This window comes from Aphelocoma coerulescens, chromosome 12 (assembly GCF_041296385.1).
Source record: "Aphelocoma coerulescens isolate FSJ_1873_10779 chromosome 12, UR_Acoe_1.0, whole genome shotgun sequence".
Lineage (NCBI taxonomy): Eukaryota > Metazoa > Chordata > Aves > Passeriformes > Corvidae > Aphelocoma > Aphelocoma coerulescens.
The window spans coordinates 961,628-1,033,006 of NC_091026.1; the positions used below are offsets into that span (position 1 = coordinate 961,628).

General features: G+C 48.1%; 1 protein-coding gene across 1 annotated transcript; it reads left to right on the forward strand.

Moving 5' to 3' along the window:
• The first annotated feature begins 9,943 nt into the window (after window positions 1-9,943).
• On the forward strand, window positions 9,944-43,043 carry WNT7A (Wnt family member 7A). Its single transcript, XM_069027673.1, has 4 exons — window positions 9,944-10,014; window positions 10,905-11,131; window positions 21,704-21,975; window positions 40,959-43,043. Exons 1-4 carry the CDS (start codon window positions 9,944-9,946, stop codon window positions 41,436-41,438), a joined length of 1,050 nt encoding a protein of 349 aa, XP_068883774.1. The 3' UTR covers window positions 41,439-43,043.
• The last annotated feature ends 28,336 nt before the right edge of the window (window positions 43,044-71,379 follow it).

Here is a 71,379-nt window from a genome sequence, read left to right on the forward strand (position 1 = left end):
CCAGTCTATCCTGCTCTCCCAGAGTCTGGCCTACTGACTGAATTTCACTTTTTTTTTTCCCCTGGAGCTTTCAACACAGCAGAAAATTCATTCTCCCTACCTCTGTACCATTACCTTTCCAACTACACAGCTGTAAGATCCAGCTGAATCTGAGGAAATGTACTTGCAACTCCGTCTGATGTGATTTCTCACTCGTGGCTCCCTCCTGGCTCCCCTGCTCTCCCAGGAAATAGGAGCTGACTGGTTTTCCTCATTTCTCTAGTAGGGCACTGGTCTGTTCTCTCTTCCAACAGCATCTCTGTGACATCTCACTGGCTTTCAACCTTCTTTCATCCCTTTTAATTCTAATTCTGCTTAGCTCTTCTCATTTAACCTTGAATTCTGCAATTTCCCCTTCACTAACATACTTTAGCATCTCCTGTCTTTAAGATGTATCAAATGTATAAAAAGGCCTTTGATTTCCCTCTTGTCCTTCCACACCCTGCTCCATCCCATAGCTCACTGTTTTTGTAGAATCCTGGTGTTCCTCCAAGAGTTTCCACCCCTCACATCTTATGGAAAATTCTCTGGTGGAGATCTCTCATTTCTTCTTCTGACCATGATTTCAGTCAGTCACTTCCTTCTATCTCTGGTTCACAAGGAATTAATTTCACAAGAGAACAGACTTCAGCAGTGTCCAAAGGGTTCATGTGTTCACCTACCCCCCCCTTGCCACAGTTCCCAAATGCTCCCAGGAACGCTCCAGCAAAGGCTGAATTTCTGGGTGTCCCTCTGGGCTTTCCCCTCCGAGGAGCAGCACAGAAAACTGCAGCAGTCCCTCAAACCAGGCCGGCCAGAACGTGGCTGGAGAGCTGCTTTCAGCCGGGGCAGAGCCCGCTGAGGGCACGGCCGAGCGTCCCTCCAGGCTCAGAGAGCAGACACCGAACACTTGGCCTATCCTCGGTCACTGTGAGAGTGCGGGACCAGCACCTGGAGCTTGTCAGAAAAGGGACCAGTTTTGGCAGATGGACACTCGGAGCAGTGATTAAACTTCTGAGTGTCCTCACCTGGCCATCAGAGAGGTGGCCCCAGCTCTGGCTCCAGCCTAGGTGGCACCTGAATGGCCTCCTGCAGCAGGAGGGCAGGACAGCACTTCCAGGGCACCACGGGGGTTTGAGTTTTCTGTCACCAGCTCTGCTCAGGGGACCTGAGCCAGCGGGGTCTGCTCAGCCAGCCCTGGCCACCCAAACCAGCAGCCCCCCAGCAGCCCCTCATGGCCAGTTCTGATCTGCCTCCATTCCCATCTCCTCAGCTGCACGAGGAACAGGCTCGGACTCACCACCTTTTCCGTAGGCTGGAGCCCCAGCAGTTCCAGCTGTATGTTTAATACCTGTGGAGTATTTACTCCACAGTTACTGGGGGAAGCGTGTAACTGGAGGCCTGCATGGCTGGAGACACCGGGCCCGTGCTCACAGACGTGCTGGAAGTGTCTGCACGGGCAACCTTTCCAAAACCAGGAATCAGCTCGGCCAGGCGTTTTCCATGGAGGCATTTTTGACAGATCAGTTAATACTGGGTACATAATTTAAAACTAAATGTTGAGTGCAAGACTGTTTTGCCCTTCATCTTGACATAAAATATATCTCTGCACAGGTAGATAGGGAAATGTTCCTGGCTTTACAAGGAGATAGGAAATTATTGATAAGAGCCCTGACATCTGCAATACAAGGCACTTTCCGAGGGTTCACAGAATTGCCCCAAAGCTCTCCTATTAGCAAATGCTGTTTGAACAAACTTGGCTGGAAAACAAAATCCAGTTCAGTACTTTTCCTTTTTTTTTTTTTTTTTAACCTGCTGTGCTATTTTAAGATGAGTTTTATGGTTCCAGTTTAGGCAATGGCCAAAACGGAAGGGAAAAAAATGACAATATTTCATAAAGTTTACGTGCCTTGCTCGTGACTCTCTCTCACACCATGATATCACCATGGCCTCGTGCATTTCTAGTGACATCTTGACATCAGGCTTGTAAAAGTGCATCTCAAATCTTTGAATTGATGGAAAGGGAAGTTTTACTTTGGAAAAAGACATGGTTTGAGTTCTGTAATTTTAATTATAGTTATACAAAGATATTAATCTAGTCATAGTCTCAAAATGTCTTCTGCTGATTGTCAGATTTGTAAATATGCATTAGCTCAAGGTCAGACTTCGTCACAACAGAAAGTGGACCTGTGTCTTTCTGTGCCCTCCTCCCCATCATTCCACTTTCTCCACCCTTTCTCTCCTTCCTGCCATGAACATGAGTTTGCTTCCCCTCATCTCCACATGATTTCCTCGTGCTATTTGTTACCCCTTCCACACCGGACTGTGCGACTCCGCCCTGCCCATGGCCAGGGAATGGACACCACCCTTGTTGTCCAGGCTGGTCCCCACCCAGCCACACGTGCTGGGCACATCACCCGGCCAGCCTGGCCAGCCAGGAGCAGCTCAGGCCGCTGCAGTGACCAGTGTCCAGCACAGCTCTGCCTCCTCCTCCTCTCCCACTGCCCCCATGCTGGAGCAGCTGCCAGAGCTCAGCTTTCTCCAGGGCCAGTTTCCCAGCAGGTTTTGTCACCAAAAGGCTCCTGCAGGATTTCAGGGCCAACACCAGCTGGCCACAGGCAGCACAGATGCACATCCACATCCACTTTTGCAGCCCAGCTCCCTTCCCTCCACACGTGCCATTGCTGCTCCACCTCTCTGTAGCCTTGGGGAGACCCTGATGGCTTTGGAACCTTCTTCTGACAGCATCCACAGCTCCCTGGTTCTTACACTGCCTGGAAGACTGTGTCATGTTTTCTGGATCGGATCCACGGTGTTTAAGACCTTTCTTTGGCAGTGAATAATCTGCTTTGACAGTTCATCTTTTCACCTCTGTGTCCATCAACAAATGTGTAAAGGAAATGTCATGTCTTTTTTTTTTTAAAAAAAAAGCAAAAATAGTGTTTGTCAAAGTGCATGTTGTGATAACGAAGGAATATTATTTTTTTACAAATACAACATATTCCCCAGTATGTTTGCAACAAGTAACACGTTATGGGGTGGGATCAGGAAAGTCTCCCAGAGCAGCTGTGCAGGAAATGAATAATTAAAAAAAGTCTGGATGAGCAGCATCCCTGTGAACAAATAGCTGTGTTTGTGCCTGTCAGGGAATAAAAGGTAAACAGAAAGAAAGAAATGAGCCCCTGTAGGTCTGGAAGTCACTTCATGACGTGCCGTGGGCACCTGGTGACACTTGCATGTTGCTTGAGGGAACAGACAATGCAGTGGGGCTCACGTGCTTGGTTAAAAATGACTGGCAGAAATAGGTTTATTTCTCCAGTTCTGCTGCTGACGTTAAGTATTACTGCTGGAGGGAGAATTTTCTTCATGTATATTAATGATTAGCCCCTCCTCTGGTGTCTGAACAAGGCACTCCAGGTGGTACCCAGGGAGGGGGCACAGCCTGCAGGGTAGCAGGGCTGATCCAGTTTGGGATCCAGCCCCAGCACCAGTCCAGGCTGTGCCTGGATGTGCCACAGGAGCCAGGGCATCCACTCGGTGCAGCCACAGCTGCTCCCAGAGACAGCACAGGGAAAGAGTGAGGGACTTGCAGAACAGCACAGGAACAGCCTCCAGGTTCTCCTGTGCTTTTCAGAATTGATGCTCATGTCTTCATACAGAGAGGCCCCTTCAGCTCTCAGGCACAACCAAATGAACTTGTCTGAGAAATGAGGCTGGACGGAGCTCAGGAGCTCAGGCTCGCAGCAGCTTCACCACCGTTACTTTGGTTTGGATGTAAAGTATTCCTTTATTTGTACTTGGACTAAAAAGTCTGAGCAGACTCAAGCCCAGAGAAACCCTGGGCCCACAGACCATGTTTTCAGGAGCTTCTGAGGCCATGTCCATCTCCAAAAGCCGTGAGATATGTTGGAGGCTGTGGCAGAGGAGAGCCTGTGCTCACACACAGGCGCAGCTCTGCACCACAAACCAGCTGCATCTCCCACATCACTGAACAGCCAGTAAAATCCTAAATGCTCCAATCAGAGCACCTCTTTCCTCATCCCAAACCTTCTACTGCCTTCTGATCATCCATCCCCCTGGTCATCAGGCTCCCACAGCCCTCTGAGCCCATCAGATAGTCATTACATGCAGTGGCAGGTAATTGGGTCCCAGGCACCTGTGCTTGCCCAAACTGCTTCTGCTGCCTGGATGCATTAACTGTGCGGGTGTCCATGAGCCTGGAGCTCTCCTGGGTGGGACTGGGGATCAGAGTTCCCCTTTCAGGGGGTGCCACCCTCCCCTGGGTGTCTCTGACCCTGGCCTGAGCTTGCCAGACACCTCTTTGTGTCACCAAATCTATTGACTGGGAGGTGATTGATCACAACAGGGCACGAGTCACCTTTTTTACCACAAGGGTCCCAAGCCCGAGGCTGGCCCTGGGGAGGTGCTGTGGTCAGTCCTGCCAGGCAGGGCAGGCTCTCACCCTGCCTGGCTCTGCCCCTCACGGAATTCACCGAGGGAACAGCTCTGCAGCAGCGTTTTTATTGCTCCTTCTGCAGCGCCAGGAATACAGCTGTAAACTGAGAAGCCACTGTGGTTGCTGATGGTACGATTTATCGGGAATGGGCTGAGAAGAGCCCAGGAAACCGCCTGGGTTTGTGGATGTTATTTATTTATTTATATTATTGTATCTCCGTGCTTTTAGGAGCTAGGAGATTCTTAATACAGGCAGAGTTGGGATATTGACCTCATGTTTTTGCTACTGAAAGGACTCTCTGGTCTGACTTCCACAGGAGATGTTTTGACAACAAAACAGTGCAGCTATGATTAGCCTGATAAAAGGGAGCCAGAGTTGGAGTATTGATGGTATGTGCATCTAGGATCTAGTTACAAAATGGGCTTTTAACCACATTTTCCCTTGTGAGTTCCTGTTATCAGAGGCCATCTTGAAAGAAAAAAAAAAAAAAAGACAGGCAACCTTTCTTTTTCATTTAGATGGGTAAGTTTCTTGTATTTCTTTATGCTTATGAAAAGTGAGCCATTAATAACCCTGGCCAGAACCCCACACTGAGCCTCGTGTGCTGGGCAGATCTCCTCACTCAGCTCTGTGCTGGGAGCAGAGCAGCCCTGAACCTCGGGAGCTCCTGGATCCAGCTGTGGTTTGGTGAGGCAGCTCAGCACTCCCAAAGGATTGTACTGAGACCAACAGACTTTTCAAGCTTCTTCTCTTTTTTTTTTTTTTTTTTGATCTAATTTATTTTGAGACTACATTTTCAGAGCTGATTAGCTGCCCTACTAAATCACTGCGCTGCCTAACCCCGAAAAGCTGCTCTGACAAACAATTAACAATGGAAACACCATTGTGGCAACAAGTGATGGATGGCCCCAGGGTGTAGCTTGGGCCTAGGCTTTGTTCAGAAGAAAGTTGCTGCTGCTAAATAAAGACCTGGGCAATAAAAGGTGAGAGCAGAGAGATCATATCGGGAATAAAACTATTTGCTCTGCTTAGGGTGTGTTTCTCACAGCACTGAGCATCTCAGGAGAGGCAGGAGAGCCCCATGGTTCAGGTCACAAGTCAGAAACTGCCAGGGCATCATGGAATGGTTTGGGTGGGAAGGGACCTTAACTCCCATCCAATCCCACACCTCCCACGGGCAGGGACACCTCCCACTGTCCCAGGCTGCTCCCAGCCCCAATGTCCAGCCTGGCCTTGGGCACTGCCAGGGATCCAGGGGCAGCCCCAGCTGCTCTGGGCACCCTGTGCCAGGGCCTGCCCACCCTCACAGCCAAGAATTTCTTCCCAAAATCCCACCTAAAGCTCGCCTCCTTCAGCTTCAGGCCATTCCCCCTTGTCCTGTCACCCCACACCCTTGTGAAAAGTCCCCCTCCCTTCTTGTAGTCCCATTTAGGCACTGGGGGGACCAGCAGAGCCAAACCTCCTCCTGCCACGAGCTCTGGGATTGCTTTTAAGTCCTTTTAAAGCATGATTTTGAGTTAATTTCTCTTGCCACGGGCAATTTCCTGATTCCTACTGTTCTGTCATTAATCTCTAATTGTTGTTCTAAGTTTTGTGTTAATTTACCAGTTTGCCTGTAAGTTATTACCCTACTCCAAAGAGAAGTAAAATAATTTATCATAATGCTCATGTTATTTATCATAATGCCTCATGTTGATTTTATTATGCAGATATTAGAATCTATTTATTAGAAGTAATAAATATAAAGATATAGTGTAGAAAAGGAAGCTGGATATGCATACCCTGTAATGGTAGGTAAGGATTAGTTACTACAGACCACTCAAAAGACATCGTGGTTGAAAGGATGATTTAAGGCCTACAGCATTTTAAAAATTATTAAAAAGCCCAAGAAACTTTGCCAAACAAGCCAAACTACCTCCTGTAATCTGCACAGGAATGTTATTTTATGTATGCTTCAAATGCATCTAGGTCACAACTTCTTTAGGAATGAACAGAGCAAGAGAAAGTCATTGATTAGTTCAGTAAATTATTTTCTCAGGAAGGTTTGCTATTTTCCACTCTTCCTGAACCCCAAGACGACAATTTGGTCATCCTTGACCTATTGCATACCTGTGTGCTGTGTTAAACAGCTGAGGTTGAATTATACTGATCATCACTAGCTTCAGCATCAGAAATAAATTTTAAAAATCTCAAAAATAAAGCATAAAAGTCTCCTTTATGTGCCAGATCACCACAGTGGGGAATATGGACTGAAACTCTGAAGCAAATTTAAAATGACCTCCCAGTTATTTCACTGTTCAAAGGGTAGATTTGCTCTTTGGAAAGGAAGTTTAGTTTCAGGATGAGGCTCCTGAGACATTTTGTGCCCATTTCTGCTCAAGGACTATTGAACCAACCTGACCAGTTGTACTGAGGGCAACAAAAAAAGCCACAACCCCCACCTGCCTCCTGTGTCCTCTTCAGGCCTCTCACCTGCAGAATTCTGGAGGATGTTTGGGATTGCCCTGGCCCTCAGGAGCCCCAGTGATGGCCCAGGACATCACTGTCCTGTGGAAAATGCGGAGCAGAAAGGAGCCCTTCCCTCAGGGATCTGCACAGGCAGAGCAGGGGCTCTGGTGCCCGGCTCTGGGCTGCTTCTGCCGCTCTGCAACTGCTCCGTGTGCACAGAGAGAGAACCAGGCACGTCCCCATCCTTGCAGGGCTGATCAGACTGCTCTCACCCGCTGTCCGCAGCCCAGACGTTCGGGGCAGGGCCGTGTTTGGGGCTGCATGGAGCAGGACCATCCCACCTGGCCCAGACCGCCGCCAGGTCACCTCTGGGGCAAGGCAAAAGCCGTGGATGTGTTTGCCGGAGGAGCCTGTGGTGTGCGGGCAGGGCAGCGCTCCCAAATTCCCAAACCCTCTGGTCGTTGCACGCCTGTCCCTGTTGCCCCCTGCCTGTGGCACTGGAGGAAAGCACAGCCCCGTCAGCACCAGCAGCGTGTTCCTTGCTGGAACCGGGGGTGATGGACAGCTGCACACTGGAACACGGCCTTTCTGCTGCCTCTTAGCGGCCCTTTCCTCTGCTGAGAGGAGCTGCCTTAAGCCTTGAATTTATTCTCATCAATACCTGCTGCCCTCTACGCACACCTATCGGCTCTGGCCCATCCCCTTGTCCCTGGTGCTGGGCGTGCTCCAGGGCTGGGAGCCTTTATTGCGCTGGAGGCTGCAAAAGCCGTGGGGCAGCTGCTCCCACCACCCCAAATGCCCCGTGGGTGCTGAGGGCTGCCCGCTGCCCCGCTCCCGCTGCCCTGCTCCCGCTCCCTTTCCCCCGCTCCCGCTCCCGTTCCCGTTCCCGTTCCCCGGCTCCCGCTCCCGTTTCCCCGTTCCCGTTTCCCAGCTCCCGTTTCCCCACTCCCCCGTTCCCCCGTTCCCGTTTCCCCGCTCCCCCGTTCCCCCGTTCCCGTTTCCCCGCTCCCGTTCCCGCTCCCGCTCCCCCGCTCCCCTGTTCCCGTTTCCCCGTTCCCGCTCCCGCTCCCCCGCTCCGCTCCGCTGCCCGCGGCTGCAGTTCCGGCCGTGCCCGCCAGGTGCCGCTCTGACAAAAAGGTTGCGGCGGGCGCTGCCGGGGGCTCGGGGCTCCCCCGCACCCCGGCCCGGCCCCGCACCCCGAGCCCCGGACCCCGACCCCGAGCCCCCGCACCCCTGCGCCCCACGCCCCGCGCCCCACGCCCCGCGCCCCCCGAGCCCTGCACCGCGCACCCCCCGCACCCCGCAGTCCTGCGCTCCCACCCCCCGCACTCCCGCAGCCCCCGCAGCCCCGTATTTCGCTCCGGGCTCCCCCCCGGCCGGGGCCGGGCCGCCCGCTGGCTCCGGGGGCCGTGGGAAGCACGGCCCGGCCGCATGGAGGGGCTGCGGGGCGCCGCGGTGATGTGAATCATCCGCCGCACCGGGGAATGCGGAGCGATGGAGAGGCGGACTGGGACACCCCTTCCCTGCCCCGGGAACTCGGCAGGGACGGACCTGGCCGCCCACCCCCCAGGACCGGCTGCGCCCCGCTTGGACCCCCCCGGGGTGGTTCGGGAGAGCGGGGGGTCCGTGCGGACGCAGCCGCTGCCCCGCGAGAGGGGCTCCAGCCCGGCTCCTCGGGGGGCTCTGGCCCGGCTCCTCGGGGGGACCCTGAGGGATCCTGTCATCGTATTTTTGTTTTCAGAAAAACATTATCAGTAGAACAATTCCCGCACCACACCCCTGTTATCATTTAGGTAACCTCCCTGTTTGAAATATTTTAAGTGGATAATAAAATAGTCACCATATCCGTGTAAATTCCCGCAACGAGGAGCCGGGATCCTCCTCCCGGCCGGGCCGGCCCCCCCGCCCCGCGGCAGGCAGGCGGCTCCGCGGAGAGCCCCGGCGGCCGCAGCCCCCGGGCCGCCCCCGCCGTGGGCTCGGACCACAGACACGGACGTGAGCCCACTGCCACGGGGGCCGGCGGGACCGAGCCCTGCCCTGTCACTGGAAGGATCGGTCACAAGACCGGCGGGGAGGTCACAGCGGGCACACGGGGCTCCCTCTTGCCCCCCCCGCACCTGCCGGTGCCGCCTCGCCCCCCGGTGCGGACGGGGCGGCGCTCCGGGGATGCTGCGGCCGCCCGGAGCTCACCTCGGCGCGGGGACCGGGCGGCTGCGGGACAGCCCGCGACACGCGAGAGGCCGACCGGGGGGAGGAGCGTCGGGACAAACGCATAAAACCGGCCCCAGGTGCTCGGCGGCCCCGGCGAGCGGGCGGCGAGCGCGGAGTCAAAGCTGCGGCCCCGCTGCCGGAGCGGAGCAGCGCGGGGTGCGGGCCGAGCCGAGCCGGGCGCGGCGGCTCCAATGCCGCCCGGCGGGCCGGGGCCAGCCCCGGGGGCGTCCCCCGGTGACACCCCCCGGAGCCCCCGCCGCGTTCCCCCGGGCCGTGCCCGCAGGAGGAGGATCGCGCTGAGCCTGCCTGCAGGCAGGTGATCCGTCTGCCGTTCCTGGTTCCCCTCCTGCCCACCTCCCCGCCTTGCTCCTTGCTTCCCCCCCCGCTGGACAACTCCCTCCTTTGGAGAGCACGCCCAAGTAGCTGAAAAAAAAGAGAGAAAGAGAGAAAGAAAAGAAAGAGGGGGGGGGTGAAGAAGAGAGAGAGACAATTCACACTGAAGGTGGGGACGCGGCCGGCGCTCGCAGGACCCCTCAGCCCATCCAGCGCCCGCAGCCCCGCGCTCCCCGGACAGCGCCCGCGGCCGGAGCGGGGCCGGCAGCGCGGGCGGAGCGCAGCCCCGGCGGGGCCATGGTGAGAGGCGGCTGGGGCTCGGTGCGGAGCCGCGGGCGCTGCGGGGCGCGGCGGGGGCTGCCCCGCTCGGCCGGGCGGCCGTGACCGCGGCGGCGCCGCCAGGGACGGACCGGCCCCAGCCCCGAGCGCGCCGGGCATCGTTTCGCGTGTTGGTCTGAGCCACGGCAAGCAAGGAATATGAACAGGAAAACAAGGCGCTGGATCTTCCACATCTTCCTGAGCCTGGGGATTGTGTATATCAAGATCGGGTAAGTAACTTTTTTTCCCTTTCTTTTATAACAATCGCGCTCTCTCTCGCGCTCAGCCCAACCTGCCCAGACCTGTTACTATTTAACTCGGGAAGTCTCAAAAAAAAAAAAAAAAAAAAAAAAAAAAAGAAAAAAAAAAAGAAGTGATGATGGTGGAGATCACGATTATTTCTCAGAAGACAGGTAAAGCTCCCGCACCTCGGAGCGACCCTCCAGCGGGGCGAATTGGCGGCCCCGGCGATGTGCAGGGCTGCGAGGGGCTGGGCTGCGGTCCCGGCCGCGAAGGGACACCCGGGGGCATCCCCGGGCAGCCGGCCCTTCTCCAGCCCGGCCGGCGGGCGCGGTGCGGGGTGCCCCGGCTCTCTGCCGGGTACCTGCCCGCGCCCCCCGCGGGGACATCCCTCGGCGGCTGCCGCCCGGGGAGACAACGCGGCCCGCCCCGAGAGGGGCGCAGGGAGGGCGGCGGCGCTCCGGTCCCGCAGCATCCCCGGCCAGGTGCGCTGGGTGCGGGAGGAGGCGGCGCGGCCCCGGGGCAGGGAGCGTGGGTTGTCTCCCTTCCTTCCCTCCCTCTCTCCCTCTCTCCTCTAACTGTTCGACAAGTTTGGGAAAACCCTCCCAGCCCGCTGCCTGTGCGTGGCCCGGGCAGGCAACGCCGCCGCACGCGCTTTAATTCACGAAGGAGGAAGTTTGGTCCTGTTTTGGCAGGAGCCCACGCGCTGCTTATCTCTGCCTCGGCTTGGAGAGAGGGAGAGGGAAGCGACAGGGGGAAAGGCGGGTGTTTTCCGGGGGCACCTGCCAGCGCCGGGCCCCGCAGCGCGGGAGGGCCGCGGGTGCCGCTCTGCCTCCGAGACGAGCGTCCCTCAGCCACCGCCGGTGTCTTGTCGTTGCAGGGGTTTCTCCTCTGTGGTGGCCCTGGGAGCCAGCATCATCTGTAACAAGATCCCGGGGCTCGCCCCCCGGCAGCGGGCGATCTGCCAGAGCAGGCCCGACGCGATCATTGTCATCGGGGAAGGGTCCCAGATGGGCATCAACGAGTGCCAGTTCCAGTTCCGCAACGGGCGCTGGAACTGCTCGGCCCTGGGCGAGAGGACGGTCTTCGGCAAGGAGCTCAAAGTGGGTACGTGGCTCTGGGCTCTGCTGCCCGGCTCCGCCCGCAGGGCACCCGCGGGGGCACACGGGGGTGGCACGGGCACGGCTGCCGGCATGGGGAGGAGCAGCTCCCAGCTCGTTCCAGCCAGGGCAGGACGGTCACTGCGACTTGTGCGCACCTGGACACTGCTGCTGTCACTGCCAACCTGCTCCCTCCTGCCCTGCAGGGCACCCGTCTGTGCTCCCTTCCATGTGTGTCAGCTCCACCGCAGTATTTCACTGCCCTGCTCTCAGAAATCCTCTCCAAAACGCTTCCCGTTTGTGTGCACAGGACAGCAGCCTTATCCATGTACCCAGGGATGGAAAAAAGGGGTTTGGTTCTTGTTGAAGGCAGCAGTCAGAGCCAGAACGCTGAGCAGAGCTGGAATTGCACTTGTGGGGTGCAGGCATCTCCACAGGGATACTGACCTGCTGTTTGTACCTGATGGGACTCAGGCACAGCAATTGGTCTCGCTGTGAGAGATTCCCACCACACAAAATTGTTCTCCTACAGCAGCTGTATCCAGTGCCCTCTCTGCCACGAGAGAGAGAGTGGGTGTGTTCTGCTGTGAGATGTCAGGGCATTTACAAACGCTGTTCCAATCAACTGACAGAAGATCCCACTGCCATTTTCCATGTTTTCACTTATTGCAGCATTAAGAATAGCAAATGTAAATACCTGAAGAAATGGGGCTGAAGTTAAAATTCTCATACTCCCAATTCTGCAATACACAGTAGTGAAGTTTGCTCGCTGTTCTTTTGATTCCACAGCACTTAAAGTGCAAAGACCAAGGAATGAGTTTTCCAAATACAGGCTGGTCTTTTTTAGAGCCACCATAGAAAGCTAATCACTCACAGCACCGCATTCCAGAAGTGGAAGCTGGGATCTGTGGTTTCCAGTCTCTTCCCCACGTAAAATGAAGTTGCAAAAAACCAGAAACCCCATCAAGCAATGCTTAGCATGGTAGAAAACATGGATGCTTTATGGGGACAGCAGGCAGCACAGAGAACAGGAGCTGGAAGAGCCTTGAGCAGCTGTGGGGGAATCCTGTGGATGGGCTGGCCCCAGGCACTGCTCAGTGCCATGGCAGGATATGGCCCCAGTGCCTCATTCCTGGCATTCCCGTGAAATGCGGAGGTGCAGCCTTGCCACTCTGCTCCAGAGCTCCTGAGAACACCCAGCGTGTATTTTAGCCCATCAGTGCACACTGATATGTGTTTTCCAAAACTTAGATATTTAAGGAAAGAACAGGAGGAGAACATGTCAACACCTTTGATAATCAGAGGGGGTCAAGTAAAGAAGGTAAAAAGCCCCCTGCACAACACTGGGAGACATCTGAAAATGGAGCATTTATTCAGATTAGCTCATTGTTCCTGTTCCTTGGGCTGAGCTCTTCCTGTCAGCGATGCAAGCGCTTGCCACTTATGTTGGTGAAGAGTCCATTTGGATGGCTGACAATTTTGGGCTCATTTAGTGTAAGAGTAACATTTTCTTAAACAGAAAATGTGAGAAGGATTTTTTCTTCTCCCAGAAATTAGAAAATTGCGGAGCTCTTGTGGTCTGTTGCGTAAACATGCTCTCAGTTCCTTCCCTCCCTCCGAAAATTGAATTATTTAGCTAGAGGGTTATATTTAGGTCCTTTTAAAGAAAGTCAATATTAAAGGAAGTAGACTTTGATCTGTCTTTGAGGTGATAACTCTTAATATGTTCTATCTATCCATTACGAGGCTAAGATGGATAGGGCAAGTTCTTCGTTGGTTTCAGGGCACAGTCAAGAGTTGAATGGCATCCAAATTACAAAACCCCATAAAATTCATTTAAAGAATAACAAAACCGTCAAATTTAAACAGACTATATATGTAAATTTTAAAGTAAACTCTGATAAAAATCACAGAGGGTTGAAATCCGATTGTGAATTTTTCTTTTGCACAGACATTCCTGCGGTCTCAGGGATAAAACTACTCAGGCTCTCAAACAGCATGAGATATTTTAATGTAACTGTTCCTGCTCAGGTGGTCTCCTTGCTCATCTGCCTCTTCCCTATCAGCAGCTACAGAAACCCTGAATGTCTGACCCAGCTCATCTTTCTATGGCTGTAAGGAAAAGGCATCTCTTGCTCTTTCCCAAGGATCTCTGTGAGGGTGTGCTCCAGGTTACCATCCAGAGAAATAATATTTGCTTTGGTTAGAAAGGGTACAGCCTATGTGCCATAAAGCCATAAGTCAAATCTGGTGCCCACAAACAGGAGATCAGGCCTGAGGGCCTTACCCTAGACAGGAAAGAGAGATATGTGTGACACGAAGGACCATATACCCCTGTAGGAAGCATTTCAAGGGATAGAGCACCAGAACAATCCAGGTTACCATTAGGTGAAGGTAATGTACCCTTGTTGCTTTTTTAATTAACCTTCGACATGGTGTGTTACAAAATACTATTCCAGCAGCCCCAGTACCCCAGTCCCTTTCCTGGCATTTAACAACTGATTGCACCCTTCAGGTGATTGCATCCTGAAGTTATTACTGGGGAGTGCGAGGGCACCTTTGTCTTGCCACTTGCAATAAAGTCAGTGAGCCACACATGAGCTCATCCCTCTGTCTCCAGCAAGGCTTCGCTCTGCCTCTGGAGTGGCACCGATGGGCTGCCCTGTGATTAGGAGATGACTTCAGAGTGACAGTGATGTGGCTGTCCTGGCCAGTGATGTGGCTGTCCTGGCCACGGCCCTGCCGGGCGTGTGCAGCCAGCAGAGGCTCACAGCAATCTGGGAGGATGTGCCTGAGTAACTCTGATGGAAATAGGGTTTGTGTGTGTCAGTCCATACCAGTAAGTTCCCTTAGATACCAGAAATTCTTGTGATCTATTTCCCAACCCACAGCTCTGATGGCCAAATCTCTTCAAATCCAGGTTTCTTGCCTTTTACCCTTGCTGGGTAATCTATTTTATGACTGTTATGCAAATATACTGTAATTATTTAAATTCTCTTGTTGCTGCTCAGGGTGATTCTCCTCCTGGCCCTGCTGTTGTGTAGCTGAGGGATCATGGCCCTCTCTTCCATGTTTCTCTTTTCCTGTCTTTAAAACGGCAGCAGGGATATTAATGTTATTGAAACACTTGGAATCCTCTAGAAGGCAAGCATCAAACAATATTTCCCTGTTGTAACCTGTAGTGTGTGAGTATTTTTTAAAATTCCCATATAATCCATCTTCAGTGAAGTGATAGTTTACGTGTAGAGTTTATTTGCAGAGCTACAGTGAGCAACCATTTCAATTCATCCTAGAGCATATTTGTGGTCACAGGCTTGAGTTTCCCGCTGGTCACAGCGAACTTCAGCCAGTGCCCAGCACACACTCTCCATTTCCTGGGTCGTTTTACCTGGCTTGTCCTTCCAAAGAGAGATCCTCCCCTCCTGTCACCCTGTGGATATCTCACCGTGCCAGCTGGTGACAGCAGTGCCGAGAGCACGAAGAGAAATCACAAAGTGCCATCGGTTTGCTCCGCTCCGGTCGGGGCAGGGAGCGGTGCAGGCGCAGTCCAGATCGACACAAGGATGTTTTTTCTAGACAATTCCACAGACACCTTATTAATAATGTAAAGTCGCAGAGAGAATTTTTAAAATAACCATGGAGATGATGCAACACTGCAATTATGGACACACTTAAAAACAAATATATTTGCTATGGTGGTCAGCAGTTCTGTTCCTGAGGACGGCCACAATCAAAACCAAAGTTTTTAAAGCAGGATAGGCCAAAAGTCTCCTGCCTGTCTGTCTTCAGGTGAAATGTGGTTCAAGCCTAAGGATCTGAGCAGCCAGAGATGCCTTTGATAGGGTCTGAAAATCAGATTTGGGCTCTGCTGGATCGCAGGAAGAGCAGGAGCTATGGCAAAGGCTTTTCATCAGGTGCCTCCGTGGCCCGTTGTGCAGGGTGCAGCCCTGAGCAGGTGGTCAGCAGTGACTGCTGTTATCTCAAAGGACTGTCCTGGGATGTGCCTACATTTCATGGGATCCAGAGGACAGCACCACACGGGCATCGTAGGGGAGAATAAAACCCCACCTCCTTTTGCCCCAAGTGAGCAGCACTGCCGCTGCTAAAGGAGACAGGGAAATGTTACAAACGGTTTGGCTGCACTCCTGCAGAGGGACACAGCAAAGTGGAGACTCTCCTCAGGACAGATCTGGGAGAAGAGAGGCCCAGGAGCCCTGCAGAGGCTGCAAGGACCCAGCGTGGGGGAGGATGGAAGGAGTCCCGAGGTGTGAGTGGTGCTCTGCAAAGAACATTATAGCAAAACTGGTTTCAGCCTGGGCTTCATCCTGGCCTTACTAAAATGCAGCAATTCTTTGCTCTCTTCTACCCTGGAAAATGCCTCAGTATAATCACATCGGTACCTCCACCCACCTGACATTACTCTTGGGAATAAGGAAAGCTGAAATCAAAACAAGAATCCCCACGGACCAGCTGGTCCCAAAGCTGGTGAGCACAGCAGGCTGGCTCAGCACCTCTGTACGCTGTGCCCGATGCCTTTGGCCCAGGGATCACCCCAGGTGTGCCCTGATGCACAATTAAACCAGGAGGGTCTGTTGGCTTTCCTTTATTCACTGCATTATAAGCTCCACACTGGACTGAATTCTGCAGTGATTTGTTTTCCAGATATTAAAATCAACTTTTCTTCTATAGCTTCAAACAACGTAAGGGAAGAGGGACATTCCCACTCCTGCCTGTTGAAACAAATGGCAACTGCCCTACAAGCCAAACCTTCACTAACTTCTTCAGTAGCTGTCAGGAACAGCTCTCCTGCTGGTATGGAAAAGAGAAGAAGATCTAGGAAAATTTCCTCTCTGGTGGGGTAGATTTAACAGAAAAATTAACAGGAAAGTTATGAGTAAATCTTCATATTGTCACTGTGTTATAGACAAACACTTTGGAAAACATCCCCGTTAAAGTGTGTTGAAGAACAGATTCAGTCGTCCATCATTTCAGGGAGCATTTTGATTTTAAACACTGCTGCAGTCTCTTGTGTCAGGTTTTAAAATCTGACTGTTTGGATTCCAGAATAACAGACCAAGTGAACAACCTCTGGTGGAATCACAGACTCACAGAATCTCCTGAGCTGGAAGGGACCCTCAGGGATCATCCAGTCCAACCCCTGCCCTGCACAGACACCCCAATAATCCCACCTTGTGCATCCCTGGGAGCTCTGGGCAGGAAAATCCTTGCTGTTTTTGTATTGCATGGAAGATTACCTGCACAGCTCTATGGGAAGCTAGGTTCTGAGTGCTGCTGCACTATTTGCTTTGGTCAATATTTAGAGGAATGATTGATAAATACTCTGTTTTCTGCTGTTATGAACGCCCCAAGAGGCACAGAAAAAAAATGTCATTAACAGGAGTCTGGCTATCTAGTCAAGTAAGGTCAGAGTCTGAATTTCTGTGCTAGGTTTCCAGCCCTTAGAGCCAGATTTTGCTGTCAGTGTCTTGCAGGAGAACAGTTATTTGCAGGCAGAAGTGAGGCCAGGCTGAAATATGGCCTGATCATCCCGAACTGCTTTATGCCAAAAAGTCAATCTTTCTCAGCAGGGACTGTCACTGCAAGATAAAACATTGCCCCAAGGTCACTGCAGTTGGAATTCCCATCACAGGGTTTTCATACCTGCCTTCAGATGTGTCTTGTGAGTACTTGTTCCAGAGAAACAGAGAGATTGCATCTGGTTGGGAAGGTGGGAGATCTCCACAGCAGGGGCAGTGCAGGGCTGGGGCATGGGGGGCTCAGAGCCCTCTGGAAAGGGGAGACTTACTTGAACTCCAAAATAAAGGCTCTGATTCTTGTAATGCACGTGCCTTGAGTAGTAACTTCATAAATGTAAAGAGGGTATTTTCAAAAATAATCACTTTAGCTGGAGTGTTTCCTCTGCAAGAGTTTCATGTGTTGATGAAAAGAACTTCAGCTCATGAAAGTGGGCAGGGACTAAACCCCCCAGAGTCTTGAATGCCTCTTAAAACCAGTCTATATTTTATTTATTGGTACTAACCTTTGTAAAGCCACACTGTTGATTTATAGGGAACCATCCTTTTAATTTCAACTGAATACAATGTTTTAAGGCACCAACCCCCCCAGTTTTGAACAGAAGGGGAAGAAAAAATTAGGAAGAGGATAATTCAAAGATTTTTTTTTTTTTTTAAGCTATCATTCTTATTAATCACTCATGCTAGGTTAAGGAAAGATGAAAATACAAAAACCTGCTGGACCATACATGGTCTACCAAAGGAGGAGGAGGCAAAGCCCAAAGCAGGCAGGGGATGGGTTCTGGTCTGCATTTTTCCAGGCTGTGAGTTATAGCCTCTATAGAGACATGAGGAGTAATGTTTGCTGTGGCACATAATTGGCAAGGTGCGCTGTGTTTTCCATCTTTATATTTTCCCAATCATATTTCAGCTCATGTCACTGCAGATAACTCCCTCTCTGACCCTTTGGCTTTAAATAGCAGAAAATACAACCCATGTTTTCCAGTGAGATAAACAAAGATTTGTCTTTTTTTTTATTTCACAGCTTAGTCAATTTATGAGGGAGACTGATAGGGCGGGACAGGCTGTTTAGAAACACCCTTAGATCCCAAACTGCTGAGCACCTACTGACTTCCTGCAAGTAAATCCACGCTGTATTTTGCAGGCTTAGACTTTGTTTCCCAAGCAACATCAAGGTATTGCACTTCTTTTAAAATCTAAGTTCCCATTTCTAACCCATGTGAATGAAGTTTTTACAAAGTTTTCAAATTTAAAGATAAAACTGAAAAACAAATGAAGTTGGCTAAATTAAGACCAGAATGCAGACAGTCTGTGCAGCTGATAGGCTGATCAGCCCAAACCCAGTATAGCAAATATTCATATCCAAAATCAGAGGCGTGCACGTGAGTGTTTGCAGATTTAAGGCTGCAAGGTGGGCATGGGTTGTGTATAACTGTGCTCAGTGTTAGGAGAGCAGCTGACCTGGTCATGTCTGCATTTGCACCCACCTGTGATCCTCTCAGTGCTTCCCCTTGGGACATCTGGCACCCCGTGGTCGACTATGCAGGGCTCAGAGACAAAAGGACAGACAGCCTGGGCAGATGTGCAGGGCCTGCAGACAGGACTCCAGAGCTTTGGAGGAGGATTTGCATCAGCAGATGGAGCTGAAGAAATTTTGGAAGCCTTCAGTGCCAAGCTCTCTGCCATCAGAGCAAATGGAGCTGCAATGTGCTGTGTACCTCACTGAAGGCCAGAAAAACACCGGAAAAGCAGGCAGATATTTCTGTCCAGGGCTTGAAGAGAAGCCCCCGTGGTCACACAGCACTGAGGCACTTGCTGGGGCTGGGGACAGCCCCGGGTGCGGGTGAGGGGCTGAGCCAGGCAGATGTCAGTGCCCACTCCCCGCTGCCAGGCTCAGGGGGTGCCTCTCCTGCCCTCCAGGCTCAGGGGGTGCCTCCCCTGCCCTCCAGGCTCAGGGGGTGCCTCTCCTGCCCTCCAGGCTCAGGGGGTGCCTCCCCTGCCCTCCAGCCCCAGCACAGCTGTGCCGACCCCGAACATCCCCCGTGGTGCTGCAGCGCTGCTCTGGAAGCGCTGCCGTGGCTGGAACCCGGCCGGTCACCGGCCTTGTGAATGGCCACAGCAACCTCTGACCACTGCCAGATCCTTCTCTGGAGTTCCCAGTGCTTGGAGTTGAGCTCTGGAGTGTTTACCACAGTTTGTTTGAGATAAGGAGAAGAATGTGTGATTTGGGAGCTGAAAAGATGGCTTGTAATCCTTGTACATGTCCGGGGCAGGCTGCATGGGGCTCGGAGCGCCCTGGAGTGGTGGAAATGTCCCTGCCTGTGGCAGGGGTGGAGTGAGAGGAGCTTTAAGGTCTCTTCCAACCCAAACTACTTGGGATGCCATGGTGCTATGGCAGGTGACTCTCCACCTTTGTCTAACTTCTGTAGGAGCAGCCGCCTGGCCATACCTTGGTAAAGCCGTGTTTCCCCCTGAGATCCTCCAGGAATTTCAACTCTCTGCTGAAATCTGAAGTAGAGGAGTGGAATTTCTACTGAAAAGTGGCAGGAACACCCCGTGCTCAGGTTATCCTGTTTGGTCACAAAGCCCTGGGACCTCGAGCACTGCCACAGAAGAGACTCAGACTGGCCTGAGCTTCCCTCCCATGCTGACATTTCTGCGAGCCCCACCAGGGTAACGAGACTTAAAAGAGTGAATCATTTATGGCAAACAGGAAGAGTTTGATGCAGACGTGACAAACCCACATCACTTTATCACCACTGCACAAGGGCCAAGGCACTTCCTACCTGGGTCAATTCTTCCAGGCACTTGCTTTGTTTACCTTGTAATCTCCTAAATTTGAGTTTTTAAAAGTTGCTAAGGTTTTCCCCCAAATAAGATGAACTTATGAAATAATTTAGGTAATGTAATTTATGATCAAGCTTGACTCTGGCTTCTGACTCTGCTTGTACAAACTAATTTTATATTTTCTACATTGAGTTTTTCTCCCCTCTAAAAAGCAAAAGAGCTGCTCAGCCTTTACAATGCTGAGTGTGTCAGATCAAAGTGATCTCCCAGCGGTTTTTATTCTAGATCTTGAAAATGACTTGTGCTGGAACAAAAATAATCCAATCAAAATCGAAGGGAAACAAGAACCACATGTAAATTCAACTCAAAAATATTTTTGTGACAATGTCCCATATGCTGCTTCGTGGAACAGAAACCTGGTGTGATGCACTGGTCCCCTCTGAGAGATGAAGTGGGACTTCTAATTGTACACTGTTTATCAGTGCCTTTTTTGTAGCGTTGTGCTTAAAAGATTGAGGGTATTGAGGGGTGTAAACTGGAGGAGGAGCTCAACTCCAAACACACCTGAAGCCTGGGATTTCTCCTCCACATTCAGATTTTCATAAAAAGCCAAGAGTTCTAGAAAGCTTCATCTGCAACTTCCACAGCCAAAAGGATTCAGCATTTTATGATTTTTCTTTTTTTTTTTTTTGAGTAAGGAGAAACAAGGAATCCTGTGAGGAAGTCTGATAATTGACTATAAGTTCCTTAATAAATGCAGCATGTAGCAGCATTGGGGAATATTGCCTATGCTGATAGAGGGCACGAAGTTGACTATTAACAGATTGTGATAATGTCATCTTGTTTTCCATTTTACTTCCTCGACATAAGGAAGTGAACATTTATCATTAAAAGCGACAAGTAGAGAAATCCAGATCGTATTACATGAAAGGGATGTAGCCAAGGCTGAAGTGCTTGTAAGGTTTCTTTCCCAAGTGATTATTTTTTGTGAAATGCAATGAACAGCAGAAATGGGCTTGTTTCATGGGTAACAAGCACTTGCCAGCAGCTGAGGTCTGCCAGGACTCCACTGGCGGGCAGTTGGAGAAGGGAAGCAGATCTTCCCATCTGTACTCCCCTAATTAAGAGCCTGATTCTGATCCTACTGATGCAAGGGTGCATTTGGTCATTGGAGAAATAAGAGTAGGGGCAAGTTCTTGGTTTGGGAGATCCAAAAATTTTTAAAGGGCTGTTTGACATACATGGGCAACCTCTGCAAAGCTCCTCAGGCTGTGAAGGGCCCTCTCTCAGCTGAACTGGTTCCAAAAGTCTCACAGATCCCATAGGGTTCACGTGTGGGAAATCCACACACCAGCATGCAACAAAACTTCAAAAAGAGAAATTAAATCTTAGATTTGCAGTGAGAATCCCCTCCCTCCAGAAACAGAAGCCTGTCATTATGGCCTTATTGCACAAAGTATTATTGGCCTAACCTCTGTCTCACAGCCCTCTGGTGAGGCTGTTACTTCACCGTGCTCTGGTCACGGTGCCTACAACAGGTCAGGATTTTTTCTTCATTTTATGAGAAATTTTGAAATTAAACCCAAGACTTATTTCATTGAGTCAGCATGGATGTCAGTGTTGAAAACTTTTTGACACCTACAGTGTGAAAGAAATGTCCCAGTTCAGTTAAAATGTTTTCAGAACAAGAGTCCAATGGAAGTGGTTGTCCTGTAAAAATACCTTTTAGTGTAGAATTAAATTTCTAAATAAAATCCTATTTCTGACCTGAATTTTAAAAATGCTGAGTGTGTGGGCACTTTAAAAAATTGACCCCCAAGCCCACCTATTTTGTTTTCCTTTCTTTATTTTTGAGCTGGAGCATTTGCCCCCCTTTTGCTACAAGAAGCTTAGTTTGCCTGCTTCTAACACCATCTAATAAAACAGAGACGGAGCTGCCTGAACAACACTTGATCTCCTCCTGCCTCATGGAGAGCTCTTGCTTTAGGGACGAGCACCCACCCGAATCAATACTCAGAAGAGCAGAGACCTGCTTGTGCCTGCAGGTTTGCAGCACTCCTAAGAACAGCCGGGGCTGTTTGCCCGCAGGAGCTGCCCGTCCCTGTGTCCCGTGCCCCGCTGGGCTCCTGCCCGCTGCTGATGGCCCCGTCCCTGTGTCCCGTGCCCCGCTGGGCTCCTGCCCGCTGCTGATGGCCCCGTCCCTGTGTCCCGTGCCCCGCTGGGCTCCTGCCCTGCTGATGGCCCCTTTTGCCTTCCAGGGAGCCGCGAGGCCGCCTTCACCTACGCCATCATCGCGGCCGGCGTGGCTCATGCCATCACGGCCGCCTGCACGCAGGGCAACCTGAGCGACTGCGGCTGCGACAAGGAGAAGCAGGGCCAGTACCACAAGGAGGAGGGCTGGAAATGGGGCGGCTGCTCCGCCGACATCCGCTACGGCATCGGCTTCGCCAAGGTCTTCGTGGACGCCCGGGAGATCAAGCAGAACGCCAGGACGCTCATGAACCTGCACAACAACGAGGCCGGGCGGAAGGTGAGTGTCCCGTGTCCCGTGTCCCGTGTCCCGCTGTCCCCGCTGTCCCCGTGTCCGTCCCGGGGCTGGGATGGGGTTTGGTGCCCCGCAGTGCGGGAGAACCGTGAGGCTTCCGTGCTGGCATCATTCGCAGCAGACAAGTAGGCACCTCTGCAGGTTGTTGGACCATCTGCTCGTCAAACGTTTGTCTAAATGTTACTCTTTGCAGCTATAAAAAAGAAAAAAAAAAAACAAAACAACCCAGCCATTTTATCTGGGAAGTCAAACGGTACTTCTGGTAAAAAGCTGCCTGCTACTGTATGGGTGAGCGGGAGTCTCGTCAGGTTCAGACATGAACGTCTCACTCAGCTGAAAAGGGATCATTTTCAACCCCACTGTTCAAACCTCAGCCTTTGTGTGAGCGCTACGGCTGCTAGGAGGAAAAGCCTTCAGCAAAGACCCCGGGCTGAGTCCCTGTCGCACCGTGGTTACACTGTGGCACGGATTTGGGGTTAGCACAGCAGGATTCCCACCCCATCCCATCCTTTGGGACTGAAAGCAGCAGCAGCTCTGGGGAAGGCAGGAATCCAGCAGCTCGCACACACAGGTTTCCTGGGATCCTGAGCGCTGAACGCCCCGGGTTTGCTGCCTTGGCCGTGTTTCTGATCGCCAGTGGCAGCTGGTGCGGGCACAAGACCCACCCTGGTCTGACCTGCGCTCCTCAGATCCCTGTGGGTCAAGCATTCCCAGGCGTTCCCGGGGCAGTCCATCAGTGCTGTGGCTCTGATTCCAGCAGCTGGAATAGCCTGGGGATGTCTGTGTGCTCCCCACAGCGCCGGGCATAGCCCAGCAGAGCTCTCCCTGTGCGAGTTTTGCTGATCCCATCTCCCAGGGATGTGAATCCCCAGCTCTCCTTCTACCTGCTGTGCAATGGTCCTGATGGCAGCGTTATGTGAGTGCGACTTAGAGCCAGATGGGAGGAGGAAGTTGGGAGCAGCAGTTAATTTGTGGATGCTACTTTCGTTGTGGTAATTACCTGTAGGCTCTGAGACATCTCCAGTTATGCTGGAGCCAGGCAGATTGTATTGAAGAAAAGCCATTTCCACCCCAAACAAAAGCCTAACCCTTCTTTAATTGGATGCTACTGTAGAGGTTTTACAGGTGAGATTATGGGTTTTACTCTGTGTAGTTTCCCAAACTCCTGTGTCTGGCTGTCTGGTGCAAAAACTTGTACTTCAACATTGGCAAAATTAACCCTGAATTCTGAGAATAACTCAAGGATTGAGCATTAATATTTGCTACGCAAATGATCTGAGATCTTTATTACTTAGCTTCTGGTAGCATGAAGGCACATCCTGAAAAGCTTGGTGAAACACCAACACCCACTGCCTGCTCTGCTGTACAAGCACAGATCTAGCGAAACAAAAAATAGCAGAGGAGTTTCACCTCTGTGGGAAAGCTACTTCCTTGAAAGGTCTGCTTGTATTTGATGGGTGCTGGCAGTAAAAGATTCCCAGGAAATGACACACCAGCCTACACCAGACTGCAAACATAGCTGGAACTGCCTACTGGCTGGAAATTTTTCCCCAATGCAAAGCTCAAAAATACAGACAAGTAGAAAAGTTGCGTTTTTTGCCTCAGTTATCCCCCGGGTGTGGACCTTGGGCAGAGGAGGCCATTGGTCCTGGAGCAGACTGTGGGAAGGCCAGCTCCAGGAGCCTCCCCAGCCTCCCCGTGAGGCTCCTTGTGTTTCTCACCTTTCTGTGCACAATTTGCTGTCCTGAAAGCTCGTGCCTGGAAGGTTCAGCTCTCCACATTGTTATCTGGGAGAGCAGCGGTTTGTGCTATCTCTGGCCATCTGCCATTTCTCCAGCAGGCTCAGGAACTGTTCTGATCTAGAGATATTTCTGCGCTTCTTCCTGCATCCCTCACAGAGCAAAATTACCGATCTTTGTTCGAACAAATCTCTGTTTGAAATCTTCAGGGGAGAGAAAGAGTAACAGGACTGAGGAGAGGCTTGTTACTCCACTGCCCTGTAGAGAATGAATAAATGATGGTTTTGCTAGACAGATTTCTTTCAGGCTTTGCTCCTGTGTGAAAGATCACAGTATTTAAAGACAATTGGCAGGGGAGGCCATTACAGGTATTTGGCACGCCAGGACTCTCACAACCTGACTCTTCCACAACAAAGACAGCCTTGTTGTGAGGTGGAACTCTCCATTTTGGAGCAGTATGGATCTTATCAGCCTCCACACAATCTATTCATGGTGGCTTTCCTCTGGGCTACAAATTCTTGTCTTGTTTTACTCGCCCATGGCTAGGTTTTGATGATATTTATGCACTTAGGAGACAGACTGGCACCTACCAGGCTTCCAAAAATAAATCAATTCTTATTGATTTCTTACCATCACCTGTAGGCACTGCTGTGCTGTTCAGAAGTGAGTTGCCTCTACTTCTTTTGTCTTGCAATGTGAAACTGTGCTGTGCCCACCCACCTGGTGCTCACCTGTGGAAAGGTCCCTCCTCAGGGTGACACCTGCTGCAGCTGGTTCAGGATGCACTCTAGGAAAGCACAGATCCATCAATATTGGGTTGTCTTCTTGAGAACCACTGCTAGAATCATCCATTCTGTCTTGGTGGGTGAGAATGGTCTGCTGGGTTTACTGGGAAGACTGGGCGTAGAGGGGACTGTGCAGTGTGACCCAACAGAGAACCTGCAGGAAAAGCCTAATCCAGGATTTATGGAGACCTCAGTTCAAGACTTTCCACCCTCTCACAGTCCTGTTTTACCCAGGCAATGTCCATCTGCTCCCTGTGGTGCCAGCAGCAGCCTCGGAACATCCTGAACACACAGTAGGGGTACAGTTATCCAGGGAATGGGCACAGCCCCAGGGCTGCCAGAGCTCCAGGAGCCTTTGGACAATGCTCTCAGGGATGCACAGGGTGGGATTGTCGGGGTGTCTGTTCAGGGTCAGGAGCTGGACTGGATGATCCCTGAGGGTCCCTTCCAGCTCAGGATATTCTGATTCTATAATCTGTCAGCTGTTTCTGGAAATGAGACAACTGAGGGTGTCAAATGTGGAGGATTTCAAAGGTCATAGGTGGAGAACATCCATGTTCCTTCCCTTACCAGCCCGGGTAGTGCAGTGCTTGGCCCCCCTGCACACCCAGGACGCCGCGAGGAGCAGCCCCTGGGAGCAGCGCGGGGGACACGACCCATCCCAGCTGCTCCCACACCCCAAATGCAGCCGGGGTGCCTGTGGGCAGCTCCCCTCCCTGCTGAGGGACGGGGCTCTGGCTCTGTTCCTGTCTCTGCCTGGGTGACAAACCAGCAGCGCTCTGTTCTGTAGCACAGCTCGCCAGTCCTCGGGCTGCGTGGAAGGGCCGGGGCAGAGCTCCGAGCAGGGGTCACACACTCCCCACGAAACTGGCCCCGAGCAGCCCGAGAGCCTCACCTCATTTGTCAAACCTACTGGAGAGCACTGATTTCTGACCTCCAGAAGCAGAGTTTAGGGTGTCTTTCCTCTTTGAATTAGTGTTTCCTGAAGTGCTGATTCACTGCAGGAAGGAGCAAGCAGTACAGTGAGAACAGGAGGAGAATTCATAACAGCTGGGTCAGAAAAGGGAGATAAAGCTTCAATTAATTTAAAGGCATAATGCTTATTTGCCCTGCAAACTTCCATGTGAGGGGGTATAATTGCAAGACTGAATTGTCTGTTAGCAAATTTGTCTTCTCAAATATAAAGTTGATTAAATTACTGCCAGTAACACAATAATGTATGTCTGAGAGATATTTATGCTCCAGGAAATAAAAAATGTTATTCTCCAGGTTATCCTGCTAAAAAATAGCAAAGTAGATACTTAAAGGCTCTACACATTTTGGCTGTAAACATTTCATTCTGACAGCATGGCAAGGTACATGACCAGACTGCTCTCTCCTCTCTTTTTCTCTGTGACATTGAAATTCCACGAATGGCATCTTGCATCAGCGTTACATCATATTAAGTATAATGCAATATTATGAGTCATTGTTATAAATCATGGGCACAGGCTGCATTAGAAGGCTTTTGCAATTCAAGAGCACATCAAGGTGGATTTTTATTCAGCATTTCTCTCCGGAAGAACATGTAGGGGCACTAACTTTGCAATGTCTCCCCATCCTCTGAATCAGGAGCATTTCAGATTTCCCCTTCAGCTCTGAGGCTCTCAGGGGATGTGCAGGACGTGCCTGACAGAGCTGCTGCAAACAGCAAGCAAAGCTGTGAGCACCCAGGAGGCGCTTCTGAAATGGATCATGCAGGGATCATAATAGACTGAGGTGTTTAATGCTTCACCCTGTAAAAAACTGCAGCAATGCTGAAGAGACACACAAAGCATGGAGCTCAGGGGCTCTCCCAAGCTGTCCTGGAAAGCCCTCACTTGTGTCACTCTTTCCTTGCTGCTTCTCTGACCTTGGGGGGACATTGCTGCCATGAGACTTTCCTGAACGTTCTCCTCTTCTTGCGTAGTGTGCAATCACCACTGCAGCTCCAGTTACCTTTATCCAAGGCAAACCCAGTGCTGAGCCCCTGCCTTCTCTCCAGGCACTCCAGCCCCAAGGCCTGGCACCCCAGCTGTACTTCAGTGCCATTAGAAAAGGAGCCTTAAATGCCACAAAGTCTTTCCTGGCAACTTCATCACCACGCGTTGGCTGGGGGCAGCAGGATTCCCAGAAAGGCCAAGCACTGAGTTTGGAGTAAATCCAGTTCACTGAATGGGAAAGCTCCCACTGAGGCTGGTGGGACCACAGGGCACAGCTGAGTGCTTCCAAAAATCCCATCCAACTCCATCCCAAGGCTCTGCTGGGCAGTTTCCGAGGTGTGAAAAGAAATACACATCCCTTGCACCCTTACAGCATTTTGTTTGTGTTTGAAAGGATCAAAGCACTATTTATGGCTTTCCTACTTTTTTAGATAATAGTCTTAAAGCAAGTCCAAGCTTGACAGACAAGCTCTGCATCTTCTCAACAGCCCAGGGTAAAGATAAAGGGAGCATTAATGTTGGTCTAAATTATGAGAGGGAATTGGACTCCACAAGAACTGTAATCCACAAGAATGAATTTTCATTCCACTTGTCCTCCACTTTCAGCTAATCAGAAATGGTGATACATGGTCCTACTTGTATTTTGGCTTTCAACTCCCTCCTATATCTCATGTGGTTGAAAACTGAATTCCTGATTTATGCTGGAGATTAGGGGATGATAAATGCTATCACTTACCTGCAGTCGCAGTTTTAGAGGATTCTGGCATTCTGAGCAAAACATGCATTTCATGTATGTGATTACTGGAGCTGACAGTCTGTCATGCTGCTGACAGGGAGAGCGGGGACTGAGGGCCAGGCTCTCTTCATAAATAACAAAGATCTCAAATTCCAAATTTAATATCGTGCACCTCTTACAACTGCAGTAATCAGATGCTTGCTCTGGTGATTAATTTGCTCAGCAAAGCCCCTGGCTGGGTCACAGGTTTCCGGACAATTTCTGATTTAGGTTGGCCTTTCTCTCAGACAGTTAGCAGTGCTTCCCATGGGTACACACTTGTCATTCAGTGCTTAGAGGGGAGCATCAGCGAGACAAAAATCGGTTGCTGTGCAGATTGTTCAGTTCTCCCAGGGTTTTCAGCACCTTTGGAGCCTTGGTAGAGCCTTGGTGTCTCTCCTGTTACAGAACAAAATAAACGTTACTGATTTGAAGCAAATGCAGATTTCATGGAGCACAATCACCCCCCAGCAGATTCCTGCTGTGTTTGAGTGTTGGAAAACTTATCCTGGTCATGGAACAAAAAAACTGAGGGGCTGGAACAAGATGAGCTTTAAGGTCCCTTCCAACCATTCTGTGACTTTATGAAAATTTGCAAGAAAGAAAGCAGCACCTGTTAACCTTTACTGTGACCTATGAGCTTGGCTGTCTCTCCTTGTATTGTTTTTATTAACCTGTGCTCTTTGACGTTTTGTTGAGAAATTTAATTAGAATCCAAGATTTTTGAGCTTCATACATAAATTTTGGCCCAAGTTGTTGAAAAATTTTCGGAAACAGCTGTTGAGCACTGTTCTGCTTCTTCCAGATGACATTTGTCACACTACAAATTTAGGTTTCCAAACCCAAGACTGATTTCCTTGCCTATTATTGGGATCTTCCATACCCACACTTCAGCAAAACTCAAAGAAGACTGGTATTGGGCAAGTCAGCAGGAAACTAATGGCTAGGCCAGTTCACTGAGAGCACTTTTAATGCAGAAAGAGGCCGTGTTGATGCATGAAGTGTGCACCAAATTCTGGTGGAGATCTCACACCATGCAGCCTCATTCATTACACCTCTGACAAATTAAACCCAAGTCTCGGATGTGGGGCTGGATCTGTGTTCCATGCTGTGTCAGCAGGGGCAGAAACTGGAATCCTTTGCAGTTACAGCCCAGACCTCTCGAGCCTGAGCTGAAAGTGTCTCCAGGAATGTTTCCAAGAGCCTTGCAATGATGAGTCAGGAACATGAACTCAGTTACCTGAGCTCAGCCTGTAACTCAACACAGGTTTTGGTAAAACTGCAAGGTAAGCCAAGGCTTGGTTCAAACCTCGTCATTAACACATGGTGGCAGAGAACTCTGAAATCATGAAGCCCTGAATGCTCACCAAGAGCAATAATTGCTGGCACGTGCTGTACAAATGGAACAGACTTTTGCTTTAATGGAAAGAGTTTCCAGGTATTTTGGAGTAAACAATTAAAAAATCGATGAATGGAGAACAACCTTTTAGTCCAAGGACGCAGACAAGGCCTGTTGGTACTGCAGGATGCAGAACTGAGCTATGAAAGGATAGAAAGGGAACTGCAGGGAGGATGCTTGGCTCTCTTTCTGCCAGAAAGCACTGGGATTAACTTGGATTAGTGCTGGTTATTGAAATCACCCTGAGCCTTCTGGTACTGACAGTGAGCTGCACCTAAAGGGTGTCCCTGGGCCAAGCAGCAGGAAGGTCATGGCGTGGATTCTAACCCAGCTCTGAGCCAGCATCCACCCTGGTGCTCCCTCCAGGTTCCTGTGGGAGTGGGCTGGTGGCCTGCACTGGGGGAACGAGCCTTGCCCAAAGCATTCCAGACCTTGTGCTAAATATGGGGCCACCCACAACTGGGGGGCAGCCACACACCCTCTGACAGAGCTGCTCCCACAGGAGATGTTAACTGAGCCACAGCACACGCTGCTATCTCTGGGGGTATAAATCCTGCAGCTGTTGAACAAGTAAATATTGAGAGGGCACAATAGCCTGTCAATAAAGAAGTTCAATAAGCAGTCAAGAGAATGTGTCCACTAAAACTTGGATTAAGTCTTCGCAGAAGTTTGTTCAAAATGTCTACACTTTGTCATATTTAGCTGAAATTACTTAGAAATTTCCAGTGGGAAATGAGAAGGCAGAAGGGAGCCAGACACCGAGGGAGGGCTTAGGCTTTGCTTTCCCAGGGAATCAGCCTGAGGTGTCTGCCTTGTCATACTTAGAGAAAATTTAGACTGATAGGTGTAGTCAAAGTCTAAAATATTTTCTAGAAAATTGTAGATTTAAACAGCTATGCTAAGGAATACCTTAGCATTAAGACATCTGTTTAATTTGCTCCAACAGACTTTTGCTTTATATTAAGGTACCCCTTAATGATAGATTTATAAAATTGATATCAGATTAATACACTAAAGGTGCACTACAGATGTGTAGTTTCTTTAGCTGATAGGTTCATGTACTGGTGAAACTGGTGTTTAGCTCTGTTACAGGCATCCTATGCCCTTCTGAACTGAAGACCTGGAGCAATTGTTTAACCCTTTGTTACAAACACCCATCTCAAAATGAAGACTCACTTGTGCATGGCTTATAAAGAAGAACTGTCAAGGCCATTGCTGGCTGCTGCTGCTGAGCTCGTGTATAAGTAGTGAGCAGGGAGATCTGCTCAGGAAAAGCAACAGCCCTGTGTGGTGAGAGGGTGAGCTGACCCAGGGGAACCACATCCATCCACACAGAAACGCCAAGAGCGAACTCTGTGAGCACATGATTGCTCTGTAAGACAAAAACTATTCAACTACTGCTTAAAATGACAGAATCACAGGATGGTTGGGGTTGTAAAGGACCTTAAAGCCCACCCAGTCCCACCCTGCCAGGGGCAGGGACACCTTCCACTATCCCAGGCTGCTCCCAACCCCAATGTCCAGCCTGGTCTTGGACACTTCCAGGGATGGGGCAGCCACAGCTGCTCTGGGCACCCTGTGCTTAGACTGCACTAGGCATTACACATGAATTTAGGAAATTCCACTTTCTTCTGCATAGGAGCAAATTTTCATTGAGAACAGGCCAGAAGATCCTTGTTAAAATTCTTGGCCTGGGTCTGGGTGTGCTGCTCTTGGCAGCTGTGGGGCTGCAGAGAGAGGCTCTGCTGGTAGGATCTTATCTCTGATAAGTGGGAGCTATTTGAAAACATGGAAGTGTGGATCTATTGTCCCACTGCAACTGGAGGGGGAAAACACTTTTGTATTAAACTTAATTGGAAAGTCATCTTCATGGAATAATTATTTTCACAAGAATATTGCAATTAACACCAAAAACATGTTACTTTATGATAACGTGAATATTTTGAATTGTAAACACAAAATGTGTGGAAGTCTGTTCACAATACACTCTCTGTCATGGTGATCCAGCTTCTGCCTTACAAAACTGACATAGTGGCACAGGGATTAACTGGAGAGCAATGAGAAATTTCTCTTAAACTGGCAAGAACAGCTCTCACTTCCCTGAGCAGCTGTTGCTTGATGTGACAGCCTGGTGAGATCCCACCCAGGGTACAACCACCCTTGGCAATGGGCTTGGAGCCTCTGCCACAGCCCAGGTCATGTTATCCCTGGGAAACAGAGGGGCTGGGAGTGGGAAGGGAATGGGAGTGGGTGGGAGGTAGCTCAGGGGCTCTTCCCAGCTCAGTAAATGGCAGGTAGGCAAAGCAGACCGTGGGTGCATCCCCAGTGTCATTTACTGAGCTGGGACCAGTGTCAAGACTGAAGCTTAAGTGCCTCTCTGTACCAAATATGAGCATACCTCCTGCTTCTTTCTAGACCAAAGGAGTTTAATCAAGAAGCTGAGCTAAGAAACATTGTGTTTTTACAAAGGCAGTGCTGGAAAATTGACGTAGAATTACTTTGATATTACCTAAAAAGGTCGATAGAATTGAAATACATCCCTTTTCAACTAAAACTACTGTCTTGGAGAACTAAAATCTATAGACATTTTTCAGCATGATGAATAATGTCCTGTGCAGTATTATCTGCTGGGTACCTAAGGGTTAACTCTCACAGTTTGGTATGCAACTAAATGAACTATAATTAACTGTGTGTGGCTATTGGTTGGAAATGTTTGGAAGCAATATGAAGTGATAATATTCTGCAGCTCATGCTCCTGCCAGTACCTGGCTTTATTAGTTTAGCACGAGAGGTGTTTCCTGATTAGTTGTCTGGAACCAGCGAGGCTGCTCCCTTGGTTTCCATCACTCTTTGGAAACTTTTCTCTCGACAGCTGAAGCATTTGTCAAAATGCTCTACCTGGTGGCTCCCAGCCCTTTATACACAATTCCTCACTGCCAGCACCACCTCACAGGAGAGCTTCCCCTCCAGTGGGGAGAGTCCCACGGAAGGTGAAGCTCAGTGGGAATGAGTCAGGCCTGGGTCATTCCTCTCCGTGTGCATCCGCTGTGACAAGGACAAATTCCAGTTGTGTCATTTCTTGTTTTCCCTGCATCTTTTTTGTGTGAAGAATGACTCAGGCTCCATGACAAATTCCAAAGTGAGGGGCAGCAGTGACGTCCTTGTCTGAATAACCCCAAGATTTAACTCATTGTGTTCCCAAACTGAGGAGCATAATTAAATCAAGTTCCTCTTATTGGGAGTGTTTCCTGTTTCTTCAGAAACATCACCCTAAAATGCAAACTGTTAGCACAATTACCTTCCTAGTGACAATTCATTCAGATGCCCAGAGAATGGATGAAGATCACTCTCCCAAGATCAGAACTTAAACCAGGAACTCTGGACAGAGGATGCTGGAAGGATTGTATTGATTTGAAGAGGCCAAGGTCAGCAGACATTGTTCAGTTTGGATTTCATTGACTTCACTGTTCTGATCCATGCATTGACTGCAGGGATGAGCTTGTAGGGTGAAGCAGGGATTAAGGAAAACTATGTTTTTAACAATGGAAAATCATGACATTTTTAATATGTAGCAAGATGCCACACAGATCACTGTGTTAGAGAGTTCTGATTGGAAGTATCAGTACTTTAGAGTGATTTTTAATTGGTGGCCAGAATGTAAGGAGGGTAGCTATGGCCTAAGAAGAAATGTTATGTGGGTAGCGTGTCAAAAGGCAGAAAAATTGCTGTCTCATTTTCTTTCTGAACTGTCTTAGTGTCAGTGAACACCAGGCTGTTTCTTCATTTCCAAAACTCCTCAATCATCATCTTTTATTCACTTCTGGCATGAACATTCTATCCAGTATCTTTCTGGAAAGGAAGAAATGTACTGTGGAAAACTTATGCAGTGATAGGGAGGTAAGATAGATAATATAACCAACAACTCTATCTGTAATTCTGTACCACCTCCCCCATTCCCAGCCCATTGCAGCTTCATCCTACAAAGTGCCCAGGTAGGCCAGACAACATGACTGTTCAGTATTTCACAAGCTAAAATCCATCATGTCCACAGTGTCAGTTTTGCTTGGACAGCAGCAAATAACAATCCTAGACAATTTTTCCCTTAATCTCACAATCCCATTTCAGTAAGGGGCTAGGAAATCACATTTTCATTTAAATATAGAATATAAAATCACATGTTGAATGTCTTTCAGGCAATTCAGCTATATTCTAATAGTAACAAGTGAAAGCACATTAAAAGAAACCAGATTTTTTCAGAACTATTTTTTCCAAGTTCCTTTTTATGACAGACCTTTAAACTTCCTACATGATGACACTTACTTGGCACTGCATTGATCCAGTCTAATCTAGGTGATAATGTGTCTCACAAGAGTTATTTTTCAAAAACAAGTAGTTTATCAAACCCATTGACAGTTATGTTTTCAAATTATTTCCATTTCTTCCTGTTAAAATATTTGCCTTGCTTTTAAATAGAGAACCCCACAGAACCAAAAGGCAAGTGGTGTTGTAGGCAGCTGTGCCCAGAAGCCATCACAGCAGTGACCCCTCAATAAGCTGCCAAGCCACCTTTCAAACAGTGAGCCTTTGCCATCAGCAGCTGAGGAAGCTCAAAGTGCCCCACCAGGACCCCCCATTTCCCAGCCACTTCCAGCAGATAGTGGGGAAATGCTGCTCTCAGTCTCTTTCCTGATGTCAGACTTACCTAAGCCTCAGTTTGGATGTTTGTAGTTGAGAAAAGCTTTGCTAGCAGGACCTCCTTTCAGGGCGTGGGTGAGGAGGTTTTGCACTGGACGTGACACAGAAAGCTTTGTCACAGCCACGTCCCTTTAGAGCACGGGAAACTCAACCTGAGGCTGTGGCTCCAGCTCGGGAGTTAATGGCTTTGATTTGCCTTTTGATGACCAAAGAGAGATGAGAGGGCAGGTCCCTTCTGTCTGGGGAGAACGGGAATGTGTTCAGGAGAGAGGTGAGAAGGTGAGCAGGGTCCTGCAGCTGTTATCAGATACAGTGGGAAGGGGAGAGGGTGAGGGAGGAGAGGAGAGAACGCCTGGGGAGACCCGGGCAGGAGGGCCTGACCCCACAGGGCAGAGGGGATCTCAGGGGTGTCACTCCTCTCAAACACCTACAGATGGTGAGCTGTCAGCATCAGGGGCAGCCACACCATGCCCACTGTCTCTGCAGGCAGGATCCTGATGGAGATAAATAAAAACTTCAGAGCCTCATTTGACTTTCATAAAGCTTGATTAGAGCAGCAGAGCAGTCAGAGAGAACTGCTGAGGACTGGGCAAGCTCAGACCCCGAGCCACATGCATGGGATCCACTTGCACAGTTACTTTTGGGAAACCAAGAGCGTTTGGGTAGATTATCCCAGGAGCAGCTACGGTGGCAGATAACGTGTTCTCCTGGGAGGACTCCTCAGTGACAGAAAGATGAGGAAGAACTCAGATTGTTGGGAATAATTTCTTTGTGGAAGAGGTTGTTAAATGTTGGAAGGAGCTGCCCAGGGAGGTTTGGGGTCCCTGTCCCTGGAGGTGTCCGAGGACACCCTGGAGGTGGCACTCAGTGCTCTGGGCTGGTGACAAGGTGGGGATTGGGCCCAGCTTGGACTCAATGGTCTGGGAGGGCTTTTCCCCCCTAAATGTTTCTGTGGCTCTGAGGTATTATGACACCTTGTTTTATTTCACAGAGCAGTTCCTACAGATGAAAAAAGGCAAGGGCCAGGCCTTATGGTTTGAGGAGAGCATTAATTAGGTTGTGTGAGAATCCATCTCATTAAATCTCACCTTTTGAAACCAGTTATGTCCTTTTTGTCCCAAGTTCAGCTATTCTTCAAAAATAACAGCTATAAAAGCATTCTGTGAAATTTATTTTCTGGACCCCGAAGTGGTGATAAATTGATTTAGTGTACAGCAAGTCATGGAGGTTATCAGAAGTATAAGAAAAATATGCAGGAGAAAATATTTTTTGCTGCATTCCTCTCAGCTTTTACTGGCCTTGCTCTCGCTCAATTGCTATTCTGCTCACTGTTAGTGGCTGAAGGGCACCAGCTCTGTGATTTAAACAGCACAACTTGCCCAGGGAAAGAGGAGAACATCTCACTCTGTTTGCACGTGCTGGCAGCAGGGTGTGAGCACTGGGAGCATGCAGAAAGTCTAACTAATACTTGTTCTTTACTTGTTTGACATACTGTGGAAACAGAAGCTGCATTTCCAAAATAATTGCTGCATATGATCAATTTTTCATTATGATGGAGTAAAGGGCAGCTAATGCTCCAGGCAGAAAGTACAAAAATAAATATGAAACTCTATGTAAGGGCATATAAGAAATGAAAGGAACCTCCTGCTTTGGGTGGCATGGAGAAAGGTCACAAATAGGACACAAAAGGTTGAACTTATGAGAGTATAAAATTTCTGAAGTCTTCATTTTTGAGGGTATAATGACTTCAAATCTGGAAGAAGTTTTTCTGGTCTTTAAACCGGGATATCCCTTCATGAAGGTAGATGGTGGTGCCGGGAAATCCCACTCAGCTGTAGTGTTTGCAGCAGGGTGACATTTATCAGAATGCTCCTGGCTCTCTTCATAATCAGTCCTCAGAGCAGCATGTTGCCTGATTTTCCTGAGACACCCGTTCCAAGGAAAGTGCAAAGGTGGTTTGATTGATGTAGGTCACGTGCTGTGGTGATTCCCCACTCGTTTTTTATTTAAAACACAAAAATTCTTGTAACAAGAAAAATGGTTCGGCCTGCCTGGGGTAGCAGGATTTCTGGGCAGTCACAGCTCATGGTGCTCAGGAGCAAAGTTGTTTGATACTGACTTCAGATATTCTTTTGAACAGATTTACTTATCAAAAACATGAGGAAAAAATTCTTTTGGCTGTGCTTAATAAGATCTTCACGAGATGTTCAAGCGAGGTATCAAAGCCTGTCTGGGTGAGTCACTCAGTGTGGGACATAATCGTTTCCAAGCTCATCCCAGTCAGTTTGCCAGAGGGTATCAGTGCAAAATGTGCTCTACAGAGCACACTAGACAGCAGCTCTGTGTGTATAGTTAGTGGCCATCCACTGATGGGAATATTTTCCATCCTTTCTGCTTAAGTACGCCTCTGCTAATTTTAAACTTGCATTTGGGTGTTTTTTATGCAGTTTCTCACATTTCTTAAAGATTCCATAGGATTTGTCTCCGACAGTAGGGTTTCCTTTTCTGTGCTGTCTCCTGTTCTTTTTTTTCCAATTAAAAAGCACCAAGTATTGCTTGTACTTCCCTCACACTTCAGAGCTTTGGTGCTGGAACAGTCCTGCAAGTTACCTAAGCAGTAGCATCCTTTTGAGATTGATCTCACACTTGGATAAAACAGGTGGCAGAGACATTTCCTAGTAACTTTAAGAGACATATTCTGTTTGCTGTCTGTCCAGTCAGTGCTACACATTTACCCAGTGCCCTTTTCCATTTCTGGTCTCACTCTACACCTCTCTGCCAGTTGCTCTACACATGACTTGGTTCTCAAGTTATTTTGTTGAAAGACTAAATAAGACATGGCTTTATTCTAGTAGCTTAAAACATTATTTTCATTCAATGAATCCTTTTCAATAGAAAGACAAATGCATCTCAACATTATTCCCAAAGTTTGAAGAGCTTTGTCTTATTTAAGGAGCTGCCATTTCCTCTGTAATAATAAAAATCACAAATCCTCACCTTCCACCAGCTGAAAAGGCCACCTGTCCATGGCCCTCCCCAGCCCAGAGGAAAGTTGTGGCCTCTCTCCAAGCCCTGCCATGTTCTTCTGTGGCGTGAAAATCTCACTCGTTTTGCCAATAGTTGTGCTCTCCTCGACCTTTAGTGAAGGTGTGTGTGCAGACATTTGCGGGAGACAGGCATTTCCTGACCCAGGTGATCTGATGTCAGGCAAAATTAGGCAAGATCATGGTCCTGCTGGGACAGGAGTCGGAGTCTGTGTCTCACTAATTACCTGGCTGCACATGCAGGCTGGGGCCGGGGTTATTTTGGCTGCAGCAGTGGAGGGTCCCTGGCCCCAGGCCCTGTGGTGCTGGCCGTGCGTTGATCCCATTTCCGTGGGAATCCTGTTGGGGGTGGGATGATCGGAGGTGTGATGATTTCCAGATTTCAGTGTAGGTCCTTCAGCACAGCTTTGGCATCGAGGGCTGCAGAGCTCTGGTGGCTGAGCCAGGGCTGGGCAGTCCCTGACCCCACGGGCATGGAAATGTGGGGTCCTTTGGGAACTCAGCTGGTTTGGGTGCTGGGAACCCAGGACATAGCACTGAGCAACTCGGGGGCAGACTCTGAGCTGAGAAAAGCCTGCCTGCGTGTGAGCAGTGTTTCTGAGCACGCCAGGCACAGAACCAGCTCTCCATGTGCCCCCACAGCAGGGTGGGACCCCCCAGGACCCCTGGCTGAGGCAGCTCCAGGACCACAGCAGGACCACGGAGCTGGAGCCAGCCCCTGCAGCTCTCGGGCTGCAGCTGCCACCCTCATATGGCCAACCCTACACATTCCCTGCAGAACTAAAGGGGGAGAGAAAACTTGTTGTGCTCCTAATGGCAGTGCCCAAAGGTGCTGCATCTGCAGATAACATCAGCAGGGAGAGCCAGCCCGAGCTCTCCCCACACAAACTATTTCCCAGAGGCAAATGGCAAAGGGAGAGAGAGGGAGAAACAAGTACTGACAGTTTGCTGTAGGAGCTCAAAGAAAAAGTGGACAAAGCTAAAAGAACTCCAGCTCTTTGTCTGCGTTTAATCCAGTTCAGAGCATTCACTGGTGCATACAGATTTACTTCCCATGGCTGATGGAGCTGGATATGGTCATTTGGTAAGAAACAGGGGATCTGGGATTTAAATTTTGTGCCCTCCAGGCTCTTACACTTTAGGAAAAGTCAGTCTGTAATGTACCTAAAGTTTTAATCTAGTGTAAAAAAGTATGAGCTGCTGGATAATCCCTTCAAAGAAACAAATCCTGATATAAAAGGTGAAGAAGGGTTTCTGGTTTTTACACAGACCAAGTTTTTAAGGGGAGGGCGCTGCTTTTGGCTCACGGAAACCAAGGAAAAGACTGTGGCCTGCTGTCCCTACCCAGAGAATCCCATATGACAGGCACTGATTCATCAGAGGGTACTGAAATAATACAATAGCGTTAAAATACCACCATGCACGTATTTCAGTGTGAAACAAATAGTCCAAGCACCCGCTATCAGAGCACACTAGAGCTATCAAATCACCGTGGCAGGGCTTGCTTTTGCTGAGGCCAGACGGTTCCAGTTCCACGTAGCCCATTTTCTACAGGCTCTGGAGTCAATTCGTCGCTTGCTGCATTTGCAGAAGACGGCCCTGAGAGCCCAGCGAGGAGGATGGATTTGTGTGCGAGAGCAGAAGCAACAAAAGGGGTTGTGAGGCACAGGTGGAGAGGCTGGGTCGGAGGGGGCAGAGCTGGAGGGGAAAGCTCAGCGGCGGAGTGCAGGGACCTAAATGAGGCAGATGTGCCAGAGGGATTCCAGCAGGGAGGACTGGAGCCCCTGGCACCCCTGACAAGTGCAGAGGGAAAGGGAGAGGTAGCCAGCAAACCTTAGGAAAATACAGAAACAATAAATGGAAAAGAGAACAATGAAGTAGCACTTTCTCATCCCTCTGCTCCTTCACGTCCCCCTCCAAGTGTTTTTGGACCTCTGGGAAGGACCCCTGGCACTGGGGCTCAGCTGGTATCGCTCAAACTCCTCTTCAGGCAAAACCAGACCTTTCTGTGCCGAGTGCCCATGCCCAGGCTTAGCTGAGCCCTGCAGAGCAGGGCTGGCTGTGTTTGGCGTGGTGTGGCCGGAGCAGGAGCCCAGCCTGGGACGCGGGGCCGCGCCGGCCGCTGGCTCAGCTCCTCGCCCAGGAGCGCTCATCCCTCACAGAGTGCTGGCTGTAAATGGGATGGTAATGAAATAAACCAAAAGGCAATTTAGGCTACTTAACTACACTTCGGGAAAAAGCCCCTGCCTGGATTGATGACACATGATGTGTTTTGTGTTAATGTTTCAGCCAATTTGGCGGATCCCCACGGCAGGCGAGTTGGAAATATTTTGTTGCAAGTTTGAACATCGTACCAGGATGTAAGGCCAACCCTTTCTACAAGGGCAGTGATTGAATTAAGGCTGAGAAATGTATCCCTGGCTAGTTTCAATTAAAAAAAAAGAGAGCTTTTAAAAAGGTACAAATGAGGCTAAAGGAATTTATGTTATTTTTCCGGTTTCTGTGCTATAACTCCTTTTCCATCTCCTCATCTATCTTCGAAGTGTCCTGCCTTATGAATGAGTGAGCAATAAAAGAAGTATGCAGTGGCTGAGAGAGAAACTCAAGATAACAAGATAAAGCCAAAGCTTGAGCAGAAGTTAAGGTGTAGATCTGAATGTGGAAGTTTCTCACATCTGAGTTTGAGGGCAGTCATTAGATAGTTTGCACGAGGAACTGATTTAAAACCAGTAGCACAAAACGTGACCTAGCATGTGCTGAGTTCACCTGCGTCAAAGGCTTGGACCCGTGCTTTCTAGGGCTGTGATCCTGTCTTCAGACCACGTGTGCTGACAATCTGCTCACAGACTAAAATAAAAATAAAGCTATTTAATAGAACCACAGAATGATTTGCATAGGAACAGATTTTAAAGTTCATCTAGTTCTAAGCCTCATCCCATGGGCAGGGACACCTTCCTCTCTAAGAGATCAGTGCTCTCTCCTTGCCACCCCCAGCTCCCACTGAAGTTTTAGGCTCGAGGTCCCCACACACATGTCCAGCCCTGCAGCTGGACTTGGCTCCTTCAGTGCAGGCATTTTTCTGCTGAAAATGGCCAGTGACAGTGTCTGCTGTTTCCAAACAGCCAGAGCTGAAGGGAGAGGCTGTAACAAAGGGTTATTTCCAACTTCCATATCACTGACCTCCCTCCAGCCTTCCTGGCTGCCCAGGTTTGGAGCTGCATGGATCAGCTGGGTTTTCTCAGGGGAAAAATTACGTGGCCACTCCCTGAACCCTGATAATCCCTCTGGCTGGGCTTTCCAGTGCTGTTCTCTGCCAGGTTAGGCAGAATTTCATCATCAAAATTATTATGGCCTCTTTCAAGTACAGGCCAGTGGGAAATTAATTGCTGGAATTAGATGTGTTTGCTTGCGTGATCCCAATGTCGCTGCTGCTCGGGGTCAGCTGTGGGGCTCAGGACACAGAGCAGGGACTAAGCTGGTCTCCAGTTTTATTTGTCAAAGACTGGGCTGATAAACAGCAGGGGAAGATACAGGGACAGAGTTTCAAGGGATGTGAAGGCGGAAGGGAAGATGAAGCTTACTGTCTTCGAAAGGAAAGTAGTGACAACTCAGGCATGAGAGACCCCTGCAAGGGAGAGGACACAAGACAGGCTGGACAGAGCCGTGATGTTGAGGTGTTTGAGATGCTTTATAGTATGAAAGCAGTAGAAATTTTTTAACAAGAATTGATGACAAAATGTGAAACCAATTCCTCATCTTCACCTTCACCCTTTATGCTCTAAGACAGACCTGGTTTTCTTGCAAAGTGGCTGTGGTGTTTTTGTGCTCCATGTGACAGGAGGCAAATTACTTCAGACCTTCCAGAAGTGTGCTTGACTGTGGTGTATCAAAAGTAATGCTTAGATTTCCAAACTGGAGCATTAAGTTGTAACATTTAGAACTGCTGATGACTGTATGACTAAATAATCATCTGTTCTACACTGCTGATTAATGTGAAACCCACAGGGGGATAGGCACTGATAGAGTTTATCTGTTTGTTCCTCTCCTGCTCCACCTTATGTCATTTTCATGTGCAAGGACTGAGGCGCAGTTCATTTTTGAACCTCTGTTTACAAAAGTAAAGTTGTGGCCCCTGTTATTGACCTCTGCAAGCATTCTGCGAGGGGCACCTCATGTAAAGGTGTGATTTTCTGCCAGTTCCTAATTTCACAGCCCTGTGCCCAACACTGCAAGACCAGACAAATATGATGCACTGGGCAATCATGTTGCAGCAAAGCTGTGGCCGAGGAGGGTCCCATTTTAGCTTTGGTCCCTTGGCTGTGAGGTTAGGCAGAGTTATCCTCCCTGCTGAACTCGCAGTGCAGAAGGGGAATCAGCTTCGCAGGCAGAACTGGTTCATACTGATGAGCATTTGCTACCTGGGACAACAGCGTGACCTGTGTCTGGTGGCAGCTCCCACTGCAGAACAAACCTGTCCCTGAGTGTCACCCGGTGTCCATCAGCCAGCCCTGGTGTTCTGAGGAGAGTCTCTCTGGTATTAACGCATCCTTCTTTGTTCTTCCTACCACAGATCCTGGAAGAGAACATGAAGTTAGAGTGCAAGTGCCACGGGGTCTCGGGATCCTGCACCACTAAAACCTGCTGGACAACCCTGCCCAAGTTCCGGGAGCTGGGCTACATCCTCAAGGACAAGTACAACGAGGCCGTGCAGGTGGAGCCCGTCAGGGCCAGCCGCAACAAGCGCCCCACCTTCCTCAAAATCAAGAAGCCCCTTTCCTATCGCAAACCCATGGATACAGACTTGGTGTACATAGAGAAATCCCCCAACTACTGCGAGGAGGACCCGGTCACGGGCAGTGTGGGCACGCAGGGCAGGATGTGCAACAAGACAGCTCAGCAGTCCAACGGCTGCGACCTGATGTGCTGCGGCCGCGGCTACAACACCCACCAGTACTCGCGGGTGTGGCAGTGCAACTGCAAGTTCCACTGGTGCTGCTACGTGAAATGCAACACGTGCAGCGAGAGGACAGAGGTGTACACCTGTAAGTGAGCCCCTGCCCGGGGCTCCTCCCAGCCTGGGATACATTTGCACATGCACTCAGTGTACCTGAACGGAACTGTGGGGAAGAGCTGCTCTCCCCGAAGAAATGCTGATGAATGGAGCCCTCTCTTCTCTTCTCACGTTTCGTTGCTTATGTGGATACACATTTCAGACTCTTATAAAGTCATCCAAGAAACAAAAACAAACAAACCCCACCCCGGGCCACCAGACACACACAAGAGAGAGAAAAGGATCATCTCAGTGAGCCTGCACCTCGAAAGGAAGGAGCGCTGACTGCCTTGCGGAGAGACACCAGCCAGGGAGAAACCTCTGGGTGTGGCAACTGACTCTCGGTTTGGGAAAGAGATGGTCAAACACTTCTGTGTGCAAGGAGCAGGGAGGGGTCGGGGAGAAGTCCCTAAAAAAGGGCTTTGCACAGGATGGGATGGCCAGAGCCTCCCTGTGAATTGCCCGAGGGAGTGTGTGGATGGCACAGATTTAGGCTTCTACACTGGTGAAAAGCTTCTACTGGTCTTGCCCATCTTTCCACTTCTCAGCACTTGCTGCAGCAAGAAGAACTGTGGAAGGGTTCTGTAGACACTGCTTTATCTGCCTTTCTCGTGTGTGTGTGTGAGCTGCAGATTTTAGCACAGGGATTTGGGACACTTGGGCATAATAATAGCAATATTTAACAATTTATTCAGATAAAACTAATATTAATTTATTTAATTAAAAAAAAAAAAGAACTTTACCAACCTTTTTGGAACTATTCTGCAATTAAAGTAGATAGCTGGCTTTCTTTGTGGAATAATTTTGTAGGATCAGCAAGGAAAAACTGGAGCTGTATATATTGTTCTTGACTAGGATATTTCTATTAGTTGGACTTGCAGGATGTGTTCTACAGTACTGGATGTTTGAGGACAAAAGCTGGCGTCTTTATATATATGTACATACACAAACACACTGTATTTTGGGGTTTTTGTTTGTTTGTTTCCTCCTGTTTGCTGCTAGTTGTCTGGAACAAAAGTGGAGTGGTAGGGGTTACAAATCTTTACCAGGTTTTGTGTTTTGTTTTTTTTTTTTTCTTCGATTAAAGAAAGAAGCATTAATAAAATCCGGTTTGGAATATGTCTAAAAATAAGAAAATCCAGACAAAATTCCATCTTTTGGAAAAATCAACCATAGGATAAGAGAATATATTTTGTAAGAGACTATTTTTATATAAATATTTTATTTATACTACGTCTGCTTGTTCAACCTGTACTTTTTCTCAAAACAGGCATACAATTTGTAATTCTTAGGCTATTTAACAGAGAAAGGGTAATTAGTTTGTGAACACAACAGCAGCAAGCTGGATGCATTCAGCTGCAATTGGTGGATGTGTCAGAAAGCAGAATGAACCTTCTCTCCGGATGTGTGTACAAACTGGCTCTTTTCCTGCAGCTCAGTTTGCAGAATATGCAAAACAAGAACAGGGTATGTAGCATCAATTTTGTCACATGGCTAGAATTCATGATTGGTATTAACTGGATGCTCATTTATCCCATTCAAGAAAAAAAAAATCCGAATTAGCTTCCCACATGCGTCAGTCATTAAACTGTGGCGTTATGACTCGCAAATGTGCTGTGTGTGCTGTCAGTTAAACCTCTGCATTGTGCTGCTGTCAAATCTGATTTCCATCAGGGGAAGACTGTAGACTGTGACTGTAATAACTTGCATGACACACATCGTCTGATTCTCATAGATAGGATACAAAGCTTACTTTTTGTCCAGCTCCTTTTGGCATTTACATTATTCTTTCCCCCAAAAAAGGCCAGAGCCCAAAAACTCCAGGAAAACATATGGACAAGTTTAAAGAGGCAAATTTAAAGACTGCTCACTTATTTTTCAGAGCCCAACTAAGCTGTTTTGCATTCCCTTTATGGTATTTCCTTTTCATCACTACTGATTTCTTCAGACATTCGAGTGGTAAATATTTCTCTGCATTTAGAATAATTCTGTTCCTCCTGCTTAACTGATTTGTGATAAAAAAATATCTCTAATTTTAACACTCTTTTTCACTGGGTAAGAAACATGGCCCAGCATTACAGAAGATATTGCACATTGTCTGGGACAGATCAGATTCTCTCCTTCCAGACTGCAGGATGTCCCCAGTTAATGAGGCTTCAGCAATGGGAACGTGTCATTGACTCCCTGCATAGCAGCAAGGGCCACCAGGAGTAGGTGGGACAGGTCTGCCCTGTGTGCACTGATCCTTCTCAGGCAAAACTCCCACCTAGCACTGCGAAAACAGAGAATTTCTGAGAAGGGGAACAGAAGCATCACAAAAGATCTGCACAGTTTGACAACCCACCTGTCAGGACTCGGGTTTTAACTCACTCCTTGTATATACATTTACCTCAGAACACAAGCCCATGCAGTACCTAATCCTAGCAATGGATAGTCAGGGTTAATGCAGTTTCTTTGCAGACCTGCCACTTAATGCAAAATAGAATTTTTGTTCAATTCAGACACCAGAATGGGGTATCAAAATAAAGTTATTAACGTAATTTACTTTCAAACTTATGACTTGTCAGTATAAAAGCAAACTTTTATTGGTCATTGAGTCACTGCTCTTAGTCCTTCTAAATTCCACATGACAAGATATAAAATGCAGCCACATACAGTAGGGATGCTCATTACAACTCTGTATTACGGTCTAATAATTCAGATCTAACTTTTACTATTGGAATCTCCCCCCCAGTTTGTATTGGGTTTTGATTTAGTGAATACCATATCATAGTTAAAACTGTGTTTCCCTCACTGATTAGAGTTACTTTACAAATTATTACTTTTGCAGCATGTTTTTACCATAGAAAATTAATGTGTAAAACTCCTGCTTCCTGTAAATTTCCGTATGCAGTGATGTGCCATGTACAGCTAGCAGAATAATTATTGAAGGACAAATATCTTTAAACAGTTTTACTCACAATAATAAAAAACTGGATGCACAAGGAATTCAATTTGGTACACATTTTCCCTATATTTTACAATATTGCTGGTGAGAAAATGGAGAGAAAAAAAGGAAAAAAAATGTTGGTTTGTTTAATAACTGAAATAACAGTTGGGGAACTACGAATTAAAGAGCAAGGGAAACCAAATGCTGCATTCAACCAGAAAGTATTCGGAAATTCAGCTGTGTCATCCTAGCTAGGAGAAGTCTGGCCCATCAGAATGTGCCATGAACCTGGAGTTAATTGGTCATTCGCTAAGTGGGCTTGAATGGCACGGAGAATAACCAGGAGAAGGGAGAAGATTTACTGGTTTGTAGATATTCCTCCCCCTGACAACAGTTTGGGCTTTGTGCTCGGGGATAGAAGAGCTCTGTTTTCACGTGGGGAAGAGCCACACAACGGCACTGAAATGCACACAACTGCAGGACAATGCAGCCCTCCAAGGAAAATACATCTTTTCATGGGTGCTGCCAGGGGAGCGCGGCGCTGCTGGGCACGGGGATAACCTGGATGGGGCTGGAAAGGAAACACAGCCGAGGAGCAGGGGCAGGAGTGGGAGGCAGAAGGGAAAAAGCCTGGCTGCAAGTTGGGAAGCTGTTAATTGTGGAGTCTCCCTTCCTCATTCCATAGTGGAACCCCAGTTTGTGGAAATGAAGCTGTTCTGCCTCAGGATTCCTAAATAAGTTTTAAGGACTTCACCTGTTGGCCTTTCTAAAAGGACAGCTAACCTGAGTTCACTCAGCTTGATACTAGAAGCACTTACATAAAACATGGATCAGTCAGTGAGTAAGTTTTCTTTGCCATGTATGCACAAAGCTAATGGACATATGTCTTTAAACAGTGATAATTAAACTGAAAACATCCTTAAAATGTACTCTTAAGTGGCTCATTTGGTAAAGTTATTGTAAGGGGACACAGTAACTTAGAAAAGGCAAATAATGGCTACATACCTTATTGCACAAGGCTCTTAATGAACTCTCCTGTGGATTGCAAAACTGTTTTTAACTGACCACACTTTAAAATCAATTTGTTAAACAGAGAAATGTTGCAGACTGCAGTCAGGGTGCACAAATTCAAATTAAGATGCTGCATAAGTATTTCTGACAATATTTTCACATTTGTCATTATAACAGACGGGAGGAAATACCCAGTGTGACTGTCCCAGTGTGCATATTAACCAATACTGTCCCTCATCCCCAGCTTGCAACCAAAGAAGCCGACGGAGCAAGAAGGTCTCCAAGTCTGAACTGCAGGGAATCTTGGTGGATGGAAAGTTGGATATGAGCCGGCAGTGCCCTGGCAGCCAGGGGGGACATCCCTGTCCTGGGGGGCACCAGGCCCAGCATGGCCGGTGGGGCCAGGGAGGGGATTGTCCCGCTCTGCTCTGCACTGGGGCCGCCTCACCTTGAATATTGTCTCAAGTTTTGGTCAGTGCAATACAAGAAAGATCTAAAGCTATTAGAGAGTGTCCAAAGGAGGGCAATGAAGATGTTTAAGGGTCTGAAGGTGCTGTACAAACAGTGGCTGAGGGCTCTTGGTTTGCTCAGCTGGAGAACAGGAGAGGCTGAGGTCAGAGCTCAGCGGGGGCTGCAGCTCCTCCCGAAGGGCAGCACAGGGGCAGCTCCGATCTCTGCTCCCTGTGACAGGGACAGGACACGAGGGAATGGCTGGAGCTGGGCCAGGGGAGGGTTAGGGTGGATATCAAGAAAAGATTCTTCCCCAGAGGGTGCTGGGCACTGCCCAGGCTCCCCAGGGAATGGTCCCGGCCCCGAGGCTGCCAGAGCTCCAGCAGCGTTTGGGCAGCGCTGCCAGGGATGCCCAGGGTGGGATTGCTGGGGTGTCTGTGCAGGGCCAGGAGTTGGATCAATGATCCCTGAGGGTCCCTTCCAATTTAGGATGTTCCATAATTCTAGCTAGGAGACAGAAAAAGACATTTGAAAGATAAAGAAACTAAGGGCCTGTAACAGACAGGGTGCAACCCAGAAATCTTTGGAATCCAGAGGAAAAAGCATGAGAAGGAAAACCCCTGAACAAATCAGTGCACGGAAGGCACACCACTGAGTCCACTGGGGAGCAGAAAGGGCTTGGCAGAATGGACAGATCGCAGCCAAAGCTCAGCTTGCCCGCTTGCTACACAGCCACAGTGCAATTTCATTTGGATCAAGCCAAATCCAAGCATCTATTCCCTTGAATCAGCAACAAACCTGTTTTGTGAGTTGTTTCTCACACTACATTTTTTTCCTAGCAACTTTTCTTTTGCACATGGGCCCATGGAAATATGCACCATGGACATCACATACAGTGTATTTTTGAAGCTATTTAAATCCTACAGAGAATGTTAAATACCCATCACCTTGAGAAAGAAGTCAGTGGGGAAAGACAGAGAAGATCTGGTGCAGGCAGTAGTGTTAGACCATAATGCCATCACACAGGACTGGAATATATGTCATTTACTTAAAAAAAAAAAAAAAAAGAAAAAGTATTTTCTATATATATTAAAAACCTCAGGATTATTCTTCTTGGCCTTCCCCAATGCTGTGATGTCAAGTTGTACAAATGTTCTGCGCTGAGCCTGGTCTCAGCCAGCCACTATTATCCCTACAAACAGACAGGAAATCAGGAGACACAGAGCCCAAGAGGGTTGGCCAGTGGGCACAAAGGCAGCCTGTGAGAGAATCAGGACTATGGCCCAGATTTCTCAGCTTCTGCCATCCTGTTTTAAGGAGCTCAAGTAATGACTGATTCGCCTCCTTGTATGAAATAGATATCCAGATTTGAGAGTTTGGGAGATGTATTCACTGCATGCAGTGATTTCCCTGCGTGCTCTGTGTAGCTGAAGAGAGGAGACTCCTTCCCAGGCTCATTAAATGCTGAGCACACAGTAATTAATATAACCTCCACATTAAGTATGAGTCATGCACCAGGGAAATGGAAGGAACCTGGTCTCATGTTTTGTCTCCTTAAGTCAAGTGATTAGCAAAGCTGGGAGGAAAAGGAGATAGCAGAGCAGGCTTTTTGAGTGAGATGTGGACAGCAGTTCCACAGGGAACAAACAGCCTCTGGCAAGCTAAAACTCAGCTCAAAGTCTCCACAAAGCAGGGGCACATTGCTGTGATGCCACAGCCCTGGAAGCATAGAAAAAAGTTAAGGAAAGTGTTTCATGGGACAGTGTTAAAGCACATGGCATTTGCTGCCACCGAAAGAGGGGGATGAGAGGTGACTCACTGGGGTCAACCAGTTGCACCAACTAAGTACAAATTGTGAGAATTAGAACAGAAGCTAAAAAAATAATAAATGGATTAAAGCCTTTCTGAGAAGTTAGAAAGGCAATTTATCTGTTCCTGTCTCTCCTTTTGTGCTCAGCTCGGGCCCCTGTCAGAATATTTTGACGCTTGCCCATCTTTAGTAGCGAGCCACATGAGCTGAATTCAGATGAAACAGTAAAGAAAAAAAGCATTCCAGAATATATATTGTGTTTATTTAGGCCAGAGCAGCTTGGACGACAGAGCAAAATCAATCAGAGCCTAAAAGGAAGCTGGCAGACTGTCAGTGCCTCGGCACATCCAGGCTGCACTTCCTCAGAAAGACAACGGAGAGGGGCTGGGAAACTCTTGGTGCCTGTAACATACCCTTGGTTGATATAATAACAAGATGAGATAAGGGGACACATAGACCTGAATTAATGGCTACACACCAAAGTTGTCATTTTGATGACTTGTTTGGGCAGGAGTGGCAGTGGCCGGGTGATAGATTATTCTCCCTTTATCCTGCCACAATGACATCTGCTTTATTCACAGATCAGCCACCAGTTGCTACAACAACGCCAGTGTGCTTTAGAAAATGTTGTTGAGCTGCTGAGAGAATCTTGGCTACCCATTAGCAAAATGTTAACTATGCAAAACCAAAGAGCGTTTGGTTTTGTTGTAGGAAAGAAGTCAATGCTCTGCAATAACTAAGAATGTCAAAAAGAATTTACATTCAAAAAGTAGAGAAGGGGTTTAACCCATGATATCACCATGATTCAAAAATCCCCCTGGAATTCATTAGTGAGACATTAGCTCTGAAGAATAGAGAAAATAAATAATGAGTTTTAAAAAGAAAGAACAAATACACTTTCCTCCGAGCAGGTTGCTGTCTGCAGCATTTTAACACGTCCGTTGCCCTTCACTTTTTCCTCTTCATTGTCTCGGAGTTTTACACAGTAAACCTCCCCTAATAGGGGTTTATTTATTTTTATTTATTTCTTTTCTGCCCACTTAGCACTTGCAGGAGACGCTGGGTGCTGGTAAATCATTCCAGGACACTGAGCAGGCTGCCAGCAAAGCCCCTGTGCCCACCTCAGTACAGGGTGAGAGAACCTCGCCCTCCAACCTATTCCGTAGGAAGCCGGTTCCAGGGAAGCGTTTGCGGGAGGAATGGCTTTGTCCTGCAGCCAGACGAGGCAGCCCCGTGTTCCAGGGCCGTGCTGGGGGGCAGGAGCCACGCCGGGAGCAGGTGAGCATCCCTGGCAAGGTGAGCATCCCCGGGGAGGGAGCAGTGCAGACCTGTGCACAGAAGCACAGAAAGCTCCAGCTGCTGAAGGGGCTGCTCTGAGGGACAGGCGTCCCAGCTGCAATATTCCCAGTGAAATTCCTCCAATTGCTAGGAAGGCGCTGCCTGTCGTGCCCAGGTGATGGATGGGGGGCTGCCTGCCACTGAGGGTGCTGGTGATCTGTGTCAGGCAGCATCCTCCACTGAGAGAGGCTTCCCTGCTCCCAGCCCTCTTTTGCCTTTGAAATACAATGGCTCTATCTGTCTTGGCCATAATTTTTCATCCACTTCAAAGTTAAGTGAATGTAATTCTTAATTTGTTTTCCAAATGACTCCAACAATTTTCTTCCCTTTGTCTTCCCAACAAGATCAGATTGATTTTACAATGTGTTGTGCTTCAAATTTAACTTCATTAAATGTTTATAACGTTAAGAGGCTAATGACATAAGCCTTGTCTGTGGTATTTATAGGCTTTATGAAGAGACTGAAGACCTGAGGGGGCTGAAGTTCAGGTTAATTCTTTGAGAATGAAATTCAACACCTGGTTGGAGCTGTAGTATGCAAACCATCAGTACTATATCAGGGCTATCATGTTAATTTAATTTATCAGCCATGTTTACTGTTGAAGTTGGAAGTCTCAACCCAGCCCACAATAGATCATAGGTGTATTGTTTTCCTGTCACAGTAAATAGGTCCCAAATGCTGATCTAATGATCTCGTTACATAACCAAGCTCAAGATTTGTTAAGCCACTTATTACTGGAAGAATATATGTGAAAAACTGCCAGCAGCCATTTTTGCCACATTCCAAACACGTGTTGGGGTGCCCTCCCCACAGTGGTTTCCTGGGTTCTGTCTGCCCCAGTTTCAGGTTATAATTGCAAAGCCACAGTGTTTGATGAAGAATTCAGCTACATTTTGCTGCTCACCACCACCCTGTGCAGCTACCATCAGCCTGGTTTTCCTCCTTGGTCCTGAGCTGGCTTCTCCCAGAGATCCTTCCTAGAGCTGGTGATCTTCAGTCCATGGGAATTAAAGGGACACCACACATACCAGGGTTAATGCTGCAGTAGCATTCATTGAATCATATTCCAATAATTTTCAAGGGAGTACAGGTGAGGAGTGCTTTAGGGTTTTTTTGGCATTTTTAGAGGGGTTTTCTTGCTTTGTTGTAGCTCATAGTGTAATCAGAGCTTCAGAACTGCCAGTAGAGAATGGTGTAGAGAAAGTGATGGCTGCAGGAAGACACACCTGGTGCACACACCATCACATGTGCACATGAGGTGGGGGTGGAACGAGGTGATCTTTAGGGTTTTGAAGCCATTCAGTAATTCTCTGCTCACATGAGGCACATGCAAGCAGCTCAGAGCCTGTCCCCATGGCCCAGGGAAGACACTTTGGAGGCAAAGAGGTGGCATAACCTCTGGCACTGCTGCTACAAGCACTCAGAGCAGCAAGGAACAGGGAAACAGGTGTAACAGGGCTCTGATGGGTTGCTTGAAGCTTTTGAATATGTTGGATCATACAGCTTTTCCCAGGAATATCAGCAGACATTTTGTGTTATCCTAAACTCCGATTTCAGTTGCTCTCAGATCTGTCTGGAGTGAGCACGTGGGACTCTGTGCTGTTCTTTGAGACTTGGTGCAGCTCAAGACCAAGCCCAGAGCTCCGCACACCCACCCCATGCACCCCAGGTTCCACCTTCTCAGGGGCCGGAGTTTGCTCTCGACTTCAGCGGAGAGCACGGCTCAAGAGGTGATTTTTAAAAGGACCCTTGTATCACAGGTACAGAGAACAGCAGCGTTCGCCAGCATCATTGTCATGGCTACAAATTGCAATCTCTATCTTCCACATGTATGGAATGTAATCTGGGAAGAGTCCAAAGAGCATCCTTAAAAAGCCACTGCCCTGTGATGGCAGCCTGGAGCGAGCAGCAGGTCCTGGAGCCCCGAGCCCCCCAGGCCACCAGCAGCCATCCTGCCACTGTCCCCACAGCTCTGTGCAGCGCTGGCAGAGGGCAGCTTCTCTCCCAGCTATCCAGTTAATCCCACCATGTAGCCTTGCTGCCCTAATGTTGGCCAATTTGAGCTAATTATACACTAGGAACTTTATTTCCTGAAAATGGATATTGCCTTAGCAAAAGGTATGGATAACATCTTCATCTGCCAGAAACAGGATTAGTTTTGACAGAGTTATGTTTACAAACACAAAATTTATCACCTTTTTTTGTTTTAAATAGCACCTGTGTACACCTGGAACAAGACAGTAGCTAATGATTTATGTTGGACGGTAACAAGGGCTGGTTTTGCTGGAACTCTGCCATAACTGAGTGTCTGTTACTCTGCCCTATTGGGTCAAGACAACACATCAGTCAAGTAAATCACTTAAGTAAATTATTGAGGACTTAAATTGACTTTTTCTACATAATATGTAATTACTTCCTTGAACCAACATTCCCTTACATCACCGATCTAAAAAGCTTTCTATTTATTTTTTAACTGAATATTGATTGAATTTAAATTACAGCCAGCATGTACTATTTATCTGGAGTTCAGATTCTAGGGAGCAAACTTTCCAACAGCGTTGTCAGCCTTGCAGGCCCTTGCCACCCACGCACCCACGTCACCCAGCTGCAGCCTTGCCCACAGCGTTCACAGTGCAGGAGCCAGCCTGGTGCATCTGCTGAGCCCTGCACTCGAGAGGAAATGGCCGGAGGCCTGGAGATGCTGAAGTGCTGCAGCAGCGCAGGGAGAGATGAAGGACAGCTTTGCAACACTGAGTTCTCACGCTGGTGTGGTGAAACAACGAGGGTTTCTGCTGTAGCCAGCACAACTGTTAAAGCCAGAACTGAGAATTACGAGTGTAAAATCTCCATGGGGACTACGGGGATTTAGAGCCTCACAAGGCTGCACCTGCTGCTGGCTGTGCCTGTGCTTCTGTCACAGTTCTAGAAGAAAAGCCAAATATGCAGAGATTCCTCTGTCATCACAGAAGGACAGCAAGAGAGATTTTGGCAGATCACATTCAGGCTCTGAGCTCTCTGCTGCATGTCAAACACAGGGTGCTCGTCTGTGGCACTGCAGTGGAGTCAGAGCTCAGCAGCTCCGAGACAGAGAAACCTGCCCAGGCCACCTGCTGCACACAGAGCTTCTGCCCAGGAACTGTGTGACAGCAATTCAGCTCATAGGATGTGGGCCTGTATCACTGGAATCATCTCAGATGTCAGGAAAAAATCGTCTGAGTGCAAATATCCTTCCTGTCAGACAGTTTGTGTGTCCTGTCCTCTGTCATCCTTCCCAAACCACCCTTCCAAAACCTATTAAAACCCCCCAGCCTGCACAGTAATTTTCCTGCTTTAGGAGACAACCAAGTGGAAACAAATACAGATCATTTTCAAAAGTGTCTGCATGCAAGTTTGGTGGAGGGCAGCAGAGGCAGGAAGGAGACACTGCTCTCAAAGAAGGAAGTTTTCAAGTTGGAGGAGTCTCACAATAAACACTGTCACACAGGCAAGGATCCCACACTCCCTCCTGCTTTGGGCATAAATAAAAAGCCCTTTAAATTTGAGTTCGAAACTCAAGGGACCCTGGGCTGCAAAGTATGCCTGGGTTTGAGAAAAGGCCGAGCAGGAGGCTGCTGACCCCAGCAATGATGAGCAGGGATCAGATTTGTCAATGTGCAACATTTAATATTCCTTAGTCAGAATCGTTTCCGGTTAAGATTGGCAGAAGTGGTGAATATAATTCTCTTAGTATTTTATTAGTGAGATGGGAAGTTAATGGGAAAGGGCAGCTAAAAGTAGTTTCGCTAAGGCTAGAAAATACATTAAAGTCAGCGTTGTCATGGATTACACCCAAGGTCACAGGATTCAGTCACAGGAATTGATTAGTGGTATTTACAACTCAACAAATTGCTTTAAGCAAGAGTGACATCATGGCCCACACTATTTACCAGAGGAACTACACGCAGGGAGGCTGTAGAACACACATCAGCCTGTGGGTGGGTTAATGCAGTTGGTGTGGGCTTCAGCTACAGCCAGGAGAATTCTGCCCTCCCCGTCACGTGTGGTGTGTGAGGCTGCACTCTGTGAGCCCAGGAGAGCAAGGAGGCTGTTGTTAGGTGAGTGCTGCTGACCTGCATCCATAGCCCTCCTCTTCATTCAAATGGGAGATTAGAGAAAGCCACTTTCTACTTAATGTGGCTAATTGCATTTTAATTAAGAATAATTTCGGAAAGCAAGGTCCTACTTGTATCTGTTGCAAGAACATGATGCTCCCAGCACACGAGCAGAGAGAAGAGCAGGCTGTGGCCAAGCCTGTGCCCTGAGAGCTCCTCCTCAGCCCTTACAGGCACTTGGACTCTTTCTTGCTTAGTTCTATGCTGGGTGAGTTGGACAGGAGCTTTGAAGATGTGTATTAAGGAGTTGGGCTCTGTGATCCTCGGAGGTCCCTTCCAGCTCAGGATAGTCCCAATCCTATGATTCCAGGTCCGCGCAGACAGAGACCAGAGAATCCCAAACCAGGAGTCATTTCACAGGTCTGTGAAGCGCAGCTGGAGGAGGAAATTCTCCACCTGCTCCAGGTGGGTACGTAGTGGCAAAGTTCCTCTTCATGTGCCCCAGATTAAATGGAGGTAGGAGCACCACCCAACCCCATAGCAGGGACACAGAGCTGGCTTTGGCTCCGAGCACCAGTGGCCAAGGGACCTGTGCTGTGTGACCACCCCGTGCTCTGGTGTCACACAGCCCCAAGCCCCGAAGCACCTCCTCATGCCCTCACTTCCTCACTCAGCAGGGCACACTTTTCTTCCATCACCAAAGGAGGCAAATCCCCTTTCATGCAACTGCATGTGCTTCAAGGTGCTTGTGGACTTTGACCAACTGGTTTGTACAACCAGACTTTCCCCCTCCCTGCTGGAACCTGTCATTCCCTAATGCATTACTTTACATTGCAAATTGAATGTGGGTTTGTGGGTATTTTTGCCAACCTTTATGAATCCTCTTGAGTGATCTGTGGATGGGATCAGCAAACAAATTTTATTCTAGCTCTCCAAATCCTGACACATGAATTGATTTCAGCAGGACACATTAAGTGAATGATGGATCTCTGCCAAAAGGGCATGTAGGATTTTGCAAGGGGGAGGAGGAAAGAAGAAGACTTTGCTTTCTCCCTTTTTTCTCCTTCTTAGGCGGTCTTGTTAAGAAAGGGCAAAAGCACTTATATTCATTGCTCTCAGAGTAAATTGGTTTTCTTTTCTGCCCTCTCAGAAGTGTTTTTCCTCCCAGGATTACCCAGTTGTTGCCTTCCTCAAAGCGAAAAGAGGCGAGATGCCTGCTCAGCCCCCAGTCCCCCGTCCGCCCCACGAGCGGCACCGCGGGCCTTTCCCCGGGCTCGGCTTCCCCTTGGCACTGCCACCCTCCCGTGCCCTGCCTGAGGCTCCGCTGACACTTTCTCAAGCACATTAGGGCTGGCAACAAGAGCGGGGCTGTTTCAATAACTGACAGTGGGATCTGGAGCTGGAGGGAGCCTGTTCCTGTCGCTCGCAGCTCCCGGGCAGCTCTCAGAGGCTGCTCTGTATGCCGAGCCAGCCTTTGGATGCTAATTTGTTGGCACTGCAAACTCCCACTGCAAACGATAGATCCCATGACCTTCTTCAGTTACAGATAACACAAACTACAGTTATGTTTAAGTGGCAGATTGGTTAACCTCAGCGGCTCGCAATACGTTCCTTTGACTCCATTTCTATCGTTAATAAAGGGTTGCGTTACAAAGGCACCTTGGAGCTTCTCGCAGGGAAATCTGGCCAACAAGCCCTTTCTTGTGAGCAGCTCTCTGCAGCAGCTCCTGCTTTAGGCAGGCTGTGCATTACAAATGCCCTGAAGCACCAGCAGGGATGAAGGCACTGCTTCAGGACAGGTGGTGTGGCAAAACGCTTTCCAAATGAGGTGCTCTCCGTAGTAATTGCTATTGCTGCTGTAATTTCCAAATCCTCCAAAAGGATTTGTGGGCAGAATCAACACATGAAATCTCACCTGGGCTTTTAGTCACGTCTGGAGGAGGGCTGTTTTCAACCAAAAAAAAGTCAAAATACAGTTACACAGATTTTTCTGCTTCTCAAAAAGACATTCAATACCTGAGCAAAATACTCATTAACTCCTGTATTTTACTTCATATGGCTGTACCATATTTATAGTTACTTTTACCTGTAACTACCTAAAAATCTACACAGGATTTCAGAGGACAGTGCAATTTATATCTTATTACGAGTGGTGATGTGCAGCCATCGTAAATTCATCCCTGTCTGTTGTACACCCTTTATCTTGTGCATTAAGAATGGCATCATCTTCATCACAGAAACCTTATTCCACCTCAGAGATGAATCCATGGCTCCAGATCTCGGGCAGGTCCTGCCTTTCTGTGCCCAGCAGGACCTGCAGTGTGTAGTGACAAAGTTTCCATCAGAGGCATGCACAGCTGTCAGGCTCAGCAGTGTCTCAGGGTGCCACCAACCTGTGTGAGCACGAAGTGGTGGTGACAGCAGTCCAGAACCAGAAAAACTGGAAAGTTCCATGCTTTGGCAAGTTTTTTTAAGCCAGGTTGTTCTTGTGCAGCTCAGCCAACACGGCCCACTAGAGCCACCCTTCGTCCTGGGGCTGCCTCCAAAGGAAGGAAGGTGCAAACAGCTGCTCAAGGTAAACCAGTCCTAGACCATCCACCTTGTCTGAAGGCACACAGAGGAATCTAACCCTGATTGTACAGAACCAGGTGATTCAACCCAGTGAGGCAAATCTGCTCCTTACTGCCCATCTATCACTGCTGGGTCAATTATGTGCCAGAGCTGTCTTAGACCTTCTAAAAGCTGATGTAGCTGCACAAACAGAAAGTCATTACTGCCTTGGCTCCAGATCTGCTCATTCATCCAACTCCTCAATAGCTGGTTCAAGAATGCTAATTAATAGTAGTTTATCATTAACAAGCTGGCTTTATTTACCAAGATTTGCCTTTGGTTTGCCAGGGACAAGACTGCTGGAGTTCTGTTCTGTTGTCTGACTTGCATCTTGTTGAACATTATAAACTGGATTTATATGGTATGAAATGATGAATGAGACCGAGTCATTTCATGTATTAGCATTTCATAGTGCCTGAAATGAGACAATTAATTAAGTTCTACAACATGTGTAATTACTCCTGTACATCTCAGGTAAGGAAATACTACAACTTCACTCTGTCATAGTAAGTCTGAGCATCCAAATATCTTTTAAAGCATTCAGTGAGATTTATGATCATCTTCTCCTTATTACTGAAATGAGGCTCTAGCATATGATGGAGATGCCAGGACATGACACATCTAGAACGACACTTAAACCCACCCAGCAGTGCACCTACACTGCAGCATGTGCACTCTTACACAAGTGATCCTTCCAGAAACGATTTTTCTCCTTTTTGTAGTTCCTGGAAATATCTATCATCAACTCAATATAGTTAAGGAAAGCATCCTGCCTTTAAACATGCTGGGTCAGATTATGCTGCCAATAAAGGGGGGGTGCTTGGGGCCAGTGGCACCCAGAGGAGGTAAAGTCTGTCCTTGTTCCCCTGCCACGGGACAGGGCAAGTGCAGAACTGAGGGACCATGCACTGGGAATGAGTTCTCCCACTCTCTTTCCCTTTTCTCCCAGTTGCTAAAGGTGAGGAGCAGGATACCAGTGAGATAGAGAGGTCTTAAAACCTGACAATCAGTAGAAAATCAGAGGATCTTCCCAAAAGCTCAGTGCCAAGTGCTGCATTTCCAGCCTGCAGCACACAGGGCTATCTGCTGGCTCCCAGGAACCCCACAGGGCTATCTGCTGGCTCCCAGGCATCCCACACAGTGCCAGAGCTGCTGGAGGCCCTGCTCAGCTGAGTGCAGGAGTGGTGTCACCGAGCCCAGGCAGTGCTACAGCTGCTGCTGCCCTGGAGCAATCCTTGCCTGCCATTCAGAATTCCTGGCACATCCCAGCAGCTCCCTCACTGTGCGCACATCGCTTCCCTTCTCCACCCTCTCCACCTTCTCCACCTTGAACTCTTCCTGATAACTCCATTTCCTTTCCACAGTCTCAGCAGGGGTGGTACCCACTGGGATTGATATTTGTAGCACAGAATTTTGAGGTAATTACATTAGATTGGTGCTCTCCTTCCTCAGTTATTGCTTTGGCAATTAAAAAGCATTAACTAGCAGAGTCAGAGATTGGTAGGTTTACTGAATGACTGAATATTTACAAGTATATTGTACTTTTAATGATTCCTCATCTGTCAGGAGAAACTATTATAATGTACATTAATGTATTACACTGAGCACTTCCTCCTATTAGATTCCAATGTAATGAGATAATTTTCTTCAAACATAGAATTCGTATCAGCAGAGGAGAGAACAACATTTATTCCTTTCTTCTGTGGGTTATTTGGGATAACTCTGTAGTTCATTCTTGCAACTGGTTATTAAAGCAGTTGGTTCAACTCAGCCAAGTGGATTGAAATCACTCAAGTTTGAACCACTTTGATCAAGTGATGCTCTGCTACATTTAATGATGCAACAAAGGGAAAATAAACAAACAAACAAACAAATAAAGTCCCCAGACTCCAAATCCTTACAAAACACATGGTGTGAAAAATTACATTTCAGTGTGAGATTTCAAGGCATGTATTACTCAGGACAGATGAATTCAGACAGACAAAGATCATTACATGATAATTATATTATTTCTTAGATTTGCATTTTGTGGGGGGCCTATTATTCCATGGTTCAGAACACATTGTCTCCTCTCTAGGCTACGAAGGGTTACAAATAAGATTTGCAGGGTGGATGTTTGAGTTTTCAATGACAGCTTTGCTCTAAGGCAAGTAAAACGAAGAACTGTACATCTGTGGGGAAAGAGGGGTGGCCAGAACAGGGTAACCATGACCAGCTGACTCCTGCCACGTTTCTTCTTCAGGTTACAGAATTCTTCAGTCAAAAGTCAGTCCCTGAGCACAAACAAAAATCCCCTCCTCAGTGAAATGGAGCTCTGATGTAAGACTGCATGGGAAAATTATTCATATTCTCTAGACTGGCTGAGGTGATGCCTGGAGAGCCCAGGAGAACCTTGGTTACATCAGGACCATTCTGCAAGAGCCTCGTGCTCACCTCAGCATGGCTCACAACTGCTGGTGAGAGACGTGTACCAACCCACCTGACTCTGGCCTGCCCTGGCACATGGGTGTGCCACAGTCTCATCCCCTGGCTGGTGCACAGTGGTCTGCTCTGGGATGATGCACACCCATGTGTTAGAGATTGCCCCACACTGAAACCTAAAATATTTCATTAACTCTCCCTTCTGTGCTTGTGAGTTTGGGTATAGCAGCCAAAATACTCAAACATAAGAAGGTCTTTGAATTTCCAATTTTTGCAGACCCGGTTGGCACAGATCAGTCACAGCAATCACTTGTCCTGAAATGGGACTTTCTGAGCCATTTCAGAACCAGTTCTGAGGCTGTGCTTTGAAACACAGATAAAGTCCTTGACTAATGCTGTTGTGAACGAAAGTAAATTCAGGTTCTGTCAGGGTGTTTTGAAATGCAGGATTTGGCTCAGAACAGATTATCTTCCAACACTTCAACATTTCAGTCTTTTCTTGGATTTCATTGTCTTTCCTTTGCTGTGATTTAATCCAGGAACAGGGAGACACTGGGTCCTTTGGAACTGCCCCTTACCATGGCTTCTTTGCCACATCAGTCCCCATTCACTCTGTCACTTGTGAGCCCATTAAAAACGTCTTTTGATCTCCGTGGCCTCAGGCATGTCAATAACAGGGACCTCCTTCTCCTTGTTCCCCATATTCCATCCCACACCCAGACTTAAGCTGGTTTGCAGTTCAGAAGGTTGTTGAGAAGATTCAGGAGGAATGGACAAATTCCAGCTTCACAGATCCCACTGACAATTTGGAGTTCCAGCAGACAGAAAAAAAAATAGTGGGGTTTGTGACAAAACAGAACAGTTCCTAAATTTCACAAGTTGTATGGGTTGTTATCTCTTTTCCCAAATTCCTGAATCATGCCCCAGTTTCCCTCAACACATCCAGACTGGATTTGCTGAAATCTTTAACCAGGAATCAAAATAGCAGCTTAGGAGTGTCTTAGGTGCTACTTACACTCTCCATGGAATTACTCTGTCTCTTGGCACTGTGTCTTGTCACTGTTTAGGACTAAATGGGTTTGGGTACCCAAACTCTCTAATCACAAATATATGCAATTTTATGAATTATCCTACTTCTCTCTCCCTTGGGAAAGGAAGTGGGCTGCAGGAAAGGGACTGACAGGTCAGTAAGTGACAACAATCCCTGGTGCAAGGTTGTGGGTCACCTCAAGTTCTCCTTGTTCTCCTGGTTCTGGAAAGATCATCCCAGGGTGAGATGTTGGGGTCCCTCAGAGTGTCTCAGGTTCTCCATCCTTCCTGGCTCCCCTCTGAACTTTCTCTTCTGGCATCCTTGCCCCCCAGAGTCTTTTATATATATCTATATCTATATCTATCTATCTATCTATCTATCTATCTATCTATCTATCTATCTATCTATCTATATGTATGTATGTATGTATATGTATGTACGTCTCCTCTGAAGTGAGTGATGTATGAAGCCCTAGCTTTAAGTTCTACTTTTCCTGAAACCAACAGAAATATTAATTTAGCACTTGAGGATGAAATGGTGATTACTGGAGAAGGGAAGTGCTCACACCAGGCAAGTCCTACAGAAAATGCATTCATGCTGTCTGCAGAGCCCCACATGTCAAAATTTTGTTGGCGTTAATTGCAAGTCATGGCTGGAGTCAAAATTAATCTGCTGAGCTACTTTTCACATGTATTCCCAATCTGTGCACCAGTGATATCAAACTGTTCAGAGCTCTTCATGTGAGCAGTTGTTAACTGACTTGGATTTGTAAACACTTGAAAAAATTCTTGCAACTTAAGGAAATCTTGTTATGATTGGGGAAAATTCCTATCCTTTCTCCTCATGCTAGGCAGTCAGAAAACAAGGATGTTTTAAATTCCTTCAATTTAAAGGAGTTGAAGATGTTCTTTGAAATGAGAAATTTATTACCTCTTCCTGCCCCAATTTCCATTTACTGTGAATGGCCTAGTTACTCTAAAACTGTTTCATATTTAGCAGAAAAATGAACATCAGGCAGAACAAACACAGAAATTTCAGAGCTCAGAGTGTGTTTATTTCCTCCCTCCCCAGCTGCTTCTGTGCCAGTGATCAGACAGAAATGGGGCCACCGTGTCATGAACCAAGTCCAAACCCCACCAAGCTCGCAGGAGTGTGTGCATGGGAAAGGAGAGGGAACAGATGACAGGAAACACGGTTCTCGTTCCTTCTGGGAGGATTTTTCCTTTCCTAAGTGTGACAGCACCCAGCCTTGGTGCACACAGGGGGTCTCCATGAACCTAGTCCTCCCACTGCCCCTCTGTTTCCCTGCCCATGTGGTCTTTCAGAGGAAAACAGAGCAGAGAATTCTTTTGGCACTTCAAATCAGTTTCCTGAATACTTTACACTCAACTGACACAAAGCACAGGTACATCTGAGCTTTTGGAGCACCCAGAAGGCCCTGCAGGAGCTGGAGCACAGCGTGCTCTGCCCAGGCACGGCCGTGCTCTTGCTCCCTCAGGACTGGGATCACCGTGTCCAGAGGAGCTCCCATTGCTTGCAGTTTAGAGGGAAGCAATTCCGACACTTCACAGAAGCAGAACCAATGCTCAGTTGTTTGTCCTCTTCTCTTCTACCAACAAGTGACTTTGAGCTGAATTAAAATGGGACTTGTAATGAAAAATAGCCACTTTTTCCCTGCATTCTCTAATTACTCGGAGTCATTAAGCAGCTCTTGTAGAATGGAAACGCTGCAGTGTTATTTTCATTTCTCTTTTCCCTTGTTGGTGACCCACGCAGCATCCAAGGCACTGCCTTTGTGCACACTGAGCTGGAGCTGTAAAACAAAGTCTGTACACCACACTCCATCCCACGAGGCTGTTTGAGGCAAAGAGCCCCCTGACACCCTTTGAGATTTTCCCTCCTCTTATTTCTTCTCCTTTTTAATTCTATCTCAGCAATCACCAGAGCTCTGGCTGAATGCAAGGCCCTTCCTCTTCAGAAGCTGATTGTAGCAAGACTTAGATTCTACCCCTTTCGAAGAAAAATGCCTCTTGACAGCTCTTTGGAAAGCAGGGGGAGTTACGTGCAGGGGTGACACTGGCAGAAAGAGTTGGCTCTCACCGTTCCTTGAAGCTGCATAATGAATGAAATGTTTAACAGAAGAGAGGATGTAGGGCTGGCAAAACGTATTAGTTAAAGGGCTTTTTGAAGCCATCTGTCCCCCAGCTTTAGCCACCACTGAATGAAAATTGGTTTTGAAAGCAGAAGGAACAGACACTCTTAATCTTCCAGCTCTTCATCCTCCACTGCCAGCCAGCCAGAGGCACTTGCAGTGCTCAGGGGAGGAAGGAGTTCCTCAGCTGAGGGAGGGGTGCTTTGCCTCTCCGAAATGGTTCTGCTGTCAGTGCTTGTGTCAGTTAACAGTACTGACAAATGCAGTGTACCAACAAGGACTGAAACAACGAAAGCCAGCTGTATAAGAACCTGCTATCCCCTGTGTGAACTTCAGAGGGCAAATCCACAGAGTTTTAGACAAGCCAAAGAGACCTGCAGTCTCTTTTCCAAAAATAAAACTGTGCTTTAGTGCACCAGTCAGAAGCCCTGACTTTGGACTCCTCTCTTTAATCACTGAACCAAAATTTCCATGCTAATGCTCATTTTGGGGGTGCCTTTCTTAGTAGTTCATACTCATCTCTATTTCTGCACAGACTGAAGGACAGAACAATTCCTGTAACGTGGGGGTAATTTGTGGTATTTACTCTTCATACAGCTTGGACCAAATAGAAAACCTCTGGTTGCTCAGTGCAAAGCTGAGATTGGCTAAGACCATACAGGCAGTTTATTTGAAAGTTTATGAAATGACCCAACAAGAGGATCAGCTGCAGATTTTAGAACTCTCTACCACCACATTTGTAAGTAAAGCATGAGAAACAGAGATGCTCTCACACACAACAACATGGAGACACAGCTACTCCCTGATGAAGCTCATCCTGCTTGAGACCCGCTGCTGATTCAATACAAGGGCAAGAGAGAACGAATCCATGTTGAACCACAAACCCTCTACCACCAAATGTGGGAACATGATGTGTTAATTTATGCAACAGGATCTGAAGAGCAATGTAAAAGGAAAGAAAACCATCCCAGCAAATGTCTTGGGTGCGCCCTGGCCTACTGGATCCGTGCACCTGGCAAATCAGCAAACTAAAGCAAACAAAAGTGGGAAGTAAGTTCATGTTTCTGAAGAAAAGAAAATAAGACAATTTCCCTCGCCCCCATTCCAAGTTTGCATTATTATACTTTCCCAGGGCTATTCCATGTTAGTTGTTACCATCCTTCACAGCCGTTGTTTAGACAGCTTGAGCAGTGGCTGCAGAAGTGCAGTAGGTATTTATGCAGTTGAAACTGTAGCATACAAGTGCATCTTTGGTCCTAATTTCAGCAGGAAGACATTATATGGGGAGAGAGAGAGAGAGTTAAAATGGATATAAAGTTGAAGGAAAAATAAGTCCTTGAAAGCTTTGTCCCAAAATGTTAGAGAATAGCATTTGAACAGTGTTCCTTAGTGGTACCTTGCTGTGCAGGTTGCATGGTTTGCTCTCTGGAGCCCAAACAGCTCCCACAAAACTCCAGCCTGGAGAAGAGACAGAGGAGCTCCAGCCCTGCTGACAGAACATTTTGCAATCAGCTTGCCAAGGGCCTATTTGTTAATGACAAGGCGTGTGTGTGTGGCAGGAACAAATCAGGTACATTTGGAAATGTGTGGGCTCTTGGCAAGGCCCTGAGTCTGCGCATGATTCACGTACCTGAGGGACAGCCCTGGGACTCGGGGCCCAGCCACCAGCAGGGATCAGCTTGGTCCCTCTCGGGCAGAACACAGAGGCAAAGCTGGAAGGAGCCCCAAGGAATTCAAAATTAACACCCTGTGCTGAATGATCAACTTATCTCCTAGGGGCCTGGGAAGCTGAGCTTAGGGCTCTGGCAAACCTGAGCCCAGGCTTGGCTGGAGGAGCAGGAGCAGGGAGAGCAACCTGTGGAGCTGGGATTCTTCAGCATGGAGGAGAGAAGGTTTAGGGGAGATTTCTTTGCAGCATTCCAGGGGGAACTTATGAAAAGGAGGAAGAGAGGCCTTTTATACAGGCAGATAGTGCCAGGACAAGAGGGAAAGGTTTGAAACTGCCAGAGGGCAGAGATGGATGGGATTTTGGGAAGGAATTGTTCCCTGTGAGGGTGCTGAGGCCCTGGCACAGGGTGCCCAGAGCAGCTGTGGCTGCCCCTGGATCCCTGGCAGTGGCCAAGGCCAGGTTGGACAGGGCTTGGAGCAGCCTGGGACAGTAGAAGGTGTCCCTGCTCATGGCAGGGGTGGCACTGGATGGGCTTTAAGGTCCTTTCCAGCCCAAACCAGTCTGGGATTCTGGGATTCAGTGATCTTTAAAGACCCGGAGGAGTGGGCTGAGGGAGGGAGCTGGAGAGGTTCAGCACCCAGGAACAGCTCACAGACAGCAGTTTCCTATTGCTGTTGCTTCATTTATTACCATCGATCAAAATATTTATCTGCAAAGCACATATTTATTGAAGAGCACAGTCCTTTGCTGTGCTCAGAGTACCTAATAATTACCAGCCTTTTCAAAACAGCACATTGCAGAAATAGAAAGGAAAAAGCTGAAGTAGAAGGTACCATCTACCAATTCAACACCAGCCTGAGTAGGCGTGTGTGCAGCAGACTGTAATGCACCGCTGGGGAAAAATGGTCACTCTGACTTGTGTGCTACTTTCTGCCCTTTATTTAATTTAACCAGGGCTGGATAGAACAGATTAAAGCGTAATACAATGAAACACAGAGAATGTGCTTTGTCTACATGGCAGCGGGGTTTGAACAAACGGTCGTACAAAACAGAACGTGTATTCTTGTTTATGTGAAATGAGTATCTGCAGACCAAAATGATTGAAAAGTATCTATATAGGCCTACTTAAAACTGGAAAGAGAGAGGCAATTTGAAAAATAACTATTTTATCTGCTAGCAAGCTGATAAAGGAAACGATGTGACTGAATGTTGCTTTTGTCTGAAAGCAAGCGCAGAGATAAGAACCAGAATCCTTGCAGGGATGCGTGGCCAGGCTACATTACCCGCTGGACACCACTTAAAAAACCCACCCCTGACTAAAATGGCAAATTACTGACTTGGCAAATAGAGCAACAGAGCCCCGGCCGGTGCCAGCGGCCGGCCCAGCCCGAGGCACCGAACAAAGGCGTCTCAGAGCTGTAACCCAGGCTGAGCGCGCCGGGATGCTCAGGTGGATGCGGGGCCTCCCGGAGCGCCAGACAGAGACAAATTCACAGGCAGGCAGCGGAGCACTTGGCTGGCATGAGGACGTGGGTTCCGGAGGCCATTCCCAGCACAGAAGACAATCCCTGGCAGGTAATAAAGGAGGCATTTATGCGATATGTCAGCGGTTAGTGCAGAGCTTAAAAGAAATGAGATCATGTGGCGAGATAGCATTCTGCGCCTTCCCCCGGGGGAAGCGGCAGCGCTGTTATTACTGTGAGCCATTGTTACCGCTACTTCTTTGAAATAAAGCGTCAGCCGATACCTGTGCGAGCGCGGCCATCCCGGCGCGCCGCTGCGCGCGTCTCTGGTTACGCGCTGCCACCGCCGCGGGAGCGCGCAGCGCGGGGCCCCGCGGGGGCCGGGGGCCACCCTGCAGCCCCGGACAGCCCCCGGCCCCAGGTCCTGCTCTGCCCAGGGCCCGCAGCCATCCCCGGGTCCCGCTCTGCCCCGAGCCCCGCGAGGTTCCAGATGAAAACCGGCCGAAGCAAGGGCAGGTGAATACAGCCAGCTCCACTTGCTCTCTCGGCTGAAGCGTCTCAGCCCCACAAGGCCCGTTGTCCCACTCTCCATGCCCCATTTGCCAGGCGTTATCAGGCCAATTTTCCATTTATCTTCTGTGTTTTATATAGAAAAAATGACTCTGAAATAATCTCTCGTTTGAAACGCAAATCTGATTGCGTGCTGTAGTGGAGGTGACAGGTATGGATATGACAGGTACATATGGATCTGGATATGACAGGTACAATACAGCTCCTACTGAGACAGAACACCCTGAGCAAAACCGCTTCCAATTCCTTAGCATGTGGAGAAAATATTTAATGAAATGATGTAAACACTGAAACATCTGAATTTATCTGAAATTTAGAAATCGTTCTAATGGTCATAAATCCATCAATTTTTCTTCAAAGTAACAGGAATGCTATTCTTTGTTTTTTTAATTTTAGATAAGCCTTTGTATTGCAACTGTGCTCTAAAACATTGACTGATAATCGAAGAGCAGATGAGCACCTTCCAAGGCTGGACTGCTGTGCATCTATGAGCACCTCTGTTAAACCTCTGAACATAGGGTTTTAAAGCCAGCCCTGCCAGCACACTGTGTGACAGGTCACTTCAGCTATGGTTTAGTTATGTCCAGCTAATGGTAGAATCCAAAAATCCTGGAATAGTTTGGGTTTGAGGGAACTTAAAGCCCCTCTTGTTCCACCCCTTGCCAAGGGCAGGGACACTTCCACTGGACCAGACCACTCAGAATATTCTGGGGTTGTCTCAGCAGACAAGTGGGAAAGTCGAAGGAGGAAGATAACCTGCCTACCTTGGACAGAGGAAAAGAAGCAATGAGGGAAGCAGATTGCTCGCTCCTGGTTAGTGCAGCAGGGAGGGAGGGAGAGGCTGGAGATGATGCAGGATCAGTGACAGAAGCTGTGAGAGAGGAAAAGACAAGGGCATAAAGCCCAGAGCAGTTCCACAATAGGGAGAGAAGCACAACCACGAGCCAAGCCATTGCCTGTGCTCCCCATCTGCTGGGAAGGAAGAAAGCTGAAAATCAAGTAATGGGCAGAGCAGTGAGGTCTGTAATCCAAACTAAATTCTTTCTTTCCCTCTTATCCTGCCCTAATTTACAATTCTGTTTCATTCCTCAGCTCACTTTATCACGTTCACTTTTCCCACAGTACTTTTAACTGAGGGGTGCAAGCATACAAGACCTGTGACATGAGAGACTCTGACTGTACGCGTCCCCTCAGGTGATGGGTGCCACTCAGCACAGTCTCACTCAGTCTGCACACAAGGATTGATGACCCAGCAGAGCTTCATTCCTCTGACTGCCCTGTCTCTTGCTTTGGGTGTTTTGCCACCACCCACACGTACTCCATCTCCACTCCAGAGCAGAGTTTCCACCAATGACTTCAAAAACCTCAAGGACCTCCAGGTGAGCAGAGAAAATGATACCACAGACTAAGGTTTATACTGAAAAGCAACACATTCCAGCGCACAGGAACCTCACATCTCAGTTTACTGAAAACCCCGCGCTTCCGTGCAGGCAGCTCATGAAATGAAGAAAGCAAGTGGGATTTTATTTCTAGCTCGTGCTTAGCAACCAAATTGCCATGCAGGCTTGGGCAGGAGACCCGGGCTTTGCCTCCATTCACACGGGGGCCGCGGGTGGGAAGAGCTAAAGTACACCTCAGTCCTGAGAGTCAGGTTGTTTGTTGGCAGCACCACGGATGTGGTTCAAGATGCCACAGCCCTTCAAGTCCTCCAACCCGCCCATTTTCCACTTCTGGACTTCTTTTTTTGTTAAAACAGAAGTGAATGACACAGTCTTTTCTAGCAGGACCTAATGACAGTCTTCTTCCACCCTCAGAAGATTTATTCCTGGGACATGGATCTGGAATGACACGGGGGATTCCACTAAGAGAATATTGCAGCCTCTAAACACAAAATTAATTTTGCCCAGATTCTGCCAAGATAATTGCTCCTGGTATTCCAGAGGGAGTTTTAGACCCCATCACTTGTCTTTATGAATATAATGACCTGACCTACAGACAGGACTAGCAATTTGAACAGTGATGTGTTTATATATATTAGATTGGAACTCTGTAGACAGTGGCTACTTTTCTTTGAAAATATTAAATCAAGGAAATCTAAAACGTAATCTCTAGGAAAAAAAAAAAAAAAACCAAATAAAAAGATTATGACCTCTAATTAAATGGGTTTTTTTTGTTGATACAACACATACAGATACTTCTCTTATCTGATCTACCTCAAATCTCAAGTTTCATTGGACATGACTTTTGTTACTCTGCTTTTGGCCAGATCCCACAGCCTTACCTACAAGGAATCAAATAAAGACCTTCTAGAATAGCAGCTCTGGCACTGCCCAAAGGTTTAGTCCCTCGAGGCTGATTGCCATAAATGATGAGATTTGCCAGAAATTCCCTTTCCATCCCTAGAATTTTGTGAATAAGTCCCAATTGCTGGAAAACTGTTGAATAATTAGGAGGATTTTCTTCTTTCATTGCTGCAGTTGAGCTCTGGTGGGCTCCAAGTAATTTTTAAAAAACTAGCGGATTAAAAATTAGCGTAAAGCCCACTCATTGCTTCATGATAACAGATTTTAAACATTCTTTTTCAAGATACAATCCTATTAAACATTAAAAACTGCAGTTGCAAAGGGAGTGGGAAGCCAAATATGGACTCCCACATGGAAGACTCCTCCCAGTCTCCTACAACGGGGTATCTGACCTTGATTTTCATTACGTGTTCAGCCTGGGACAGATAACTCACTCTGTGGTTAATTATCCTGCACGGGGTCCATGACAGTGGTTGGAGTGTAGAGCTCTTGTGGGCACAGCCAGATCCATTAGAGCCTCACTGAGGACAGGAGCAGACCCAAGCTGAAGAATTTACCAACTCACTCCACATAATTACTGCCAGCCCGAGACAGGCAGGTATGGAAGGAGGAAGAAAAAGGATTTTTTTCCTTCCCTGCAAAGTGCCTGGTTATAAATGGATGGCAGTGCTAAGGTGAAAACAACCTGAAATTCCTGTATAAGGAGACAGGGTTCTGTAGGTTCCCAGTCTCCAATTTCTCCTTCATGTTTGTGACTTAATAAATACCTGAGCAAACCTGCAAGTAATTAGTGAACAGTTTAAGCAGGGATTTTTTTTGGAAGAGGTGGAAAGTTGAGGATGTGCTGTGTCAGAAAAGCAATGAGCAAATAACAGGGGAAGTGCTCAGAAGATGCAAAGAATACAATGGGAAGAGTTGAAAGGTATTTTGGAAGCAGCATTTGCAACGCTGCAGACAAGCCTTGGCACAAAAGTCATAACTAATTAGAGAGAATACTAATTGCATTTCAAATATGTTGAAAACAGCCTTGCAGTTTAACATACATATTAATGCAGTTGAAGTGCCTGCAATTCCCTGCAGAGAAAAGACAACCTCTGCAGGGTGGCACGGTCCTTGGGCAGCACCTGAGCAGAGCTCACCCGGGCAAAGCTCAGCAGAGCCAGGCAGGAAGGGCTCAGTCCTGACACAGAGCCGTGCTGCTGCTGGTGCCCTGCTCTGCCACACTCCAGCCAGGGGACAGTGACACCAGGGGTGGCACTTGAGGGTCCTGCCCCTGCGCAGGCAGCAGGAGATGCTCTGCCTTTCTGCATGGGGAGTTTCGGGAGGTCAGAGCCCTGTGAGGAGCTGTCCAGGGCGGCAGCTCCTGCTCCAGCAACCCCCCTGTGCTCCCCCACCCCCAGGACAAACCCCACAGGTTGTGTCAGAAAAGAACTGCTGGGTTTCACCCTGTAGCTCCCAGGAGAACAGGAGCTGCCCGCCAAGGTCTGCCTCCTGTGCATCCCAGGGTGGCTCTGGAAACAACCAGGATAGTCACGCTGCTGCCAAGTGTTCTAAAGACTACAGAAGTTCAAAATAAATATTCACTTGAAAACAAATGAAAAAAATCACCTTTTCACGCTGAAACATTTGCCAGCCACTACACAGTCTGTAGATTCTCTTCAGAGAAAAGAGGCAGAATCTGATGGGTATTTATTTTCAAGCAGATGTGGTCACCAAAGCCATCTTGGGCAGCTGCCACCCCGTCAGGCTGACAGTAGAATTCCCCAATTTACTTTTGGGTTTTGGTAGCACCACTGTTCACCAAGATTTGCAATCTCAGCAACTGGGGGTGGGAGGGAGGAGAGAAAAGACTGAAAAATCGGCTAATTCAGTAATTTTTCCGCACCAAATGGAGCTGTCACAGGGAGATTGCACGTTTTGGTCCTTGCCCTCCTGTCTCCCTGCCTGTGCTTGCACTGTGAGGGGGGTACAGCTCCACTCTCTGTCATCCTCCACAGTTACAAACATCCCCAAAATCGTGTTTCTATCTGTGAGCAGTCAGTACAAGGTAAGTACAATTACCTGGCTGCTATTTGTACCAGAATGCTATTTTAATACCTGTATAAAACATTTCACACAACGAGCTGAAGCTTTGTGGGTCCTGGACAGATTAAATGTAATATTTTCCAGCAGGATAGGCAGGTTTGGGAGCTCTGGGGGAGGCCCTTTCTGCTGCTGCAGTAGGATACTGACACTGTGAGCTGCTTTGCCAGTTCAGCTCACAGCTATGGGATAGCAGAGCCAGCCAGCCAAGCAGCTCCAGCTCCCCTGGTCCCACCGAGCCCAGCTTGCTGTCTCCTAGGAGATCAAATCCCTTATCTTCAGGGTACCTCACTCTGCAGCCTCAAGAAGGATTCGTTCAACACTGTCCTGCAAATACTTTGAATATTCAGTTTGCAGCAGCTTTATCGAAGGCTGTGTGATAAGGCTTTTCAGCATTTCAGTACTTGTTCAGTTTCACTTGGAATTTACTTGAAGTATTAAAAAGAAATTAGTACAAACATGACCTGTGCCTGTATAAATATTTGCCCATATTTGGTAAATGTTTATAGATGTAATTTCTGAAAAGCACCTCTTACTATGGCAATTTCCAGGTTTTAAAAAGAAAAAAAAGGATCTTTCCTCCTTGCTTTATTCGTACTGTTACAGGAAATTAGTGGTTAAGCAAACTTTTTTAAAAAGGCTTAACAAAGCACGTTTTGCAAGTTCGTTTAGTTTTGAATGAACTTGACAAATTTTGAAAGCAAACATTACTGGAGGTTGACTAATTTAAGAGGACCAGGGAAAGCCTCCTTTGCTATTTGAATTTTAAAGATTGGCCAAAGTCTTATGTCAGCTGCCTTGTTCTGCAGCCTGTCTTTGAATCCTCTTAGGAAAGTCAGGGATACCCACAAACAATAGAATTAAAATCTGTCTTTAGGACTGGCAAACCATTCAGAGCTGTCTGGCTGCTTAGCATAGACTGTGCTAGGCCTCAAGAGGAGAATAGGCCCCTAAAGAAGCAATAATTTTCAGATTGCTGTGTACAATGCAGTGATAAAGCTCCCTGTCACATTTTTCTTCCCAGTTACTAAAGTTCCCATTCAGATGAATTGTCACAGCTTCTTCAATCCAAACAAGCACCCTTCCGGCCTTGTTTGCATTAAAATGTGATAAAACTAAAGGTGACTTTAGCACAGCTGTGCAGAAAAGTGGATTAGGTCAAAGTGACAGCGTTTGTTAGGCCTTGCCACAAAGGTGGTTCAAGATTTGTCTAGAGCGCTAATGTGGGAGAAGCAGGAGTTTCTTAAACCCAGACATTTGTAACAGGGCCACAAACAAAAAATAGTATTTCTTTCATCCCCACGTAGGTTCCCAATGGCACCAGGCCAGCCTGTTGACCTGTTGTCATGGGAAGATTTGGGCTGGCCCCACAGAGGGAAGCGTCCCCCGGTGCCGGGCGGGATTCGGGCGCTGGCGGTACCGGGGCTCGGAGCCGGCGGGGCTGGAGCTGCTCCGGATGCTCCACGGACACCACAGCTCCAGAGCCATCGCACCCCAAAGCACAGCACTCCCCCAAAACCCTCCTGCAGGAGGAGGAAGGCAGAGCAAGCACCACTCCTTCAGCCAGCAGGGCGCCGCTCACTGCACCATCTCTGAAACTCCTATTTCCATTTTATTTTACTTTTAAGGGAAAACCCCACGGAGGCAAAAAGCCCTGGGAAAGCGTACCCTTTGCATGCCACCTGCTGGCAATTTTTTGTATTTGTCTAAAATGGGGGCAGAGCATCATTTTCTCCACGACAAAAACCAGTTGTTATGGCAAAGGCTGGCAGAATAATCGCTGCCAGTCCCATCTGAGCACTTCGGGTTATCTGTGTGGAACATGGGAGAGGCCACCAAACTCCACCTTCTCCCCTCCACTCTGCTCTTTGGTTCTTCAGCTCACGTATGGTGTCTAACCCAGAAGACAGAGATCTGCCATTAACCTTTACAGTGCACAAAAACTCTGTAGAAACAGGGTTTATACCTCAGGTTCTCCCTGATGTACTTCTACATCAGTCAAAGGTAATAGA

Coding starts and splice junctions, on each gene's coding strand:
- WNT7A (XM_069027673.1), top strand. CDS start 9,944: ATGAACAGGAAAACAAGGCGCTGGATCTTCCACATCTTCCTGAGCCTG. Junction 10,015..10,904: donor ATTGTGTATATCAAGATCGG/GTAAGTAACTTT, acceptor TTGTCGTTGCAG/GGGTTTCTCCTCTGTGGTGG. Junction 11,132..21,703: donor CGGCAAGGAGCTCAAAGTGG/GTACGTGGCTCT, acceptor TTTGCCTTCCAG/GGAGCCGCGAGGCCGCCTTC.